Below are 72,089 nucleotides of genomic sequence, written 5' to 3'. Positions count from 1 at the left end.
TTACTTATAAATGTGCCATATACCACTGTTTTCTCAGGAAAAATATTGTTTTCTTGTCAAAGGAAAGTACCCATTATCAGCGAGAGTTGGAAAGGAACCTACGTCACATTATGTGGGCCATTGTGTGATCAGAATACCTGTTAGGACCACATTCTTTTGAAGCTTACATGTATGGGAACTTGCATTTCTCTGTACAGCAGAAGTTTTCAGTATCTCAGCTCCATGACAAGGCAATCACGGATCTTGTGTGGTTGTAGAAGGAAGCAGCTTGAGTCTCGTTTTGTTGTTCAGATGTGTGGGTTTCTTAATGAACAACTTATTCTCAGTCTGTATTAGGTTCTGCAGCATTTAAAGCCACAATAAAATGGTTATCACGAAATCCCAACATTACAACCTCGACAAACTTTTGAAATCGTCATGACAAACTTTTGATCTTACCACGCAAATAACAGAATTTGAAGAATAATAAAGCCTCGTGTGGCTCAACGTTGAAAGATAAATGGAAAATTTACACAAGTGTTGAGGATGTCTTTCTAAGCACAATTACTAGAACGATCCGCAATAAAGCAAGGGGGACAGCGAGACACATAGATTTCTGAGGACGGTGTGATCGTCCATACTCCGATCCATTGGATACGTATTTTTTTTATATCTTACTACGTCAATATAGAACATACTCTTTTGACATAACTCCATAGGCGTCCTGTGCAAAGAAATAGGTTGCAGGCTGAATTTTCGTCTTTGTGATATTTCACTTTCCTCTGTGAACTTAGTGACCCCATCACGCAGCGTAAAAAAAAAAAGTGATGGAGCATATTTGTCACAAGTTTGTTTCGTTAGCACGAGACTGTCGAGGAAAAGCACAACAAAATACAGTAACTGACGATTCTGCAAGTACCTTTAACACAATGAACGATTCACTGTTAATACTCTGTTTGCATACATTCAAAAACACGCAGAAAAATTTATTTACTTCGTCTCACTTGTACCTAGTGTAATGATAATAACGCAGCAATAAATGCAATTAGGACATATATGCCTCGGCTGCTGAGTGGATGAATGTGGGATTACAACTCCAGAGACTTGAGATTCAGGCACTTTTCCAGAGATTCCTTCTGTCGCTTATCTCTTCTTTCACCTCTGACATTGATTTATGGAAATCGAAAACGTCGGAACTGTAGAATTGTTCGGAGACCCAATCATTAACTTTGTCCCACAGTTATTAACAGGGTAAGTTGGTTCAAAAGTAGAAAGACGGCGAGTGACCACAACCTGCAGTAGGAGAATCGCTCGTGAAGCACTGTGGTGGCCATACCAGGGCTCAGCTTGACGACGGCTTTACCTGCTGCACTCTGAGAGGCCCTGATGGTCGTTTTCCTCGAGCACTCTTCCTGTTCAGAGTACAAATCAAAGGAGAATGATACTGACATGCTACACATCATCCAATGTATATAGGTCATCGGCGTGTTGAGCGCAAATGTATACCCAGTAAGACCAATAAGTTCTGAAAGATTCTTATACACAGGCACATTCTGTGAAAGGCCGAATGCTCGACTTTGTCGTAAACACTCCATTTCCTTTGTTATTCATTCCACTCCCACCACATTATCGTGTGGTGCGCAAGCTTCGGACACTTTGCTGCTCTTCAGCCTATCGAAGTTAGGCCAGTATAGCTTTTATGGGAGAATGAATAAAATGATAGGTTTCAAAAAATTCTAGCCATAGCGTCTTTACACAAACACATGTGCATTGAAGCTGATGATGGTGCTATGGTGAAGATAAGGCTCGTGCTTCTGGCCAGACACTGGCAGTCAGTTCCCAACAACTACTACGACAATAATACAGTATGATGCAGATGCTAGCCAGAAAGGGTGTATGTATTCAAGGTGTTTGAGTGGGCTGGGAAGTATGATTGACAAATTGATGTGGGTATAGGGAGCTGTGAGGGAGGGATGACACCGGTCAGGAGGCTGGTACCGGGATCATTTACATATTGAAGACGCTTATACGCTACGATTATAGCTGGTTGGAGGAGTAAGTGTCTACATACTGTTCTGGAACAGGAAGAACCAGCCAGCTGAAGTTCCGCTCGAATAGGATACAGAAGGGTGGCAAGTGGAGGGTGGATATGACATGTTGGTATAGGCGCACCGGAAGTCTAGGTATCCAGAGGAAAGTCGAGAAAAAAAATTGCTTTTGTTCCCCACGTTTAAGGAAGGTATACAGTTTGTGACAAAGCCTGAGGAACTTCAGAAGAGAGGGCAATGTAAGCAGCTGGTAGAGGTTACGTCTGAGACAGCAAATATGATACAGAGGGCAAGTTGTTCTAAGACTGTAAGGAATGGTAAATTGTTGAGAGTGCTGAGATTATATTGGCGAAAGTAACACTGAGGCCACTAAGGCTTTTGGAAAGACGAAGGAAGAAACAAGATCAGGGGTTAACGTCCTCTTGGTGAAACAGCTATTAGAGCATAACCCAGAATTGGGAAGAACAGGGAAGCAGGACAGCTGCGTCCATCCATAGCAACCGTCATGTCATTCACCTTAAGCTGTGTAGGGACATCGCAGAGAAACTAAATGTGGTCGAAAATCAAGTTAGGAGCCAAGAGCTTACCACAGCATCGCCTTGTTCAGTGGGCTTTACCCAAGTACAGAGGATGGCTGAATGATGGAATCCCCACATTGTCGAGTTTCCTGTCTTGTTAATTTGAGTTTGTTGTAAGCTGGGAATGCGTGATTATTCCAAGAAATGAGACAGTGAGAGTCCTCTGCCCATGTCAGCAGAGAGGAATGGAGCAGCAGGTCCGCCAATTTACTGCAAGCGCTTATCTTCCCCACATAATTGGGCACTGTCCTTGCGTTGTGAGAGAAGTGTGACTCGGAGTTATCTGTTGAGTGTACGTGACTGTAATGGACGCGTTAAGAGCCTAACGTCCACATCTGACACACATGTTGTTATGTCATGCTTTTAATAAATTTACAAGTAGATAAATGAAGCAGTTTTTGAACAGGATGTCTTATTATTTGAAAAGCAATACGCTTATCTTTTGCTGCGCGTAGCTGTGGCTGTGAGAGCATGTGTGCTACTAATTGGGCTTGAAATACACAGGAGCTGCTGAAAACACAGACCATCATTACAGTGCAAGTCTGCAGATGATGAGCACTGAACGGTTACTACAACTGTGCCAAGTATGTGTCTGTTGTTGGCCCTCGACTCTCTGTACGTGCATGCCCGACCTGGGCTTGACTGAGTGACGTTACGCCGACACTGCACTCTGAAATTCGTCGCTTCTCTGCAGTCGTCATGGAACTGTTGATACCCTCGTAGACAGAACAGAACTCAGGCTGGACTCTGGCAGAACTCGTGCCAGGCACACTGGCACATCTGGAAATACTTGTCGTGTGTGGTGGTGCCTCGAAGCTACAGGAGGAGTGGTTTACTACTTCTTTCTCGTAGCCGGTGGCGATGCTGCTTAGGTGTACAGCATGTTTGCGATGGTCGATTGACGACTTGCTGCAGGCGATTATCGTCGACACCACATGTGTCACCTTCAGCAGTGTCACAGGCATCAGTGTATCATGATACACTGAGGGGAGGTAATGTAATGTAGAACACTGACACGAGGTCTGGAGATGAGAAACTTTATGATTCATTTCCCCCTCCCATTACTGGGGAAATACCAGCAATGCAAATTTCTTCCATCACCTGGATTCGAACCAGCTTACCTTTGAAGAGAGTACCACCACACACTCATGTTTATGCGTGCCATGGTGGTATTTATTGTAATAATTCCTTGGGTTTTTAACATAAGTGATTTTGATGTAGCAGAGGCTACACCAAGAGGTGAAGTTGTCGAGGCAGATGGAGATATGTTGTTGAGTAACCTTTACAGTAACAAAAGAAGCATGGTGTGCCAGACAAGGAGATATACAGTAAACATAATTCATTGGGACACCTGTCACTTGCCAGTTTCCTCCCAGAGATTCGAATGTGCGACTATTGCGGAATATTTCACCAATGGAGGAGACACCATACCACTTTTCAATTATAGGCCACATGTCCTGTGGACAGACACCAGTGGTTCCCATTACCTTCTGCACTCTCATGCCTTTGAGCACTGCTGACTCTTCAGGGTTTTAGGAGCAGGGGAAAAGAGTGCCTCGAAACCCTATCCGCCCATCCATCATTACTGACGATTTATGTTCTAAATTTAAGCAGTAGCAAAGTTCGATCCTGGGTCCCATGACGTTTTGATTAGTATACAAAGACACTACCCTTAAATCATAGGTGAGCCGTGGGATATAAACTTGCACACAGTATGATATTACACAATTTGACTAGAGCTGGTAGGAAGTAAGGTTTTCTTTTTTTTCTTTTTTTTTAAGGCGGTCGAAAGTAATGGAGTCATGAGCAGCCTCTCATAAGAATTTCCTGAAATTATAAGACATTCTGGTCTCCTTCATTGCTTACATATTCCGCCCTCACAATCATATTCTGCAAATCAAGACACTTTATTCGAGCCCAAGCTCGATAAGATAAAGTCAGTATTGTATGAATTCATGTAAACGATATGCAAATAACTAATAAATCGCAAGTGCGCACTGTGGTTGAAATACTCGAGGCTGGCGTACACACATACATTCCAGACACGACGGTCACAGGAGCTTTTAGCTCGAGAGAGCCAACTGCTCCCCAGGAGGCCTGTCCCAAACTATCTACGTCAGCCAGTGACCGCCTGTAGAGCAGACAGCAACTTGGACTGGTCTTGTTTGTAATTGGGATAGGCCAGGTGGTTCTGCGATACTGGGTCAGATAGTCGTAACACAGGAAGTATTTTTGATATCTTTAGCCTTGGATTTGGGATTTAGTTGATTTTACACAATGGCAGTGACAACATATCAGGACTCAGTTCCTGATACGTTAGTCTGTTGTGGGCAAACATCTAGTTCTGCTGGACAGTGATGCGTAAAAAAGCCGATAGTAAAGCTCCAAGGTTTTAATAGTGGCGAGGGCAACTCTTTCAGACACGGCCGTTACAGCAGCCTGCTGGATGTCGCAAGCCATCTAAACATCGCCACGTGCTCAGAAGAAATTCGCACCCATTTCGTCTTTCCCCCCCCCCCCCTCCCCACCTCCCTACCCTATCTCGACCGAACTGCCACGATCTCTCCGATCTGTCTGGATTATCATGACAACTTTCCACTGAAGATATCTTCAATGTCGGGCTTAAAGTTAGCTTCCAGACAAACGGATAGTTGTCCACAACTCTGTAAGCTCTTGTCGCTGCTCATTCTTTAATACCTTGTCGCTACCCGCGAGGAATAGAAACATCAACTTCAGCTCACACGTTTGTTCTCGGTGTCCATTACAGTTTCAGTCATACTTATAGACTTGCTGCCGAGTGCCGCTGAGTCTAGAAACAGATGGGGTAGGAGTTGCTTGTTTAGTAACTTGCTAACAATGCGTATTTCCGTTTATGTGCCACTATTATTCTTATGAGTGTCTGCAGTAAGTTATCGGCTGCAGACGAAATTTTGTGAAGGCCGTTCTTCGCAGTATTACAGTCCCTGGTTCTAATATACGCATGTTCTTATGACAACTTACTCCTTTATCTGTTGTAACCCTTTTCGGCCACCTTAGTTTCTTAATTAATCGGTTTAATACTAATTAAAACTCTTCAAGTTCGATTGCCTGAAGCGGTCAAGAGTGACAACGGCAGGCATAAATAATTTTTCCGCTGAGGGAGCACAAGCTCACTGTCCCCCCTTCATTTAAATGGAGTTACCCCCTAGCGAACAAAAAACTATCAGACAGTTACAAAGAAAGAAATGAACGATTACAACACGTTTCGTGTCTGATCCTCGATAGATGCATGATCGAGTAAGAGATAAATTCCAGCAACGAGAATAAAATAATAAATTTAAAGAATATAGTAATTCGAACAAATAGAGTTGTTCGGCAGACAGGTGCGGTAGCTGAAAATACAGTGTTTCTTCAGTCCTACTACAGTTCATAGTATTAATACTTCTAAGGATAATATTAACAGTGTATCTGATACAATTGACTGTTCAGTTACAAATCGAAATATTATTCGCCAAAGAAAATTAGTAAATTCGAACAGTATCATGCCAGGATCATAGATGAGAAATGTAGAACACTACACCAGTTACAGTATTGACAAAACATTAGCTTGTCTCTAGCCGTTAAGTTGCAGAAACCATTCGCCATTTTTAAAACAAACCTTAGACTAGGTCTGAAAAAAACTACATGTACAGAATTAGGGTTTTTATAGAAGATAAAAAGGAACACTTTTTTATATGAGGTATGTGTTGCACATGTATGAAAGTCTTATCTGCTCTGGCGTTCAGAGACGTTGTTCAAACCGCTGTGGGATGGACACTGTTTTTGAGATGTTGCGGGCCTCCTACGGGAGGGAGACGAGTTGTTCAGTGTGCCGGACACTGGCGGACAGCACAGTTGAGGTGGTTGCCTGTTAGGCTGAGGCTGCAAACATTATTTGTGAGACACCCACTTATTTCGAGTGTGTTAGTGCCCAGCTGGCACTTCAGTAACGTCTCTAGAACATCACACAGGCTCTGTACGTCGCTGGCGTCGAAACCTTCATGGGACACGAGCAGGTGGAGGGTACACCTGTGACATTTGTGTGACATAAAATTTGTTCTTTCTAATCTTCTCTAAACAATCCAAAATTTTGTGTACGTAGTCTATTTTTAGTCCCTGCATAATGAAGAAGTCAGTAATACATCGAAATGAAGTAGTTAGCTTGTCATAGATCCAGAAGGAGAGTTGCCGAGGAATCTAAAAACTGACTTTAGAAAGAGCACCAGAGATTATCTTGCGTGGCGTGCAAAATCACGCAAGATCTAAGACTACATATTCAGAAGGATATTTGAATCTCATTCCTCGAACAACTGAACAGTTGTCAGCGCATAAACGTGAAGTGGCCGGGTCCCAGTAATAAACTTACCTACAATCTTGACATAATATTTGTCGTATGAATAGATGTACTCCGCTGCAGCGAACCAGTTGACACGCGTGAAGGCGTACAGATCGTCAGCGAGGCTGAACATTTGCGACGCCTCTGGGTGCCGCTGCTTGCACAGCGCACGGAAGTCGTCGTCAGAGGAGAGGATCCACGGCTGATAGCGCAGCAGTCGGTCACTCAACAGCGGCCGTCTGTAGCACACAAGGTGCGAGGTTAAGAGTTAAAAACCTAGCATGTATAGTTTATGCAATAACGTAAAAGTATCCAGGACGGATTTCCACTCAGCAGTGGATTTGAAACTTCCTGGCAGAAGAGTACTGTGTGACTGAATGGGACACAAACCTAGATCTTTTTTATTCTTTAAAGGATGCATAGTAACACAGCAAACAATCGCAAATCCATTGGTCTTTGCAGCTTTTTAGCGCATCGAGATTTCATCTTTAGATTTCAGACCACTTGAGTGAGACACCGATTATAACTATTTCTTGCAGATCATCAACTCCGTTCTGTGCTGCTATATCGTTTTAACTGGTTTCAGACACATCAAACAGCAGAACTGCAGCGCTTGCCGCAGAATACATCTTGTCTTTAAAGAAGAATTTCGTATGCATTTCAAGAGAGTGAACATGAGATATTTATGTTAAGGATATGAATGAGTTGTTCAAATTTGTTATAGAAGATTTTAGACGCTGACATGTAGACATGTCTGTCATGAGCTGAAGCAAAATCTTCCACATTACCACTTGAAAATGGCTCAAAAGGTCGAAACTGCAATTGTAAAACAGTTTTTAAAGTCAATGGCGAATATGACGTCCTTAAGAAGACAGACATCGAGCTAGGCAGGCACGAACCGAGAGCCGCCGTCGCAGCCTTACTTCGGCCAGTGCCTCACCCGCTGCCTTCCAGCCGTCACAGGAGCTCCCCTGCACGGCTGGCGGGACCAGCGCTCCCGGAGGACGGCCACTGCAGTGCCCGGTGGCCTCGGCAGTTGCTTCCTGGACCAATTCTCACTCTGCAGTGGAGAGCACAGCGCGATACGATGGCTTAAACTATTTCAAATCCGTCTTTGCAAATACCAAACATGTCTTTTAATTTCACAATAGGTCTTTCGTTTTACTCATGATACCCTTATCAGTTGTGGCACTTTTATAATGTTTCTCCTCACATTCGGCAGTGTGCCTACCACCATCTCACACTGCTATGCTTGACGTGCAGAAGTACATGTCTGCTGACGCAAAAACTTGACAAAATGACGCTTCACTATTGCATAATTTTTTTTTTTTTTTTTTTTTTTTTTACTTGGCTCTGAAGCATTCGCTCGGTCTCGCTTCGTGAGCGGTTCTCTCGTTTGGCAGTGAAAATTATCGTATAAAAATTGTTGGCAGTAAAACTTTGTCCTAAGGTCAGTGTTCGGTACATCGATTCGATGCATATGTGTCGGGTACATGTTGTGATGAGAATGCAGCACTCAGAATCGGGTATGAGAGAATTTGTTCCTGATTAATCTACGACTGCATTCCCCATAGTCCGTCAACGATGGAAAGTTTCCATGCTGCCAGATACAATGCAGAACAGTCCGTACTCCGTGTACTTCTTGTAGTGTGGTCCTTGGTTATCACCGTTACTTGAAAACGATGTTCTCAGTTAAAGCATGGAGCTGCATCATAATGAGTTCCGTGTGATGTCTGGGTCCCCAGTTTGACTGGAAAGCAGTTCCTCCCATAAGACATGTGGCGCCATGGTGCTAAGGCTCGCAAATCATTTCCACGCTACGTACACCAGCACGCTGTTCTGTTTAGAGGTACAGTAACACACCTACTCCACTGACAAGCTGGGACTCAGAATTCGTGCCGCGATAAAATTTATCGTTTGCATGCCACAGATCCAGGAAGTAGATGCATACTGACAATGATCTCAATAATCATTATATTGACATTATTTTGGCAAAGAATTTCGGGAAAGGGCTGTGTTTAACGCAATGGAACCGTTCATTTCATAAGGCAACCAAAGAAAGTATTTAAGTGGAGGAAGGAGGTGAACATACAGCCGGTGTGGCCGAGCGGTTCTAGGCGCTTCAGTCTGGAACTGCGGAGCTGCTACGGTCGCAGCTTCGAATCCTGCCTCGGGCATGGATTTGTGTGATCTCCTCAGGTTAGTTAGGTTCAAGTAGTTCTAAGTTGTAGGGGACAGATGACCTCAGATGTTGTCCCATAGTGCTCAGAGCCATGTAGTCCCATAGTGCTCAGAGCCATTTGAACCATTTGAGGTGAGCATACAATCTCCACTAAAACAAAAGGAAGAGAAGGCCTAGAAACTTCTGGACAACTTGCCTATGTACTACACAGCAGTAATACTACAATACTGACTGCCATACTCATTTTGGGGGAACGTGCCTTGGCACACAGAATGGCGAATCCACAGAAGACGCAATCAATACTCGCCACAGAGACGTGGAGTGTCGTTAAGCGAGGCAGACCGCTACCACGGAAGGCAATCGTCGTCAATTAGGGTACAGAGGCAGGGTCAGTGTGCTATAGGCGGCTTTGGCCTGTAGTGCTCGAGCCATTACTAAAGCTATCATGCGAGTCCAGTAATGAAGTGGATTGGAGAAATTTAGAAATGACCGACTGTAAATGGCGATACGTCAACTACAGGAGAGACACGAAATGGTGGGCTGCCTGAACTAGGAGGGCGGTACCTAAGCTGCACCACTGCCGGTGGAGCTCTGTGGCTCCCTCCCCTCTTGCATCTCCGGTTTTCGACTTTGTACTGACATACAACAGAAGGTAAACACGCTGGGTCATATGAATAAACAAGACGACGTTCTCTGGAGAAGATTCTGCGAGCAAAAGAACATTCTATCAGGAACTTCTTACGAGCCAAACATTCGAAGCCATAATCTCTGATGAGAGTGTTCCTTTTTCTCACTACCTCTGCTCCCTGCTGAGTTGTCGGTGTGTGTGGTCTGCCGTGTCCGGCACACAAAGCACGCGCCGTGTCACGTTCCATTGAGCTCGAACAAACGGGCGACATGTCTGGAACCGGCGTCAGTGTGTTCAGGCAGAGTTGCACTACGTTGCATTTTGTTTATTTTATGTGCGGCAACAAATTATTATGACAACTACGTACAGCTTACGAAAATGTCTTTACTTGCGATGTTACCGAATTTACAACATGTGGAAAACTTTTCAGTTATAGATGTCTGGTGAACACATTATGCGAACGAAATCTTAAGATTAAATGACTTTTTATCCACTTCAAGCCGGAACTCTGTCCCAGTTCTCCAACACGTGGCAACAAGCCCGTAAGCGGCCCACCATGCGTTCCTTACGAGTAACAGGTCGCTAGGTTTGCAATAAACCAGTTATTAATTTTTGTGGTAATCCTACTTATTTCTAACATCACACTGTATAAGACTTATGCTGTGAGAAGACATGATGGTGAACGTCAGAAAACGTCAGTGACACGGTTGTTTGGCGTAGGTCTGCAGCTAAATGTTCTCCTACATCAGTCTGAAAACTTGGGTCTACTAAATAGCAATAAAAATGTTTCAATTTTCACTTCTTTTGAGAGGTAGTCCGCAGATAATGTTCTTATTGTCAAAGCGATATAAACTTCTACAGCTCCTCAATTCAGCACTTCGATGGGCTATATACTTCTTTTTTTGCGTCCCAAGCAATATGGAATCTGCCATCATAGCCAAAATGTAGGTAACAGTTAACAGAACTTACTCAGCCCAAAGAATGCTACAGATCTGGCTTCAATATTTTCCGGTTGTCAGAAGCTCCTCAAGTTTAGTTCACACGAAATCGGAGAACATTCTTTGTCTTAAGCAACATCCCTCACCTTTTTACTCACGTTGAGCACGTTCTCGGTTGGAGTATATTTTCTGACTCGCTTTACTCATGTTGACCTCGAAATGTCCTCCCAAAATTTCCAGTACGAAGTGCATCCTCCGCTTTGCTGACTCGCCCCACTACACTTCTCCAGCAGCTCAGCTCTCACCTGCACTCTGCTAGTGGCTCTTCGCCGGCAACCTCCCACCCTTCGTCGTCGTCTTCATTGCTTCACCACTCACAGACAGCCGTAGTCTGGCAGCTCCTCCGCCACTGCCTCCGTCAAATGCTCCACCACCGTCGCCGCCACCTGCGCCTCCGTCGACTCCCTCTCCAGCAGCGCCGCTGGCTCTGTCGCCAACACCGTCGCCAGCGCCAAACCGCTGCTCGCCCCATCGCCCGCACCACTGCCGGAGCCGGAAGTTCCAACCACATCCACCACCACTGTAGCTTCGTCACCGCCGTCATAAACTACTGTCAATGTCCTTACCTACACACAACTGGGGCCACCTGTTACACCACAAGCTTCATGCATGCACTCATAAGACCAAACAAAGGAAAGAGAATAGGTAAAACCTCACGATTCCAAATGAAACCAAGCCAAAAATGATTTCACTAAATTTATGGACATGAAACCAATAACTCCTCTCAACTATCGTCCTTTGTATCTACATCTGCATACATAATCCGCAAGCCAACGTGAGGTGCGTGGCGGAGGGTACCCTGTTCTACAACTAGTCGTTTCCTTTCCTGTTCCGCTCGCTGACAGAGCGAGGGACAGACGCCAGTCTATATGCCTCCTTAGGAGCCGTAATTCCTCGTATCTTGTGTTCGTGGACCCTACCACAAATGTATGCTGGCGTCATTAGGATCGTTCTGCAGCCAGGTTCTCTACAGTTTCTCAGTTGTTTCCTTCGAAGGGAGTGTCTTCTTCCCTGCTGAGCTCCAGAAGCATATACGTAACAGTTGCATGCTGATCGAACCTCTGGTAACAAATCTACCTGCTCCCCCTGAATTGTTTCGATGCCTTCTTTCAATCCGACCTGGTGCAGATCCCAAACACTCGAGCAGTGCTGAAGAAGAAGTCGCGCTGGCGTCCTATACGGGCTCTCCCACACACGAACCACACTTTTACAAAACTCTCCCAATAAACCCAAGTCGACCGTTCGCCTTCCCTACCAGAATCCTCACACGTTTATTCCATTTCATCTCGCTTCGCAACATTACGCCCAGATATTTACACCAAGTGACTGTGGCAAGCAGGATACTTGGAGTGCCGTATCCTGATATCACGGGTTCGTTTTTGCTACTCATCCGCTTTCTTCTACAGCAAGAGCCACCTGCCATTCATCACACCAACTAGAAATTTTGTCGACGTCATCTTGTGTTAACCCGCAGTCACTCAAATTATTCCATGTGCTCGTTCTTCCTTTAGCACCCCGCAATGAGACACCGTGTCAAATGCTTTCGAGAAATCTAGAAATATGGAACCTGCCTGTTGCCCTTCATCCATAGCTCTCAGTGCATCATGCGAGAAAAGTAAAAGGTGAGTTTCACAGAAGCGATGCTTACCAAAACCGTGTTCATTTGTGCACATAAGCTCCTTAGTCTGAAGAAAGTTGATTATGTTCGAACTGAGAATATGTTCAAGGATTCTGCAGGAAACAGGTGTTGGGGGTATTGGTGTGCAATTTTGTGGGTCCGTTCTTTTACATTTCTTATACACTAGAGCCACTTGCACTTTGTTCCATTCGCTTGGTTCTTAGCACTGATAGCAAGATTCGCGGTAAACGCAAACTAGGTAAGGGGCCAATGCCGTACATTTCTCCTTGTAAAACCAAACTGGCAGTCCTTCTAGGCATTGCCACTTACTTATTTTCAGCTGTTTCAGCTGTTTCTCTACGCCAGGGGTACTCATTAGTATGATTTCCATACGGGACTCTGTGCGATGGTCGAACGACGGCACGTTTGTACCATTCTCCTGCGTGAACGATTTCTTAAACGAGGAATTTTTAACTTCAGCCTTCCTTTTGGAATATTCTACCGCCAAAGCAGACTGGTCAACGTGTGGCTGAATAGAAGCGTTAGATCCGCTTAACGATTTTGCAGAGGACCAAAACTTCTTCCGGTAGCTGTTGTATGATCCGTGCACAGATCTTTTCACAGACGCACGAATCTCTACAAATCTTGCTGTCCTCATTTGCGCGTTCTTTTTTGAACCGAGAATGTAACAGCCTTCCGTTCCTCAGCATTTTCCGAATTTTGTTATTAAAGCATGATGAGTCTTTTCCGCACTTGATCCACTTAGTAGGTGTAAACTTTAGCCATAATTCCTCTATGGCCATAATTCTGGAATTAAATGATTGTATTTTATTATCTAAGTGAGATGCTGACAACTCCATATCAACTCTCCTAGCGTTCTCGACTGATTTAGTGACTTTCGTAACCATAGTCGCTGATAACATCATGATCACTAATCCCCATCTGTATGCTGACGCCATCGATAAGGTCCTGCCTGTTTGTGCTGGCTGCCGAACTAGCTGCTCAGCACAGTTTTCGGAAATCGTGTTCAAACGTCCTTCACAAGACTGTCTGTCTGCACGACCTGCAGTGAATCCATACATGTCCCAGTTTATACTCGGTAGGTTTAGCTCACCGCCAGCTAGTGTCGCGTGATCTGGATATTTATGCAATGCTGACCATTTACCTTCTCTGAATGGCTCCACATGTGTCCCAGCGGAGTCGAGTGGGTGGTAAAAACATCCAACAACTGATACGGTTTCACCTTGTCCTGTTATGTGCGACCACGTAACTTCACTATTGCACTCAAATTCAACCTCAGTAGAGAGAATATTTTTTGTCAACTCCTACGGCGTCGAATACGACTTTCCGATACACATTCCAAGACTAGCTAAATATCTCAGAGTTTTTTTTTTTACTTTGCGTCTTAGCCAGCTCTCAATTCAAGAATAATTTGAGGCTGAGAACGTTCATGGAGGAGAGTAAATTTGGGAACTATGGTACAAATACTTCGACAGTGCCTGATAAAAGTTTCAGAGTCGAACTAACTTTACTCTGAAAGCTATCTGATTTCCCTAAGTGTGTACCAGCTGGCGAGTGTTCATGAGAGTACCTCAAACTACTGGCTAGCCTGAAACCGCCATGTGTACTCCACAAGTACTCTGCTCTCCGATTAGCTGCTTCCTTTGTCTAGTGCACCCCTGTCTTGAAATCTACCCATCCCCGATTTTCAGTTCAGCTTCCCAACCACTGTTACCTTCATTCCCACTGCCTGACACAATATCTATAGTTTTATCCCTTCACACTATCTGCATGTTTCCGTACACAATGCACCAGTAACCCACTCACAGTTATGATGACAGATGTGGAGTAGCAAACCACAAAGCCCCACACAATAAACATTGTGGAGTAACAATACCGTTCCTCAGAAACAGCTCCATTTGGCTACAAATCATGTTCAATCCTCCTGCCTAATACTTTATCCTGAATGTGTATTTTACCACCCTGACCGTGATCTGTGCTACTGCCTGTCTCTGTCCGAGCCATCCTATAGCACATAATTTCGTTCCTCACACCGACCACTGCCTCTCCACAGCTGTTTACCCACATCAGTTCTCATGATGAACTGAACTGTGGATGTCGGTTGATCACCTTCGTTTCAGAAGACCTAGTCCATTTCCCAGACACACTCAGCCCAAAGTGACTCCCCTACCGACCTCTTAAGATATAACTGCAGAAGTCTTTCATCCTATTGATAGTAATCACGGCTGAGTCTAAGTGTCCATCGTAATACATGTTCTCTACCTCCATAGCTATCCCTCAGTAAGCACCTAAAATAATCCGAGAACACCGCCACAAGACCTGGGGTGCCTGCTGGGAGCTTGCCCATTCCCACATAGGAAGCCACCTGGTCACCCTCCATGGTGCCAACATATCTCCTACAGACTCCATTCCACTGCCCCATATGTCAACCACTTGAGAGACTATTCCGCTTTCCTCCCGCTCGCAACCTCCAGTATTTACGCTCTATGCTACGGACTGATTTAAACACACCAACCACAGGACAAAATATAAGAACGATGGCTATCCGCTTCCTGCCCTCTACTGACGTCTTCCCATCTTCCCTCCATCTATTGAGATTAACATGACTTGTGGCCACTTTTCCTCACCAACTGGATGCCAGTATCTGGACCAGAGTCGCTTCTACGTGGTATTACCGTAATTTCTCCCGAAGTGATTTTTTTTTGTCCCGAATAATACGAGGACACGCTCACTTTTCGTGTCAGGTTCCACATCATTGTTTCCACTAATTATGAAAACTTCACAAGTATCTGTATCCATCGATACCTTCTCTAGTAAATGCAGCAACATCAGTTATTGTGTCAGTTTTCTCCGCTGGTCTGTAACGTAATACGTGGCACATTTTAAGACACAATACGAATAAAAATATCGAAGGCTAAGCGGAGTCAAAAAATTTTGTAAATCACGAGTTTCTGTAACCATGTCCTTCACTACTGTCTATAAATGCTAGTTCTTTACTCCATTCTGAATTAAATGCGCCCGCATCTCGTGGTCGTGCGGTAGCGTTCTCGCTTCCCACGCCCGGGTTCGATTCCCGGCTGGGTAAGGGATTTTTCTTTGCCTCGTGATGGCTGGGTGTTGTGTGATCTCCTTAGGTTAGTTAGGTTTAAGTAGTTCTAAGTTCTAGGGGACTGATGACCTAAGATGTTAAGTCCCATAGTGCTCAGACCCATTTTTTTGAATTAAATAAACCCTGTGTTTTCTATAACTTTAATGAATACTTCCATGGATAAATGTGAGATAAATTCCAATAAAGCGTAGTGACTACGACAGACATTTGAGTGTGCACTGGTTTATACCTGAGTATCAAGTGCCCTGGTCTGTCCTTCTCTCCCTCCACCTCGTAGTGCTCCACCTGTTTGCTGGCGAATTGCAAGTCCTGTACCCATCCGGTTAATTTCGTGCGCAGCATGTCTTTCACACGTTCCATGTCCTTAATCCAACCGTGGAGTTGCTGATCACTTGCGTGGTTACCCTGAGACGCACAGAAAATAGTTCAAATTACTTTCACAACATCCACAAGCGGCAGCCTGTCTTAATATACAGTTACATGTAGCACTACTACATGACGCTGACATTACTGCCAGCGCATGACTCCAGTACATTCAGTTTTGTACAGGCATAAAAACATTAATGAACAGCAGATACGTAGTGGGGTTTTATTAAATAAATACGTTTCTCAAACTGTGACATCAGATAAGAGAGGTGCAGATATTTCTTGGTAGTCGACATTACAGGCGTCTGAATGTATGAATGTATACTCCCGTGACGATGTATCCAACTGCAATGTTCTAGAGCTGCCAGCAGCCTCGAGATCCTACGTGTAAAGCCACATGGTGTGGCTGGAACTCTAACGAGATTCTGTTCAAACTTTTGAACGGTTTTCGAAAATAGAATGGCCAGATTGTTGACAAATACGTTAAAATCCTACTCGATGTCGTCTGTATCTGAACACGTCTCGAATATTGCACATTTGAAGGACTGTATTGACTGTCCGAGTGATAAGATCATTTTTCATTTTTTCTGGACAATTTTCGGGTACGATGTTCACATTTATGTCACATATTAAAGTCTATGCTCCTTTGGCGTTGTACAAATTGTAGGCTTCTAAGTCAATGCAATATAGATATGGCCATTCCAATTACATAATTTCATACTTGAAAAATCACTCACAAAAATCTATACGGTGGTCCCTGTTGATTTAGAATCGTGACAATTTGGAAGGAGCCAGATTTCACAGTGCAAATAAAGGAAAAAATCTTAAAATCCATAATTGGTAACTATATAACTCTGGAAAATACTTTTTCTATTACTTTTTAGCAGTCAGTCTATTTGTCTGTCCATCTGTTAGGAATCTCATAACTGACTCCAGTCAACAGATACGGCAGTTAGTGACTCGTGTTTTGATAATCGAAAACTCACTAATCGTAACCTGTAGGGTGCTGTCGACTGACGTGGAATCATGAGATTTGGCAACAACTAAGTGTTTCGGTACAAGTAAAGCAAAAAATCTGAAACTTGTTAACTTTTAATTATATCAAATAAAAATGTCGTTTTCGATTTGGACATACATTGTATTCATCACCTGTTGAAAGTATAACATACGAACATTACTGCATCCAAACATAAAATGTATGTTGTATTCATGATTTAGTATGTAAACAGAAATGTGTTATTCAATCCTCTCTTCCTACATACATAAACTAAAGTCCTCTGCTTGCTTGATCTTGTTTGTTTTTGCTGGGCTGAGGAAATAACGTAGAATTTCTCAACCGATCTTTGTATTCGTGGGACCAGTTTCTTGCCAGTAAAGTTACAGAGTCTCGATAGCAGGCAAAAATTATTGGGAATCTCGATTCCCAGGTTGGGGAATTTGTAGAGAACCATTAGTGCGTGAGTCCCTCTCGCACTTGCCCATTCTGTTTTCCTTTCTTCTAGCTACCCTAGCATCAGCCAGTATGTTGTTCTGGAAGGTCAGTGTTCACCACAGATATGGGTGCCGTAGGGTGAGTCTGAGGGAAGTGGGACAGAACTGCTCTTGTTCTCTGTACATGGAGTCCCCAATCCTTTTGGGCCAGACTGAAACAGGTGCCAGTGGTCCCACAATAGATTATACTGAGATAGGGAACCAATATTCGAAAGTGCATATTTATTGTGTTAAGGACATGCTCAGCGTGCACCACCTTACAACAATGTAGCTCATAGCAATGCTTCAAAGCAACGACTGTCAGTCTGAACGAATGCATGTATTGCAATGATGCCTGCAGTTCTTCACACTCTTGGAAAGATCTCGGGTGTCCGTTGTGCACTCGAACAGTAGCAGCTGGCTGATAAACGGTGTACACACCTGACCACCAAACGGACCTACTGTACACAACTAGGCTCGCAGCACTCAAGCATCGCAGTGGCGCATTAACCTGTGCCGGAAGCACACCACTGACCCTGTTGTCAACTGTCCATTGCATCAGATGGCTTGTGTCGAGTTCATGGTGAGGTGTGTTGCTGTGTACATTGCACAATAAGTAATCAAGCACTGTTTCTGCAAGGTGTCACACAAAACCTAACCGATCAGCAGCTATTTGCAGCCTGCATATTCCATTTCGTGCATTTCTGTCACACCACAATCGCACTCATTTAATATGTGCGAGTTCTTCTTCTGACGAGAAATAAAGCCGTGTGTGCTGCCTTGCGTCAATGCTTGGTAAGTAATGAGAGTAGTAGCAAGTATTGAGGGGCATGTGAGGGGCGACACCTACAACGTGCTGACATGAGGAAAGTTTCCAACCGATTTCTCATACACACACAGCAGTTGACCGGTGTTGCCTGGTGAAAGGTTGTTGTGTAGCCTCGTGTAAGGAGGAGAAATGCGCACCATCACGTTTCCGACTTTGATAAAGGTCCGGTTGTAGCCTATCGCGATTGCGGTTTATCGTATTGCGACAGCACAGAAGCTGATATCGTTATAGGTACAGAAAGCTTGCTAAAGCCTGAAATAAGTTCTGCAGAAATTTTTACGAAGTCTCAGACGGTGTTCAGGAAAGATAGATTAGGCAGAATTGGTGGAGGAGTGTTTGTGTCTGTCAGTAGTGGTTTATCTTGTAGTGAAGTCGAAGTAGATACTCCGTGCGAATTGGTGTGGGTGGAGGTTATACTTAACAGCCGAATTAAGTTAATAATTGGCTCCTTCTACCGACCCCCAGACTCCGATGATACAGTTGCGGAACAGTTCAGAGAAAGTTTGAGTGTGGTATTAAATAAATACCCCACTCATACGGTTATAGTTGGTGGGGACTTCAACCTACCCTCGGTATGTTGGCAAAAATACTTGTTCAAAACCGGTGGTAGGCAGAAAACGTCTTCCGAGATTCTCCGAAAATTATTTCGAGCAGTTAGTCCACGAACCCACGCGAATTGTAAATAGTTGCGAAAACACACTTGACCTCTTGGCCACAAACAATCCAGAGCTGATAGAGAGCATCATGACTGATACTGGGATTAGTGATCACAAGGTCATTGTAGCTAGGCTCAATACCATTTCTTCCAAATCCATCAGAAACAAACGCAAAATAATTTTACTTAAAAAAGCGGATAAAGTGCCACTAGAAGCCTTCCTAAAAGACAATTTCCATTCCTTCCGAACTGACTATGTGAATGTAGACGAGATGTGGATCAAATTCAAAGATATAGTAGCAACAGCAATTGAGATATTCATACCTCATAAATTGGTAAGAGATGGAACGGATCCCCCGTGGTACACAAAAAAGGTCCGAACGCTGTTGCAGAGGCAACGGAAAAAGCATGCGAAGTTCAGAAGAACGCGAAATCCTGAAAATGGGCTAAAATTTACAGACGCGCGAAATTTGGCACGTACTTCGATGCGAGATGCCTTTAATAGGTTCCACAACGAAACATTGTCTCGAAATTTGGTAGAAAATCCGAAGAAATTCTTGTCGTATGTGAAGTACACAAGCGGCAAGACGCAGTCAATACTTTCACTGCGCAGTGCCGATGATACTGTTATCGACGACTGTGCCGCTAAAGCGGAGTTATTGCACGCAGTTTTCCGAAATTCCTTCACCAGGGAAGACGAATGGAATATTCCAGAATGAAACACGAACATCTGCTAGCATGAGTTTCTTAGAAGTAGATACCTTAGGGGTTGCGAAGCAACTCAAATCGCTTGATACGGGCAAGTCTTCAGGTCCAGATTGTATACCGATTAGGTTCCTTTCAGATTACGCTGATACTATAGCTCCCTACTTAGCACTCATGTACAACCGCTCGCTCACCGATAGATCTGTACCTACAGATTGGAAATCTGCGCAGGTCGCACCAGTGTTCAAGAAGGGTAGTAGGAGTAATCCATTTAACTACAGACCTATATCATTGACGTTGGTTTGCAGTAGGGTTTTGGAGCATATACTGTATCAAACATTATGAATCACCTCGAAGGGAACGATCTATTGACACGTAATCAGCATGGCTTCAGAAAACATCGCTCTTGTGCAACGCAGCTAGCTCTTTATTCTCACGAAGTAATGGCCGCTATCGACAGGGGATCTCAAGTTGATTCCGTATTTCTAGATTTCCGGAAAGCTTTTGACAGCGTTCCTCACAAGCGACTTCTAATCAAGCTGCGGAGCTATGGGGTATCGTCTCAGTTGTGCGACTGGATTCGTGATTTCCTGTCAGGAAGGTCGCAGTTCGTAGTAATAGACGGCAAATCATCGAGTAAAACTGAAGTGATATCAGGTGTTCCACAGGGAAGCGTCCTGGGGCCTCTACTGTTCCTGATGTATATAAATGACCTGGGTGACAATCTGAGCAGTTCTCTTAGACTGTTCGCAGATGATGCTGTAATTTACCGTCTAGTAAGGTCATCCGAAGACCAGTATCAGCAGCAAAGCGATTTAGAAAAGATTGCTGTTTGGTGTCAGGTGGCAGTTGACGCTAAATAACGAAAAGTGTGAGATGACCCACATGAGTTCCAAAAGAAATCCGTTGGAATTCGATTATTCGATAAATAGTACAATTCTCAAGGCTGTCAATTCAACTAAGTACCTGGGTGTTAAAATTACGAACAACTTCAGTTGGAAGGACCACATAGATAATATTGTCGGGAAGGCGAGCCAAAGGTTGCGTTTCATTGGCAGGACACTTAGAAGATGCAACAAGTCCACTAAAGAGACAGCTTACACTACACTCGTTCGTCCTCTGTTAGAATATTGCTGCGCGGTGTGGGATCCTTACCAGGTGGGATTGACGGAGGACATCGAAAGGGTGCAAAAAAGAGCAGCTCGTTTCGTATTATCGCGTTATAGGGGAGAGAGTGTGGCAGATATGATACACGAGTTGGGATGGAAGTCATTACAGCATACACGTTTTTCGTCGCGGCGAGATCTTTTTACGAAATTTCAGTCACCAACTTTCTCTTCCAAATGCGAAAATATTTTGTTGAGCCCAACCTACATAGGAAGGAATGATCATCAAAATAAAATAAGAGAAATCAGAGCTCGAACAGAAAGGTTTAGGTGTTCGTTTTTCCCGCTCGCTCTTTGGGAGTGGAATAGTAGAGAGATAGTATGATTGTGGTTCGATGAACCCTCTGCCAAGCACTTAAATGTGAATTGCAGAGTAGTCATGTAGACATTGCTGCTCGTGTTGGTCTGTCAGCAGAATATGGAATCGGTGGGTTCAGGAAGGTAATACGGAACGCCGTGCTGTATCCCAACGGCCTCGTATCACTAGCAGTCGAGATGACAGGCATCTTATCTGCATGGCTGTAAAGGATCGTGCAGCCATGTTCAGATGCGGACGTTTGCAAGACAACAACCATTTGCACGAACAGATCGACGACGTTTGCAGCATCACTGACTATCAGCTCGGACACCGTGGCTGCGGTTCCCTTTGGCGCTGCATCACAGACAGCAGCGCCTGCTATGGTGTAGTCAACGACGAACCTGGGTGCACGAATGGAAAAACGTCATTTTTTCGGATGACTCCAGGTTCTGTTTACAGTATCATGATGGTCGCATCCGTGTTTGGCGACATCGTGGTGAACGCACATTGGAAGCGTGTATTCGTCATCGCCATACTGGCGTATAACCAGGCGTGATGGTATGGGGTGCCATTGGTTACACGTCTGGGTCACCTCTTGTTCGCATTGACGGCACTTTGAACAGCGGACGTTACATTGCAGATGTCTTACGACCCGTGGCTCTACCTTCATTCGATCCCTGCCAAAGCCTACATTTCAGCAGGACAATTCCTGACAGCATGTTGCAGGTCCTTTACGGGCCTTTCTGGATACAGAAAATGTTCGACTGCTGCCCTTGCCAGCACATTCTCCAGATCTCCCACCAACTGAAAACGTCTGGTCAATGGTGGCCGAGAAACGGGCTCGTCACAATACGCCAGTCACTACTCTTGATGAACTGTGATATCGTGTTCAGGCTGCATGCGCAGCTGTACCTATACACGCCATCAAAGCTCTGTTTGACTCTATGCCCAGACGTATCAAGGCCGTTATTACGGCCATAGGAGGTTGTTCTTGGTACTGATTGCTCAGGATCTATGGACCGAAATCAGTTCTAGAATAATATATTTGTGCAATGAATACCCGTTTATCATCTGCATTTCTTCTTGGTGTAGGAATTTTAATGGCTAGTAGCGTAAGTGATTCTTATGGGTTCTACTTCTTCTTTCCTAGGTGTGAGCAGGCGTTACTCGCTGTGGGATTTGGACCCAGCAGCTGACAATGATGATGACGATGATGATGATGTATGGGGAATGTCTTCGATTGTTCAGAGGTAGATATCGCTTTTTCTACAGTATTAATTTTTTTTTTGTTATTTTTGAGGTGCTCTACCTTGTAGATGTTCTCAATGTGAATATCGGTGTTTTTACACGACCACCAGCTACTAGTTCTTTTGCACCTGTCTTTTCGTTTCGGTTTGTCCATATTCTTTCAGACACATTTCCCTGCCGACGTCATACACCACGTCTAGTACCCATGCTGGATATGCCCTTAATGACAAACATGCCCACTGGTGATGAGTTGCTGGAAGTGTATTCCAGTAATGAAGACAACAACAGTTTTACTTGTAAGTACTCAGAATTTATTATTATTATTATACGAGTACGGATTTTTATTTCTCCTTCCTTAGATACTTATCAACTGCGACTCTTTCTCCTTTTTGTGTGCAGAGTTATTAGGAGTTCGACGTGTTTTGAGGGGAAGAGCATTGTCAAAGTTAGGGGGAGAGCTGTCGTGACATCATGGAGTGAGTCGATACCAGAGTGGTCATACTGAGTCACTTTTCTGAGATGCAGGAAAGGGGATCCTGTAAGACACTCAGCTGTATGCTGTACCTTGATTTTGATCAACTTATTGTGGGGTCCAGTTACATCTCTCTTCAAAAGTGTATATTGCTAACAAAAAGCATGTCCTAATGCCAAGAATCAAGATGAGAGGAATTTAAATTGGTTTCCATGGTTGCTTCTCACCAGCGATAGAAATTATCCGAAAATACAGAGCATACAGATACACAACAAACACCAGATGTCCACGGACGTTGTAATTTCTCGTTTATGGCCGAATGTAGGAAAGCTATAAGAAGAAGACAAACATTAATACGCTGTGTGGCACATCGACAAAGAATTCGATCGTAAATTAGGTGGTCCCCTCTTCTTGTCCATATTAGCCGAGAAACATCCACAAAGTGTAGACCTGCTGCTAATCTCTGAAGACGATAAGCAACACAATGTTTGGATAAAATGCATGTACCAACTACGTTCCTCCGAAATGAAAACAAACAAGGTGCTAGATGATTTTGCTGTACATGTCTCAAGTCGTTTACCAAGAGCATGTATCTCTAAAGACACCTGATTGACTGCTAGAGCCAGGAAACAATAGGTGTGGAAATACTTACCAAGGATAAACGGTTCTCGAAGTTTAAGAATACCTCTCACCAACACTTCTGTCCCTTCGTCTCTTACGTCGGTATAGAACGCCTCCTAGTTGCTGTGGTACAGTGTGAACGTGGTGTCTCTGCCTCCCAAATCACTGTCACGAAATGATGCATACGATATGTGGCAAGTTCTGTGCACTAAAATTAAAATCTTATGTCAAGGGAATAGCTCGAGATGGCTGCTCACTGAGCTTCAAAGTCTTGTACGGGGTGTTTATTACATATATAGTAAAAACGTCCATTTCACCAACGTGAAGGAGAATGACGCACTGAGCAAGCAGGCAGCTGATCGTTATATCTGGGGACTGTGACTGGACAGAGGTGAGCAAGCTCCCTGTAGAGACTGTTGCCACGTAACGGGGAAGTCCCAGAGTGCAGCTGACAACCCATGCCACACAGCCCACAACCATCTTCTCCACAATTTAAGTGAGCATGATGCCCCCTTTACAGTTCAGCACTTTGATGAGTCTGGGTAGTAGGATGATAAGGTCAGTGTAATTGATGACACCGTTGACAAATACATGCCGCTTCAAAGAGGATCACACCACTTCCTCGATTCACAACGCTTCATGCTCACGTCTCTTTAGAAATTTGCTGAACCAACGCGTCCTAAAGATATTCTTAGCAAAGGGAGCCACTTATCTCGATGATGTAGAGTTTCAAGAGTTTCAACTTGTGACGGAGATGGGGTCTTTCCATACGAATATCTGGATTCTCTAGTAAACGAAGAGGCATTTCCATAATTAGTGGAAAGAACGGGCACTTGGTGAACGAACAGCAGGACTTCAGCATCTCTGATTTATCAGAACATGTAAAATGATGAACACCAATGTACATCTGACCGCCAACATCTGCGAGAAGTTCTGTAGCATATGACTGAGATTTCGTGGACTGCCATGTTAAGAAAGATACAAGCCAGCAGCGAATTCTTGACCAACGTTGAGATACATGTCTTCCTGGAACACTCGATTCACCAGTGACTTTGCCAACGTGTGCGCAGGTATGCCAAGGCAAATAACCTGTAAATAATCGAGGGGGAGTACAGGTTGTCTCACGATTTCAGTTTCATCCTTTACCTGGATGTAAACTGTCTCTAAAGGCAAACCATGCAACAAAGTCTCCCTTTTCAAGGGCTCTCATTGATGTCAAAAGGGGAAATCACCAGACTGAGGGAAGATATCAAATATGTGGCTGCTGACGCTGTTGAGGCATATGTCCTAGAGGTAGAGCTGGACTATCCCACAAGTCTGCATCACAAACACGGTGACTTGCACAGCCTGAAAGACTTTCACGTTCAGGGAATTCAACAGGTGCCTCCTCTAGGGCATTGGCGCTGCACCACAAATGCGTATCAGGAGCTTATATACTGAGGTATATGCTGCAATTCCAGCTGGAAGCAGGGGTGTCCTATCACGATTACAAGTGGTTCATCGGGGGGCATAGGTGTGGAAATCTGCTGCACCCAGACTATTTACTGATGTGTCTGGGTGGACTTATTTGTTAGTAAAAAGGTAAAAATGTGTTCCACTTGACTTGGTGTGTGTGGAATAGTTTGATGAACTGTTTGTCACAGTTCTGAGTGCATATGTGTGTGTGTGTGTGTGTGTGTGTGTGTGTGTGTGTGTGTGTGTGCGAGATCGAGAGAGAGAGAGAGAGAGAGAGAGAGACATAGTAGACATAGTATATATTTCGTGGGGAACATGTGCAATATGCATCCGTGTAATGAAAGTATTTTATATGTTTATGGTGCGTGTGTGTGTGTGTGTGTGTGTATTGTTTTTGAGCTGGCATTGCTGTTGCTGTTCTAAGTATGTACGCGCTGAAAATTTCTCTCTCTCTCTCTCTATCTCTCTCTCTCTCTCTCTCTCTGAGTTACCAATAAGTGTTTAATAGACATTGGAAATTAAAAAATTACCTTATGCACAAAAGAATGTCTATATTGTAATGAATCAATTAAGAAATAACAAAACTGTTACGTATATCACAAATGCGAGAAAAAATGGAAATTAAAAAGCTTGCAGTTGTTTTCACAGTACAGTTGTTGTTCTCTTTCATGTTGTTTGAATGAAATACCTCCTTTATCAGTTTTATATTGATGGCAGGTGCCAGAGAAAAAAGAAATCCATTTCGAATACAATATTTTTGAAATTTACATGGTCGACCGGTTCTACGCGGGATCGCGATTTATCGCCTCCAATTCGTATTTGCGTAAGTAGAGCTTTAAAAAATGTGCGCCAGGAATACGGCACGCGTTTACGTGCGTGTGTGTGTGTCTGTGGGACGTGCGTCACGTCCTCGCTGTGACAGCATGCGGCTAGCGGTCAGCGGGCAGCTAACATCCCGTTTGTGGTAAAACGCAAAGTAAAATTCAGCATTTCCCTCGTTGTGCAGGAGCAGTGAATTGGAAGGTGGGCACACTTTTGAATCGGCACTTTCCAAAACGTTGAACCCGTCGTCCTTGCGATGGCGCCACTGCCATCTAGACCTAATCTATGCCGGCCGTTGTGGCCGAGCGGTCCTAAGTGCTTCAGTCTGGATCCGCGCGACTGCTACGGTCGCAGGTTCGAATCCTGCCTCTGGCATGGATGTGTGTGATGTCCTTAGGTTAGTTAGGTTTGAGTAGTTCTAAGTTCTAGGGGACTGATGACCTGAGAAGTTAAGTCCCATAGTGCTCAGAGCCATTTCAACTATTCTGAACACACATACATACATATTTGTACACAGTATTATGTGAGAGCCCAGTTACCAGGGGCATAGGGTCAAAATCGTAAGCTGCGTCGTTACCTGGACCACAGCACGCTTTGCTGTACTACTCTGCAGGGCTGTAGTGGAGAACAACGAGAGGAATTATCTCTAGTACGAATACCTCAAGACTGCTGCAGCTGTCTGAAGACTTAAGTTTCATTCAGAAAGCAAAATGTGTCTATAAGTCGAAACTATCTGTACGACACTGGTTTACGGAATACCTTTTCGCAATTACACTTTTACTAAGCAGGTGCAGTGTATGATCAACGAAGCGTAGCTGCACAACAAATTTAATAAAGAAGTCGTCCTTTAAACATTCTCGTAAGCTGTGAGGTACTATCTCTACAAAATATTGGATACGTATCAGGTAAATAGCCTTTGCCGCAGTGAAATGCATGGATGATGGTAACCAAAACAAGATGTAATGACAGGACATGATACGATGTCGGCAGAAACCATTCTTAAATACGGAACCCGCATCTATCAATCTTTGAAATTACCATCCAGCAAAAACATTTGTGATATTTATAGGAAAAAGATTTAATCCAACCAGAACGTTTTAAGTTCACTGAAACAGGTATCGCCTAATCCTCTTCTCAAAGGATCCAAAATGAGGCTCACACGATACTTTAGGGACTGGCACGTTGCTACATACGCCACAAAATGTTACACAAAGACACAGATCATACCTCGTCCTTTTGCTTTCCATGTATACTACTGTCAGAATCCAAACAGTAACAAGTGGCCATTCGGTGTGTTAAGGTTGGGTTGATTTGGGGAAGGAGACCAGACAGCGAGGTCATCAGTCTCATCGGATTAGGGAAGAATGGGGAAGGAAGTCGGCCGTGCCCTAAATCAGAATGCTCGGACACGGGATTGAACCGTCGTCCTTCCGAATGCGAGTCCAGTGTATGTCTTAAGACCACATAGCTTTTATTCTCGGTAGTGGGAAAATCACTGGTGGTAGAGTTCATAAATCATAGACACAGAATTCAGACTCGATAATGGTTCGAGTTAGGCCACGAGAGACACGTGCAGAAAGGCTAACGACTAAGATGAATGCTCTCAGAAAGCAGCATACGGTTTCACGTTGGTCTCGCACAGGTTTTCATTGGTCTTGACGCATTCACTAGATATTCCGCTGGTGTCTGTAGTAGCACAGTGCCTTTAACAAAGCCACTCGCTGACGCAACACGCGCTAACTGGTGGACCTTCGTTATCGTTGCGCGTCCTCTGTGGCTGCGGCGGCTGGAACATTGCTGTGCCACACGGAGAGTGCTGGCTGGCAGAGATGAGCACAGGGGGCCACCACTGGCGTCGAGCCACAAGTGTCAGCTGCGCTATCGTCTTGTCATGGAGGCCTGGGAAATGCCACGTGAATGTTAAGGCGGGAAGAGTTCGAGCAGTTGCAACGAACTGTATAAGTTATGTGGTATGTACACAAGTTCATTACGAGATTTGAAGTTGACGAAGCTCCATGTTGAGAGAAGTAATTTTATAGGCCTTCCATATGGAGCAGAGATTCTTAGGAAGAGAAGATGCTGATGGAGAGTTGAATTGCCACACTGAGACTCTAGACCACTCTCCACTAAATTCGAAGCTAACATGCTGCAGCTTGTGAAGGAGTATTGGATGCAAACTTACCTGAATCTGTTAAAGAAGTAGCTAGCAAATGCGAGAAAAGAAAGATGCAGGCCATTTTCTTAAATCTCTAACCATTCCGATCTTAGCCTACCTGTACCATAGCCCCAGAAGGCTCACAGAAGTAGAGGTTGGTTCAGAATTCTTCCAGAACTGGAGAGCTCTAGATAGCTACAGTATGAAGCAGGTAAACTGGGAAACACTCTCCCAGAACTGACGAGGTCGTGTGTGTCATTTTCTCATTCCCTGTACGTATAATACAGTTTATAAGAGGACGAAAAAACTCCACTTACCATACGTTCGAATGCGAGGGGAAGCAACAGCTGTGAGGCGTGCGTCGCACCGAGTGAGAGCAGCTGCGCCAATTCCCGCCAGTAGCTGGAGAAGCGTTCCCGGAAAATAGCCGCCTGGGCCTGCAGTTCTGCACAAGACGGGAGACGACGCGCTGATGAACAAGCCAGTCGATCAGACTTCTGTAGGAAGCACAGCTTTCACTTTCTGCCCCCACAAAGTGTATGGAGGTAGCATTTACCTTTAGAAACTAGATCAATATGCAATTTCAGTAATCGTATGAGCTACGTGGACACCTTGACCGGACGTTACAAAGCTCATATTCCAGCGACAAGTTTAAAGAGCACATCAAGCAAAGAGAGAGGAGTACCACCACCTAACGTAGATAGAGTAATAAAAATTAACCTAAGGGTAGAAGTATCAAAATATCTGAAGAAGTGGAATTATACAACTACTTCAAAAATCACCCACACGGCTTGCCCAACGAGAAGACAGATTTAAGAAATAAGAGATCTTGAAATAAATTCTAGCCAGTTTTATGTGTTAATAATAGAAAGTAACATTAATGAGGATGTATAGTTTGGCTGTTTGACTTTGACCTACTGACAAGCATAGGACGTAACGATTTGCACAGGATCGTATCTATGCTGGTTTTATAATATGAGTAGTCTTTACGACGTTTCCCGTGAGTTGTATGATATGTATAGAAATGAGGAAGAATTATGTCCACTCATACAGGTTTTTATAATTAGAGTGTATTTATTTTAACAGAAGTAATAGATCTTAATAATTCAGTAAAAAAATGAGTAAGGTGTTTTGCAAGTGTAGCTGAAAAAGCCATTCTCGGCCTAAACGTTCTAAGGACCATGGAAATGTATGACTACATTTGTACTGGTACACTATCTTACATATTAACATTACATTTTGGAATTACATGGCGATACACATAATGTTCTGTATTTTGTGACAAGTATCCCATCACATGTTTTTATCTCACTTTTTGTACTCCTTTTTCTTTTTATTTGTCCAGTGGATCAATTCATGTACGAAAGTTGTTTTGAAGGCGATTTATGCCTTTGTGATGTTAATTTGGTAAAAGGATACACATGTAAAATTATGTATATGATTATTACTGCCATGTTTTTATGAGCAGCCTAGCTACTGTAAGCCTTTGACGATGGATACCATATGTACTATTACGCACCATCACAATAAAGAAATGTCTTCTCTTATTTCTTTACATCAAATGCTTGTATCGTAAACAGAATACCAAATTTTGTTAACAAATATTAACACGATATTTAGATACTGTGATATAAAACGTTTACTGTGGCATGTACAATCGCTGCTAAGAGCAAAGAAGAAACGACATGTGAATATGTTGCCTACCAACTGCCTCAGTTGTCATATAAACAACATGAACAGTGATTTGAGGGGATTCATTTTAGTGATGTTAACATCAGTAACAATAAATTTGCCTTATGCCAATGCTATGATCCTTGAGCTCATCTAATGTTGATGTACACTCGGAGTTAGGGGACTCAACATACAGAGACAACAGTGAGATATACACACGTCAGAAGATTCGTAAATTTTCACACCTCCAGAGGCCCAATGCAAGTGATGTACAGTTTTTAGCATTTGTTGTAATATGAGTGCATCATGTATGGGATGATAGTGGCGTTCTATACGTGCCGTCTGTCCTTCACTTTTCGGTTATTGCTGTATACCTGTATAAAGGGCATAGGATCGAAAATGTAGTCGTGAAAACGAATAGTGTTACAGTTAATGGCAGATACGACGTCTTTAAGAAAAAAACTGCTTTTTTATGCCTGTGCCAGATTTTTCGCATTTCGTTCTTATACGAGCCTATTTTCAGTACAAAAAAGACATTGCTGCAGATGGAGAATGATGTGTGTACATGATGTTTGTTCTGTTCCTCACGCTATTTGAATTCCTCAGTGCAATTCGCAAAAGACAAAGTAGAAGAACCGTGCGTTTTCATGACTTTGTAAAAAAAAAAAAAAAACGAATCTTCGGCATGAGTGACTTCAGAGCAGCGTACCGACACATTACATTGGCATGTGGCTGTAGGTCAACGACTGCAGAATGTATAGCCACGGGTTGGGGTGGAGACAACAGAGTGCTGAAAAGTTCACCAGCCATCACAGACAGACCGATGTAACCTGGGTTGAGATCTGTGGCTACCACTGACACCACACCACAAGCAGCATAGTGTAGGGTCAGAGTCGGCTGTGGTGTTCAGCGGCGGGAATCAGTTTATCCTGTGGCGGTCACGTCGACGCTGCTTTGTCCTCTGTTGGCCTCGTCGACTTCACGGAAAGCCGCGGTCGTCGAGATGCCTACCTCCTCAGCATACAGAAACAAACAGGGGTTAGGAAGACTCGCGATCAAATCATGTGGAAGGCATATGAATGAGTTCTTAGGAATTTCGAAAACTGTTCAGAAATTTTGGAACCAAATTATTATTAAAACTGGTTCTCCAGATAAACAGTGTCTCTTGAAAATATCATTCACATAGTTTTGTATGTTCAACGACACATAAGTGCGAGGACATCCGCACAATTACCTGAAGAGCTCTCACGCTCAAGTTGCTGACCAGAATATGTATATAAGAGGAAAAGTAGATTGAGGAAGTGCTAGATGACCATCAATTTGGTTTTAGGAAAGATAAAGGCATCAGCGTAGGACTTCTCAGTTGGCGATTGATGATTAAAGCGAGACTTAAGGAAAATCTAGGCATGTCCGTAGGATTTGTAGTCAGATAAATATTGTACAATAATTTAAAATGTTGCAGGATTTCCGAAACTTTAAGGAAAATGGGTGTAACCTCTAGGAAAAGAAGGGTTACGTACAATTTGTACATCAAACAAGAGGAAAAAATAGGAAGACCAATAACAAACAGATTAGGTTAGGAAAGGTAAAAGACATACATCTAATCGCCCTTAGGATTCAATCTGTATATCGAAGAAGCAATGACGGAATGGGGTTCAGAAATGGAATTAAAATTCGTGTTGAAAGTTTATCAGTGACAGGAATAGCTGATGTCATTGCTGTTCTCAATGGAAGTCAGAGGTAACACTAGGAGATGTTGAGTAGAATAAACAATCTAATGGGTAGACTCTATCAATTAAGACTAAACCATAGAAAGATTAAATTATGAGGTCTAGGTCAGAATTGTAGGCGAGGATCAAGACGAACTGAAAGAATTCTGCTACCTTCAGGACAAAGTAGCCGGCTGAAGTGGCCGTGCGGTTCTAGGCCCAGCAGTCTGGAACAGCGAGACTGCTACGTTCGCAGGTTGGAATCCTGCCTTGGGCATGGATGTGTGTGATGTCCTTATGTTAGTTAGGTTTAACTAGTTCTACGTTCTAGGGGTCTAATGACCTCAGAAGTTGAGTCCAATAGTGCTCAGAGCCATTTTAACCAAGGACAAACTCATAATGGAAAAATGAAAGATAACATAAAAATTAGAGACGAACATTCAAAGAGGATGTTCATGGCCAAACGAAGTCAACTAACATCAACTGTCAGTTTTGTAACAACGAAATCAAACAATAATTGATAAAATTATTTAATAGGATAGATAAAACAATCTACTCACGAAGCAGCGTCAGAACACACACAGAAACTGTTGTGATTGGCAAGCTTTCGGAGCCAGTGGCTCCTTCTGCAGGTAAAAGGGTTGAACGGAAGGAAGAAGGGTTAAGGAAAAGGACTGGACAGGTCTAGGAAAAGGGGGAAAGGGGTAGATTTTGGGAAAGTCACCCAGAACCGTAGGTCAGAGGTGACTTACAGTACAAGATGAGAAGGAATGTTGGGGACCGCATCTAGGGAGCTTAAAGGTGGAAGGTAGGGTAATATACAAGACAGAGACTACTGCTAAAACGTTGATCTCGAGTTAACAAGAGTGTGTCCTCCTACAATAGCCCTGTAACCGGCAAAACATATTCTATTAAAGGTAGAGCCAGATGCGAAAAGATACAAGTCATATACCAGCTACTACGTAAACACTGTTTAGCCTTCTACATTGACACGACTACCATCAGATTATCAATTAGGACGAATGGGCATAGGCTGAGGGTATACACTGGTAACTCACAATATCCTGCTGCAGAGTATGCTCTAGAACATGACATTCGTCACACCGGCGCCTGTTTCACCACCAGGATTCCTTCTCCCAGACACTAGTTTCTCAGGACTCCGTAGGTGAGAACTAACTCTACAACATGTCCTTGGTTCTCGCCACCCAGCTTCTTATCACTGTAACTACTCTTTGCTTTACTCTGTTTCAGTTTCCTGCATCTTTCATTGTCTTTCCCATGAATTTTTGACCGCCTCATCCCACCTCTGTTATGTACAATGTACTTACCTTCTCACAATAACTTGTGATCAATGTTATAGCAGTAATCTCTGTCGTGTATATCACCTTGCCTTCCACCATTAGCCTCTTGGGTTTTCACATCTCGTCTGATGCAGTCCCCAACATTTAGTCTTCCCTACTCATCTCGTACAGTAAGTCTCCCCTGGCCCACAGTTATTGGTGACTTTCCCAAAATCTACCCCTTTTCCAAGACCAGTCCAGTCCTTATCCTTCACTCTTCTTCCTTCCCTTTCAACCCTTCTACCTTAAGAAGGAGGCACTGGCCCGAAAGCTTACCAATCACAGCAGTCTTTTATATGTGTGTCTTGCTGCTGCTGCGTGAGTAGTTTTTTTATCTATCCAAGCAAATGTCGGGTTCTGTTTGAGGACGAGTAACTAAGAGTGTAAGTTTGGAGCACAGTATTCTATGAAAGTGAAACACGGGCAGTGGGAAAACTGGGACAGAAGAGAATCTAAGCATTTGAAATGTGGTGCTAGAGACGAATGTCGAACATTTGATGGACTGATAAGAGAAGAAATGATGAGGTTCTCAGCAGAATCGGTGAAGAATGGAACATACTGAACACTTTGGTAGGAAGATGGGAGAGCATTTTGTTCTTGTTCATGTAGCCTTTTTGTTTCCTCTCGGTTCTTGTATGTATTGAATGGGTCCTGTAGCCACCATTCATTAGTCTGGTAGCTCATTTTCATTAGCATTTCTCGTTATTTTCCTTGTTTATCTTTACTCATAACTCTCATAGTGGCGTGATTCAATGAATGTGGTTGTGTGTCACGCTGCCATACGGTGGCATAGTCTGCTGCAGAAAGTCTGCGATGGTGATACAGATTCAGCAGCAATTGTACAGAATAGCGAAGTCTCGAAGTGCTCAAGTAGGCAAAGAGGTTTGCGCTACTGCTGAGAAATCCACCTGCGTTAGGTTGGTGGCGGAAATGGTATCCTTGGGTTTTCTGGGCCACACGGAGCGTGGAGGAGGCTGGAGATGAAAAAGGGAGGCAGTCTGCCGCCTGTACCAGAAGCGTCCACAGCTGTGCTCCAGTCGAAGAAGGGTGAGTTAGACTGACCGCGTGGCGCGTTCTTACTTGGCGAGGGGAGAGCTCTTAGCTTTTGGTCTCGCTTTCCAACTCTGAAAGTTTGCTTTGCTTTGCCTTGTCGCAGCAAGGAATGCAAAACTTTGGCACATTTTTCTGTTAGTAAATTTCTATAGCCGACTTGGATCCACCGGAAGAGTGCCACACAAAGGTGTCGATAAGAAGTGAGCACTCGATCCTGTATGAATGTCTGTTTTTTCTCTGCCTCGTGATGACTGGGTTAATTAGGTTTAAGTAGTTCTAAGTTCTAGGGGACTGATGACCATAGATGTTAAGTCCCATAGTGCTCAGAGCCATTTCAACCATTTTGTGTGCTTGCCTTCAGCTGTGCCTGTATAAGTTTTCATTTTTCTAAATATTAATAGCTTTGTCTTCTCGTAAATTTTCGCCCATGGGGAGCCAACCACATGGTTGAACATTAGAGTTTCTTGGGCTACCGTCACCACCAACTCTCCGATCTCGTGTTTGTTTTAGAGAATGTTAACTGTTCATGACTGTGTGATGTGATATTGTTGCAAGTTGGCCACGATACCTAGAAACTGCGTCCTCTCAAACCACGTGGGCAGGCGGGTGTACCGCGAAACGTGTACTGCTTCACGAGTTATTGCGATCAGTTGTCAAGCATCGGCAGTTGTATGAATGATTCAAGCCAATGATTTTAGATGTAGATTATAACGGTGTATGTATCGATGCTTTTCGTTAATGTTTTAGGATTTAATGTTATCAGAAATTATGTACATGCCTCACATCCATATCTTAGGAATAAATGATTTTATACACAATTTTCTCTTGCATTCCGAGGATACGTTTTTGCATCTAAGCCACCCACCTGGTAGCTTTCCTGTTAGCACATCCAACGCGTTTCCTTACGCACGGGTCCAGTGATTTGTTTTAAAACAATTTATTTTAAAACAAATTCTTTACATTAAGTCTTACTTTCAGGCGTGTTGCTGGGAGCTGATCTTCTGCACAGTGTTCATGGATGTGCTATTTTATTTTAAAACGTTGATTCTCGTGGACAGTGCACGATAGATACTATTAATTGCATCGCATTCCCTATGAGCGATATCACGACGTACGTATTTTTATGTGTTTTTGGTCTGTGATCAAATTAATTTATTTTCCTACTAGGCCAAACCTTCGATTAGTTGTATGGTTAGAGTCGGTGGCGACCCTAATCTTCTCACGTTAATTTCACAATCAATAAGCATTTCCATTCCCAATAATAACGTAATAACACGTAGTAACAGGTTACCTTATAGTATCACCCGTCTTTCTTTGCAACATACTCGTATTTTTCTCAATATTTCGAAACTCGTGCAGAATTTTACATTTCCGGATGCTTTTTGCAGGTCTACAGGGCCTATGAATGTGGCAATTTTATTTTCCAAGTTTTGTTTCTCTCATCACTTACAAAGCCCTCTCCTGCTACTAGCCTTCTGACAGTTAAAATGATGGTCATCTATCATATCCTCTATTACCTTTTCCATTCCTCTGTATATATTGTTCCTGTCGACAAATTCCATAAATGAGGTGTTATGCTAGTTCTGCTATAGGGGCCTGCGAGTATCTGCTCATCTTCATGGTTGGGTGTAATGGTATACCACCATTCTCATATACACTCCTGGAAATTGAAATAAGAACACCGTGAATTCATTGTCCCAGGAAGGGGAAACTTTATTGACACATTCCTGGGGTCAGATACATCACATGATCACACTGACAGAACCACACGCACATAGACACAGCCAACAGAGCATGCACAATGTCGGCACTAGTACAGTGTATATCCACCTTTCGCAGCAATGCAGGCTGCTATTCTCCCATGGAGACGGGATCGTAGAGATGCTGGATGTAGTCCTGTGGAACGGCTTGCCATGCCATTTCCAACTGGCGCCTCAGTTGGACCAGCGTTCGTGCTGGACATGCAGACCGCGTGAGACGACGCTTCATCCAGTCCCAAACATGCTCAAAGGGGGACAGATCCGGAGATCTTGCTGGCCAGGGAAGTTGACTTACACCTTATAGAGCACGTTGGGTGGCACAGGATACATGCGGACGTGCATTGTCCTGTTGGAGCAGCAAGTTCCCTTGCCGGTCTAGGAATGGTAGAACGATGGGTTCGATGACGGTTTGGATGTACCGTGCACTATTCAGAGTCCCCTCGACGATCACCAGAGGTGTACGGCCAGTGTAGGAGATCGCTCCCCACACCATGATGCCGGGTGTTGGCCCTGTGTGCCTCGGTCGTATGCAGTCCTGATTGTGGCGCTCACCTGCACGGCGCCAAACACGCATACGACCATCATTGGCACCAAGGCAGAAGTGACTCTCATCGCTGAAGACGACACCTCTCCATTCGTCCCTCCATTCACGCCTGTCGTGACACCACTGGAGACGGGCTGCACGATGTTTGGGGGTGAGCGGAAGACGGCCTAACGGTGTGCGGGACCGTAGCCCAGCTTCATGGAGACGGTTGCGAATGGTCCTCACCGATACCCCAAGAGCAACAGTGTCCCTAATTTGCTGGGAAGTGCCGGTGCGGTCCCCTACGGCACTGCGTAGGATCCTACGGTCTTGGCGTGCATCCGTGCGCCGCTGCGGTCCGGTCCCAGGTCGACGGGCACGTGCACCTTCCGCCAACCACTGGCGACAACATCGATGTACTGTGGAGACCTCACGCCCCACGTGTTGAGCAATTCGGCGGTACGTCCACCCGACCTTCCGTATGCCCACTATACGCCCTCGCACAAAGTCCGTCAACTACACATACGGTTCACGTCCACGCTGTCGCGGCATGCTACCAGTGTTAAAGACTGCGATGGAGCTCCGTATGCCACGGCAAAATGGTTGACACTGACGGCGGCGGTGCACAAATGCTGCGCAGCTAGCGCCATTCGACGGCCAACACCGCGGTTCCTGGTGTGTCCGCTGTGCCGTGCGTGTGATCATTGCTTGTACAGCTCTCTCGCAGCGTCCGGAGCAAGTATGGTGGGTCTGACACACCGGTGTCAATGTGTTCTTTTTTCCATTTCCAGGAGTGTATTCTAGGAACCAACTTCAATAATTCTTGGTTGACACTTTCGCCAATGATTTCGGAAATTCAGAAGGTATGTTACCTATCGCTTCTCCCTTCTACATCTACATCTACATCCATACTCCGCAAGCCACCTGGCGGTGTGTGGCGGAGGGTACCCTGAGTACCTCTATCGGTTCTCCCTTCTATTCCAGTCTCGTATTGTACGTGGAAAGAAGGATTGTCGGTATGCTTCTGTGTGGGCTCTAATCTCTCTGATATTATCCTCATGGTCTCTTTGCGAGATATACGTAGGAGGGAGCAATATACTGCTTGACTCTTCGGTGAAAGTATGTTCTCGAAACTTTAACAAAAGCCCGTACCGAGCTACTGAGCGTCTCTCCTGCAGAGTCTTCCACTCGAGTTTATCTATCATCTCCGTAACGCTTTCGCGATTACTAAATGATCCTGTATCGAAGCGCGCTGCTCTCCGTTGGATCTTCTCTATCTCTTCTATCAACTCTATCTGGTTCGGATCCCACACTGCTGAGCAGTATTCGAGCAGTGGGCGAACAAGCGTACTGTAACCTACTTCCTTTGTCGTCGGATTGCACTTCCTTAGGATTCTTCCAAGGCTGTGTTAAGCTCTGGCTCTTATGTGGGATCTCCAGTGTCTTCCGTTGTGATTCTCATTTCTTCTTCTGTCAAGTCATCAGACGAGTCCTTCCCCTCGTAGACGGCTTCAGTTCACTCTCTCCACGTACCCGCACCCTCCTCTGCATTTGACAGTGGAATTCTCATTGCACTCTGAAAGCTGATGTCCTCACTTTTAAAGTTGTTCTTCTGAGTATTCTGTACATGTTCTTTTGAATATTCTGTACACTGAATAAATCTTTCAGACAACCATTTCTTATTCTGTGTCTTCACATTTTGCAACAGTCACTTCGCATTGGTTTCCCATCTACCCTTACTTACTTCGTGCCCAAGTGAATTATACAGCTGTATCCCTGTGTTCCTCCGAACGTTTTTGTATCTTCTACATTTGCTGATCAATTGCTGTGTTTTTTCTGTTTCCCAATGTTTCTTTTCCGTTAGCTCCTTATATCTATCTTTGTTTGTCCAATTTCTATGATGCCCTTTTTATTGGTGTCCATTCCTGTTCAAATGAACTGCCTGTGTGGTATTCATCCGCGTAATATCTGCAGCCCACGAGAAATTTAAGTGCATTTCGTGATTGCTTTTGCACTTTAGTGTCCCACTTCTTTCCGCGTTATGTTTTTCCAGACCATTCTCTTAAACTTGAATCCACTCTTCATCGAAATTCAACTGACATCTGAGCTTATATCTGGCCCTAGGTGTGCCACACAATCGAAGAGCACGATTGAGAAAACGATAGATTTCGACTTCTAGACATAGATAACCGGACAATTCTTCCCATAAATACGGAAGTACGAGTATTAACGAGGGCCTCAACAGGGCGTAATCCCACATGGAACTTTCATGTGTCTCGATTCTTTTCGAAGCATACCTCCCGTGGAAAAGCGAGAGATTTCGGTAGCTACAGACGGTTGAAAGATAAAACAAACAGCGACAGAGGGAGAGAGAAAGGGACTCCCCTCTCTTGCACTCCGCTCCAAGGCCAAACTTCGTGTGCAATCACGACTGTTTGTACTGAAGCCCTAATGTTATGTAATTGGAGTTTTGATATTTTTATCATTATGTAATTTGGTAAAAGAAAGGCGAACAAACATGTAAAAGTAATCCATCTACAGTTTAAAACAGTTGCTGCAAAAATCGATGTTTTACACTGTTTTACATCTAAGTCAACTTAAAGATGCAGAGCGACAATTTTTGTAGTATGTGTATTCCGATATAAAGCATAACATGTGGAATAGTATGAAACCCCACACATTAATTTCTGCCATCAGTGATAATACCTGCTACAGTTGCAAAATTGTACATCAGCAGTTGATTTTATCACTGGGGATGTGTATCAGCAGTTGTCCCATCAAGAGAAACGTGTGTTCTTATGTGTCTCCATTGTTGTTGTTGTTACTGTTAGTATAGGTAGTAGAAATTATCACTACCGCGTGCTGCTCGTGTACTTCACATGTCATAATGTTGACTTACTGAGATGTCAGGTTATATGTAAGAGAGTGCGCTAATGCCTTAAGTTTATCAGGTGGAATAAACGCATAAAGAAGTAAATAAATGTGCACTTTAGACTATTTCTAAGGGCACGGGCTCTGTCGTTTCTTGCGACTCTTAGTGTCTGTTCTGCTGGTGTTGGCATCGTATAGTGGATCCCCGTATGCTCTGTAGCGTATGGCATTAAAGGTCTAAAAATTTCGTAAAAGTTACAGTACCATCAAGCAATGTCACTTTTATCGCAACGGCAATGAACGAGAGTCTTAAAACGTCACGTGTCAGAGATCTGTGCTGAAGTTTAGTGAGCGAGCAGTCTAGATCGCATCACATCGCATAGTGACTTTTTAATCCGGACCTCTCCGCCACCTCCATGCTGAGTATCCTGGACACGCTCCCAAGACAGCAGCCGTGTTCACAGAGCCGCGCGGACACGCTCCTAGCTGGACGACCACTCAGCCCACATGGCCACTGAGCCATCCGGTCTGAGCCTCACAGGAAATGTCTGTGGACAGCGGCGGTCTCACCGTCCCTGAGACCTGCCGGCTCTGCGGGACTTGTTGAGTGACGTCAGCTGACCACGACGCAACTGGAGAGACTCGTGGACTCTCTTTGTCGGGCCCTTGTCGAGGCTAGAGGCGGTGTGCTCTACTGCTGTGTTATCATGATCTCTCCTTATCTGACATAGAATGAAATCTGTCCTCAGCCATCTTGTTTATTACTTGTAACCCTCCACATAAACGTAACTAAGTGAACCTTCTTTTGTAAGGAGAAAAATTTGCACTTGCAAGATCTCAACCCTAGATACCCAACACCTGTCCTCTCTTAAAATACATGGCCACACTTAAGATAATACTCATTTTAGGCGTCTTGAATGCAGAGTTTTTAGAGTTCTGTAGGTGCAGGTTGCCTGCCGCTGGCTCCGCCCCACAGCAGCTGCCTGATGCGCGAGTGGAGAGTACTGTGCAGCGGGGTGACGTCCAGAGCCCTCATACCCGCTTCACGTCGCAAGTGTGGGAAGACGTGTGTGGAGCCGGTCACGTCTGCCCCACGTGTTTCGAAACTTTGTTCTTCAAGCTGAACACACGTTATTTAACGTGAAAAACTGGTAAGCAATATGGGCAGATAGTATTTCAATGCCATGCGCATATATGGTCGACATTGTTTAGCAATATTTTAGGACATATTCTGCAGCAGTTTTTTATAAAACATACACACACACACACACACACACACAGAGAGAGAGATCTCAGTCACGCACAGAGGCAAGGTGAATTCTGACAATATTACCTCTTCAAAGCAAGCTTCCTAAACAGTCAGTTCGTGATTTTACATCTCTGTCGCATTGTGCCAATGAAGTTGTTTGAAGAAAATGATTGTGGTGAAAGGTATCGTCATCATTGTCACCGCCATCCTCTCATAAAGAATAGTCTAACGTCAATCAATGATTCTTCTCTCCATTTAACGGGTCTTCTCTATGACTGCCGCTACTAAATCGCAAGGTACAAACAGTAGCACAAAGAAACGCTCATAGAGTTTCTTTTGGCTCGTGTAAGAGCTGGTCGAATAGCCACATACAACGACGCTTACCGGTCACAACTGCCGCGAGCTCTGACGTTTAAACGTGGCAGTTTGACCGTCACTGCATACTGCTCCTGGTGGTGCCACACTGTCGCTTGTCGGTTCACCGGCACTATAAACACGAACCTCCTACTCACTGTGCCGTACAGTAGTTCGAGCTCCGACAATGGGCGACCGCAGCGGAGCGTGCCAGAAGCAAGTGGTACACGGGCGTTAAAAAGCTATGTGGTGAGAAGGTGTTACCTGCGTACAGTCATAATCACGGTCCAAATCCCCGCGCAACATAGACAGCTGGGGCTCACACCTTGCAAGTTTGCGTCTCGTATATGAGACCAGGTTGGCGCCCTTCTCTTGTTAGGTGCAATCGGTTGTGATTAGATAACTGTTTCTTTTCTCCAGTGTGATTATTATTTAGTTCTTATGTCTTTATTTCTATGCATTTTAAATAGGACATAATTTTCAAATGCGGTGCAACTCCATCACCATGTGTTGATTAACTTCGACGAGAGTTTTTATAGAAAATCTAAATGAGCACATTACGCTATATTTAACAAAAACAAACTTCCCAGTAATATACTCACCAGGTTTATCCACAAACTGAACAGGACGCCACCACGCACAATTCACCATGCCGACCGTGGCTCTTGTGATTTGTCGAACAGCATGCACTGACTGGGACAGGATATGATGCCTCAGATCATCTGTTTGCAGCGTTGTCATGTTCCATTTCATGTTGTTCAACCTTTCAAAATAAAATGGAGTCAGCTTATGTGACAGATGATATTCTGAAACTTGACTGTATTTTGTAGACTAGAATAGTGAAACCTAAACTCAACTTGCCCTACTCCAGCTCTTACGTTTCCCATTGATAGAGGTCGCCAGCCCATTAGAGACGAATCGAGGTGTCAGACAGGAATTGTTGCGTACATTACGGCTCGTATGGGAGTCTGCTAACATATTCTGGACAATTGATCATTTCTGATGAAATACAAGAATTCACATACAAGCAAGCAGCCAGAAATATGACTGGACAAGCCTTCAAAGGCATGGAGTGGGCACTCCCCCACAACATGGCTCACCGTCTGCACCTTGGCGCCATAATCATGAGCAGCGCTTCCACTATAATACCCCGTTTTCAAGAGGTTGCCATGTCTCTCTTGTGCCATTTGGATGAGGCTGAATCTTGGTCTTTCATGACAAGAAAGACCATACTGCGCTACCTTACTCAGTTGGACTGAATATTTATTGCACTCTGTCTTAGGAATTAGTACAGTGGCATCCTTGATTGTGAGATTATCAGAGACAAAATTTGACATAACATGCAACCCCTAAGTGGGGGCTGTTGTAGCAATGTCATTAATAGTCAACATGGCTCCTTACGTCTTAACTGCATGAGTGCCATTCTCCCATGCTTTAGCACAATACGCGACAGCTCAGCAACAAAGAAAAATTGCAGCATTGTTTTGTTTGTCTACATTTGCTCCACAGGTTTTTGCAGGAATGTAGTGCAGTTGATTTAGAATAGAAGCAAACGACTTTTACAGGTCCGCGCAGTGGTGCATAAATGACAGTGACAGGAAGAGGAGACACCAAGGTAATTAAGGAAGTAGCTGCAGGAAATTTTGGTCCTATCCAGGGGCCTCTGTATCATGGAGGTAGAACCCTGTGGGCTCAGTTCCGCTTGTGATTCGCTGGAGTCTCTATTTGTAAAAGTACCCCCTCTGTTTGGTGTCAACACGGAGGATCGTCGTCACAGTCAGTAAGTAGCCATTTTCACTCAATGAATTTGGTCTCTAGGCGACCTCTACGAACAACAATAAAAAAACAACCTGGGACCTTGTAGTGCGAAGATATTGGCTAAGGGGACACGTGAAACGGAACGTGAATCAGTGGACTGGGCTTGTGTTCACCGGCGAGTACAGGTTTCGAATGTCGATTGGGGATCGTCGTACAGGGCTGTGTAGGTGACCAGGCACTGTTGCAGGTCACTATCCATGGGTTGTGCTGTGGGGCGGGACGGTCGTATTTTGCCTGCTGTTATGGTAACATCAACAGTAGCAGAAAACAGTATAACGGGAGTAGGATTCTTTAGGAAGTTAGAGCAGAGAGTGTGTTCCAGTGAACTGTTCAGCGATACAGTTACGCTTATCGCAATCGACAGCAAACCAACACCGACAACGATAGATCGGATAGTACATGCCGACGTCGGAAGCTTAAGATGGCAGAAAAAGTATATGAAAGTATTGAAAGGGTAATACAGTACGTAACGGGCGATGAAACGTCAATACATATGAGAGACAGGAATGCAGTTGTAGGGGTAAAAGTGGAAGAAATGGTTACTGGATAATGTGGGGTTGCGTTAGGGAATGAGAGAGAAGAAAGAATAACTCAGTTCTGTAATAAATTTCGGCTAGTAATAGCGAATACTCTTAATCACAAGAGGAGGATGTATAATTGGAAAAGGCTGGGTGATATGGGTAACTACAGTTAGATTACATCATGGTCCGACAGAAATTCCAAAAAGGATATAGTGGATTGTAAGGCATACGCAGGTGCAGATATAGACTCATATCACAATGTAGTAATGATAAACACTACGTTGAAGTTTAAGAGATAAGTCAGAAAGAATCGATACGCAAATGTGTCAGATACAGAAGTACTAAGGAATGACGAGATACTCTTGGAGATCTGCAAGGCTATGGGTACAGCAACAAGGAATAATCCAGTAGGCAGCCCACTTGAAAAGGAATGGTTATCTCTGAAAAGGACAATATTAAAAGTTGGAAAGAAAAACATTGGTACAAAGAAAGTAACTGCAAAGAAACTATGTGAATTAAAATAAATAACTGAAGTATTTCTTTTATTACCCGTGAAGAAAGAAGGAAGTTCAAAAATGTTCAGGGAAATTCAGGAGTACAGAAATGCTAGTCACTGAGAGATGAAATAGACAGGATGTGTAGGAAAGCTAAGACGACATGGCTGCCTGAAGAATGTGCAAAAATCGAAAAAGATATGATTGTTGGAAAGACTGAGCCAGCGCATAAGAAAGTCGAAGCAATCTTGAGTGAAATTGTTAGCAAAGGGTGGTAATATTAAGAGTGCAGTGGGAATTTAACCGTCAAAAAAGGAGGAGGAGGTGGATATATGGAATGAGTACATTGAAGGCCTCCATGAGGAGGGAAGATTTGTCTGATGTGATAGAAGAAGAAAGAAGAGTCGATTTAGAAGAGATAGGAGATCCAGTAATAGAATCAGAATTTAAAAGAGCTTTGGAGGACTTAAGATCAAATAAGGCACAAGGAGTAGATAACTTTCCATCAGGATGTCTAAAATCGTTGGGGGAACTGGCGGCAAAGCGACTATTCATGTTGGTGTGTAAAATGTATGAGTCCGCCGACATACCATCTAGCTTTCGGAAAAATATCATCTACACAATTCCTAAGACTGCAAGAGCTGACAAGTGCGACAATTATCGAACAGTCTGCTTAACAGCTTATGCATGTAAATTGCTGACAAGAATAATATATTTGGAGAACGGAAAAGAAAATTGAGGATGAGTTAAATGACTATCAATTTGTCCTTGGGAAAGGTAAATGCAACAGAGAGGCAATTCCGACGTTGCTGTCCGTGACAGAAGCAAGACTAAAGAACAATAAAGTTACGTTTATAGGATTTGTCGACCTCAAAAAGATGTTGAGCAATGTGAAATGGCGCAAAGTGTGAGAAATTCTGAGACAAACAGGGGTAAGCTGTAGAGAGAGACAGGTAATACACAATATGTACAAAAGCCAAGAGGGAACAATAAGAGTGGATGACCTAGAATGAAGTGCTCGGATTAAAAAGGATGTAGGCAGGGATGTAGTGTTTCGCTCGTATTTTCAGTACGTACATGATGGAAATACAAGAAAGGTTCTGGAGTGGGATTAAAATTCAAGTTGAAAGGGCATGAGTGATACGATTCGCTGATGACATTGCTATCCTAAAAGTGAAAGTGAAGAATAATTACATGATGGGCTGAATGGAATGGACAGTCTAAATGAGTACAAAATATGGGTTGAGAAAAAAAACGAAGAAATACGAAAGGAGTTGGAAGTAGCAGAAATGAGAACAGAGATGAACATAACATCAGGATTAATTCTCACGAAGTATATCAAATTAAGGAATTCTACTACCTAGGCAGCAAAATAACAAATGACAGATAGAGCAAGGAGGACAGCGAAAGCAGATTAGCACCGGCGAAAAAAAGCATTCCTGACCAAGAGAAGTCTATTAGCATCAAAGATGGACCTTAATTTTACGAAGAATTTTCTGAGAATGTACGTTTTGGAGCAGAACCTTGAATGGTAGTGAAACATGGTCCGTGGGAAAACCGGAAAAGAAGAGAAATCAAAGCATTTGAGATGATGTACTACAGGCGAATGCTGAAAATTAAGTCAACTTACAAAGTATAGAATGAGGAGGTTCTGCGCAGAATGGAAGAGGAAAGGAATATGTGGAAGGGACACGATGATAGGACATCTGCTAAGACATCACGGAATGAATTCCATGGTAAAAAATTGGAGAGTACATCCAGCAAATAACTGAGGAGTTAGGTCGCAAGTGCTGCTCTCAGGTAAAGAGGTTGGCATAGGAGGGGAATTTGTAGTGGACCACATCGAACAAATAAGAAGACATACGACTCAACAAAAAAAAAAACATAAATAAATAAAAAAATGAAAAAAAATAAAGAAATGGAAACGTCTCTAACGTTTCGCCTCCAAATGCTGGAGACATCTTCAGAGGCTAAAAAGGCTCAGGCAGCAGATTGAAACTCCTATAAACTCTTGTATTAAAACCTGTGGTCTAGAATAGTCGTGTTCCGGCACTCGGCCAGTGCACATCGCGCGGTGACGGGCGGTAGCGCGGGCCAGTGTTTACGTCGCGAGCAGTGCTGAGGTGGAGAGCTGAGCAGCGTGTGCGAGCGCTGTTAACGTTTGTTTCTGTATAACTGTTGTAAATAAGATGTCGACAATTAACAGAGCGAACAGCGTTCAGTGTGTTTTCGATCGCGCTGCCTTGCGACCGACGGCGTTTGAAATTCATGAGTCTATCTTTGAGGATTTGAAATTGCCTGAAGATATAGTCGACACATTCCAGTTGGACTTCGTGCAGTACTCGTTATTTATCAAATTTATTTCGAGTGACACTTACGACAAATTCGCTGATGAGCATGTTGGTATGAGACCATTCCGTCATAATGATGGCAGTATTAGTAATGTCCAAATCGTGCCTTCGGGATACGGAGTAAGAACCGTCAGGGTATTTAATGTGCCACCTGAGTGCCCTAATGATCTGATTGCACGTTCTCTGTCACTGTACGGCGCTGTTTTGTCAGTTACAAATGAAAAATGGTCGAGTGCCTATCGCTACCAAGTTAACAGCGGGGTGCGCAGTGTACGTGTAGATTTGAAAAAGTATATACCTTCGTATGTTGCCATTGGCGGCTGTCGTGCACAGGTAACTTACATTGGTCAACCCCCTACCTGTTCGATCTGCCATTCGACTGAACATCTGCGGATGAACTGTACACGTAGACGTCCATTTCAACTTCCACGGGAACGTCCTGCAGACGGTACTGAAAAGCTAGTACCACTATTGAGTGAGGTGGTCGCGGGGACTGTACCACCACCCCGGCAGCCGGAACATGTCAGCGAGGCGGAGATGCCAGTTCAGGTGGAATGCACTGCCAAAGACATTCGCGGTACGACGGACGTCGATTCGGCACCGTCATCCTCACCGGGGCAGTTACCGCTGGATACCAACGATGCGCCAGCCACCTCTGAAACTAAGCCGTGTGAGATACAGGAGCGGGTGCAGACCAGTTTGCCTGAACCACCCCTATCGGTAGAGACTGTAGCAGGCACGAAGAAAGGCCGCCGAAGGAGGAGCAAAGGGAATAGTAGCAAAGAGGAAAAGTCGAATGATTTAGGACCCGTACACATGTCAGAAAGTGGCAGCGAGACTGAACCTCAATCTTCTTGCTCCGTGCGCTGTGAGAACACCGCGAGGCAAGAACGCATTCGTGAACAAACCAAACACCTGAAGGCACTACTGAGCGCTGAAAGGGATCAGAGCACCGTAACGGCCAAGAGGAAGAGCGAGCAGAGCAGCGAGCAGCTGCAGCAGCGCTCCCGCAGGAACTCGCTGACGTCAGTCGCAGCCCCGCGTTGTGGCCAGGCGGATGCGACCACGTTGTCAGACTCAGCCGGCGGTGGCGGGCAGGGCGGCGCGCGCACCGCGCAGCACCCCGACAGCAATGAGCCGTGGTGGCAGCAGAACGAGGAGATGCAGCAGTAGCTGCTCTCGCGCATGGCCATCGCGCTGCGATCTTCCCCTCCCTGGCCCGTTATTGGTTTTGACATTTCGTTCGTACTCCAAACGTTACCAACGTGTTTGGTTCAAAGGCGGAGAGAAGGACGATGCGAAACTCAGAGCTCATTATCCTCTGAACCATCATGGGTGACAGCCAAACCTACAACATTACCACACTTAACGTCAATAGAATTCAAAGTGCGGTGAAACTCCGTTCGCTAAATGATTTCTTGTATGGTACCAGCGCTGACATTGCCCTCCTACAGGAGGTAGTCACAGCCTTAGAAGTGCCCGGTTACGTTCTTATTGATAACATCAATCTTCAGGATGCTGTAGGCACTGCCATCCTTCTGCGCGACGGTATACCCTTTACGGATGTGCAGCGGCTGCCCAGTGGTCGTGGCATTTCTCTTCGAGTGAATGGTGTGCAGATTGTTAACGTGTACGCCCCCTCAGGTAGCACTCATAAGAGAGATCGTTCAAAGTTTTATAAAACCGAGGTTCCCATTCTTCTTAGCGGTTATCGTGAACATCTCATCCTTGGTGGGGACTTCAATTGTGTGCTCAATGACAGAGACCAAACTCCTAACACGAACAGATGTATCGAACTTGAACATTTAATTCATGGCATGCGTCTTCACGATACATGGGAACAACTGCACGGTGAACGGGTAGCGTACACCTTCGCAACCAGTCATTCTGCCAGTCGGCTGGATAGGATCTATGTATCCGAGGCCCTCCAGCGACACACTGTGAACTGTGACATAGCTCCTGTCAATATCTCCGACCATTGTGCATATCAGTGTTACCTCAACCTACACCGCCAGCAAATTTACCGCGGGAAGGGCTGCTGGAAATTGAATGTCAGCCTTCTGCAGGATGCCCAACTTGAAGAGGAGGTGAACTTAACGTGGCAACAGCTCCAGCGGCACCGACGTCGTTACGCTAGCGTTCTACAGTGGTGGATTCAGTGTGCTAAGCCTAAATTACGCCTGACCGTCATGAGCTACGCCCGACAAAAAAGCTTTTGTCAGAAACAGACTATTGAATTTTATTATCGCTGTTTGAGAGAACTGTACAATCGCACTAACAATCCTTCTCGAGACATCGACGTAAAGATCAAACGATATAAAGCGAAAATCACGGCGATACAACGCCAACGAAGGCATGGCATCATCGTGCGAGCCCACCCTAAGGACGTTGCCGCCGAAGAACGGGCCTCTCTGTATCACATTCTGTGAACGACGAAACGGTGTAAAGCCATGTTGATTGAAGCCGTCGTTGATCACGCTGAGAATGCCATCACGAAGCAACGTGACATCATCTCGCACGTCTACGACTATTATAGTCAACTTTACAAGAAGCAACTCGTTGATGAACACTCGTGCGAGGATTTTCTTAGGACCTTGAGCTGTCGCTTGTCACAACAGGATAAAGCAAATTTGGAATCTGTTTTCACACAGGACGAAATCCGACTGGCGGTTCACAGTGGAAAGAAAGGGAAATCACCAGGACCTGATGGTCTCAGCGCTGAGTTTTACCAGCGATACTGGAACGTCCTCGGTCCGACACTCCTCGAGATAGCGAATGAACTCTGGCACCTGGAAGTCATACCCAAGGCATTTACGGAAGGTATCATCCTGCCCTTACCGAAAAAAGGGAACAGCAGGAAGGTCGAAAACATGGGACCTATCACACGCCTGAATGCCGACTTCAAAATAATCACCAGATCGATTAAGCAAAGGATGCAAACCGTTATGTACAAGGTTTTAGGCAGTTACCAGTACAGTGCAGTGCAAGGTCGAAGTGCAATCTCAGCTGCCTGCGATTTGAGGGACATCATCTGTTCATATGCTGAAACTAAAGGACAGGGCGCTCTCATCTTTCTAGATTTTGAGAAGGCTTATGACCGTGTACGTCATGATTTCCTCTTTCAAAGCATGAAGAAACTAGGATTTGGACCTCATCTCATAGAATTAATTCGCAAACTTACTACAAACGCCTCTTCACGGATTCTCATTAATGGCCATTTTACAAAAGAAGTTTCCATCGAGCAGTCCATCCGCCAAGGATGTCCTCTCTCAATGATTTTGTACGCCATTGCAGTAGAGCCGCTCCTGAACAACTTAGTGCATAGCGAAATCGGGCTTAGTGTCGAGTCTGTCACTATCCCATGCATTGCATATGCTGACGATATATGCGTAACTGTGTCATCATCGCAACAACTTCTGTCAGCAGCAACTCTTCTACAAACATTCACGTTTCTTTCAGGAGCAATACTCAATAGAACTAAAACCACAGTTTTGCAAATCGGTGGCGGTATCGGCGACATATCCCATGTTACCTGGTGCAAGGAAAAGGATTCTCACACAACACTCGGTGTTACTTTTGAAGCCAAACCAGACAATTTCCTGACGAAGAACTGGTCACACATGCTTCATAAATTACGTGCTGCTTTGATGCTTCACTCCTACCGTGACTTGAACATACTACAGAAAGTTAAGACCATCGAGATCGCCATTACGAGGAAGATGAATTATTTGGCGCAAATTCTTCCAATCTCCGACCACCTAGCCAAGAGTATACAACAAGCGTTATGTTGGTTTATTTTTAGGGGGCATATTTTCAAAGTTCAGTTGGATACCTTAACCTTACCTTCATCCAAAGGTGGCCTTAACTTCATTAAAGTACACAAAAAATGTGTCACCCTGCTCCTAAATCGCATCAGGAAGGAGTTTCGTAACCGGAGGACCAGTCTCATCAGAAACCTTATTCAGCGGTGGAAACCTCATAGCTTGGACCCACCCGCTAATATCGCCGGCATTCCACTTTCTTACCGACATGTGCGACTATACTACATGGAAATGAGCTACATTCGACACGACATCGTCGATACAGGAAGCCTGACGAACAGGAAGCTTTACGACCTTCTCATGACAACAAACCACAGGAATCGTCTGAAGAAAAATATCCACATACATATTGGAGTATAATATGGTGGAATGTGCACAACGATATGTTACCATCACGCGTCATAGCAGACTGGTATCTCACAGTCAACGATAAAGTAGCAACGAATGAAAAGCTACATAAAATAGGCCTTCAACCAACGCCCAACTGTGACGCATGCGGAAGAGTCGATACGCTCCTTCATAGGTTCACTTGCGGACATGCAGAAGAAATTACAACATTTCTTCGTCAACGATTGTCAGTGATAGACCGTACGACGCCCAGTGGTGTAGAACTTTTAGAGATCACTCAGCCACAAAAACTGAGGTATCCACGAGCAAAAAACAACGCCACAACGTGGATCATGGGCCACACAGCATCGTTTATTATGCAGAATAGGCATGCTACTTTTCTAGACTATTATTCTTACATAGAAATTGAACACTTTAACATAAGCCAACATTGTGACTACAGGAGGATATTTGGAAATACGCTGAAAATCATAATTAACGGTTAAATGCTTCAAATACGATATTTGGATAGTAGAGGTTGCCAGTTGCCTGTATGTATGAATCCTATTTGCTTCCTGGGACTTTATTTCTTGCCGGAATTTTAAGATACTATTCAGATGCTCACCAATGCAGAAGGCATTTTTTTTCCTTCCCATTTTCCTCTCAACATTTTCCTTCTCTCGCAGAGCAGCGGAGCAACTTTCCTTTCGACAATGATGTGATAGTCTTTTGTGCACCTCAAGAAGACATTTCCTTTCTTTTCTTATATTGCGCAACGGCAGGCTAGAACTCATAAATACTATGTTCACTCTCTTTTCATTACAAATCGGAGCACATGTTTATTTTTCCCTTCCTTATTATATATATAAAAAAAAGATGGATAGTGCGTCTGCCAAGTATGCAGCAGATCCCGGGTTCGAGTCCCGGTAAAAAAAAAAAAAAAAAAGAAAAAGTGGTATAGGGGTAGCGAAAAAAAAAGTGGACTAGGGGTAGCGCCTTTGATCCATAATCAAAAACGTCTTCGGTCCCGGGTTCGATCCCCGCCACTGGCTAAATTTTGATAAATAATCAGCATTGGCTGCAGAAGACTTCCGGCATAAGAAGTCAGCCCATTCTGCCAACGGCCTTGTCAAAGAGGGCGGAGGAGCGGATGTTCAGGGCAATCTCGTGTCCTACGGGTTGGAAATTGCCCCTAAAGGTAGAAGAATCAGCAGTGATCAACGACATGAGGATGCAGAAGGCAATGGAAACCACTGCATTAAAGACAAGTTACGTGTATCCACAGGACATGTGGCCTGTAGTTGAGGAAGTGTCATGATGATCTCTCCATTGGCAAAAGATTCCGCAATATTCCCCCACTCGGTTCTCCGGGAGAGGACTGCCAAGGGGGAGGTTACCATGAGAAAAATATTGATTAATCAACGAAAGGATAATGTTCTACGAGTCGGGGCGTGGAATGTCAGAAGCTTGAACGTGGTAGGGAAACTAGAAATTCTGAAAAGGGAAATGCAAAGGCTCAATCTAGATACAGTAGGGGTCAGTGAAGTTAATTGGAAGGAAGACAAGGATTTCTGATCAGATGAGTATCGGGTAATATCAACAGCAGCAGAAAATGGTACAACAGGTGTAGGATTCGTTATAAATAGGAAGGTAGGGAAGAGAGTGTGTTACTGTGAACAGTTCAGTGACCGGGTTGTTCTAATCAGAATCGTCAGCAGACCAACACCAGCAACGACAGTTCAGGTATACATACTGACATCGCAAGCTGAAGATGAACAGATAGAGAAAGTGTATGAGGATATTGAAAGGGTAATGCAGTATGTAAAGGGGGACGAAAATGTAATAGTCATGGGTGACTGGAATGAAGTTGTAGGGGAAGGAGTAGAAGAAAAGGTAACAGGAGAATATGGGCTTGGCACAAGGAATGAAAGAGGAGAAAGACTAATTGAGTTCTGTAACAAGTTTCAGCTAGTAATAGCGAATACACTGTTCAAGAATCACAACAGGAGGAGGTATACTTGGAAAAGGCCGAGAGATACGGGAAGATTTCAATTAGATTACATCATGGTCAGGCAGAGATTCCGAAATCAGATACTGGATTGTAAGGCGTACCCAGGAGCAGATATAGACTCAGATCACAATATAGTAGTGGTGAAGAGAAGGCTGAAGTTCAAGACATTAGTCAGGAAGAATCAATACTCAAAGAAGTGGGATACGGAAGTTCTAAGGAATGACGAGATACGTCTGAAGTTCTCTAACGCTATAGATAAAGCAATAACGAATAGCGCAGTAGGCAGTACAGTTGAAGAGGAATGGACGTCTCTAAAAAGGGACATCACAGAAGTTGGGAAGGAAAACATAGGTACAAAGAAGGTAGCTGCGAAGAAACAATGGGCAACAGAAGAAATACTTCAGTTGATTGATGAAAGGAGGAAGTACAAACATGTTCCGTGAAAATCAGGAATACAGAAATACAAGTAGCTGAGGAATGAAATAAATAGGAAGTGCCGGAAAGCTAAGACGAAATGGCTGCAGGAAAAATGTGAAGACATCGAAAAAGATATGATTGTCGGAAGGACAGACTCAGCATACAGGAAAGTCAAAACAACCTTTGGTCACATTTAAAGCAACGGTGGTAACATTAAGAGTGCAACGGGAATTACACTGTTAAATGCAGAGGAGATGGCAGATAGGTGGAAAGAATACATTGAAAGCCGCTATGAGGGTCAAGATTTGTCTGATGTGATAGAAGGAGAAATAGGGGTCGATTTAGAAGAGATAGGGGATCCAGTATTAGACTCGGTATTTAAAAGAGCTTTGGAGGACTTACGGTCAAATAAGGCAGAAGGGAGAGATAACATTCCATCAGAATTTCTAAAGTCATTAGGGGAAGTGACAACAAAACGACTGTTCAGATTGGTGTGTATAATATATGAGTCTGGCGACATACCATCTGACTTTCGGAAAAGCATCATCCACACAATTCCGAAGACGGCAAGAGCATCGAAGCTGCTTACAAGAATAATATACAGAAGAATGGAAGAGGAAATTGAGAATGCGCTAGGTGACGATCAGGCACGAGAGAGGCAATTCTGACGTTACGGCTAACAATGGAAGCTAGGCTAAAGAAAAATCAAGACACGTTCATAGGATTTGTCGACCTGGAAAAAGCGTTCGACAATATAGAATGGTGCAAGCTGTTCAAGATTCTGAAAAAAGTAGGGGTAAGCTATGGGGAGAGACGGATCATATACAATATGTACAACAACCAAGAGGGAATAATAAGAGTGGACAATCAAGAACGAAGTGCTCGTATTAAGAAGGGAGTAAGACAAGGCTGTAGCCTTTCGCCCCTATACTTCAATCTGAACATCGAGGAAGCAATGTTGGAAGTAAAAGAGAGGTTCAGCAGTGGAATTAAAGTACAAGGTGAAAGGATATCAATGGTACGATTCGCTGATGACATTGCTAAGTGAAGAAGAATTAAGTGATCTGCTGAACGGAATGAACAGTCTAATGAGTACACGGTATGGTTTGAGAGTAAATCGGAGAAAGACGAAGGTAATGAGAAGTAGTAGAAATGAGAACAGCGAGAAACTTAACATCAGGATTGATGGTCATGAAGTCAATGAAGTTAAGGAATTCTGCTACCTAGGCAGTAAAATAAACAATGACGGACAGAGCAACGAGGACATCAAAAGCAGACTCGCTATGGCAAAAGAGGCATTTCTGGCCAAGAGAAGTCTACTAATATCAAATACCGGCCTTAATTTGTGGAAGAAATTTCTAAAGGATGTACGTCTGGAGTACAGCATTGTATGGTAGTGAAACAAGGACTGTGGGAAAACCGGAACAGAAGAGAATCGAAGCATTTGAGATGTGGTACTATAGAAGAATGTTGAAAATTAGGTGGACTGATAAGGTAAGGAATGAGGAGGTTCTACACAGAATCGGAAAGGACAGGAATATGTGGAAAACGCTGATAAGGAGAAGGGACAGGATGGTAGGACATCTGCTAAGACATGAGGGAATGACTTCCATGGTACTAGAGGGAGCTGTAGAGGGCCAAAACTGTAGAGGAAGACAGAGATTGTAATACACCAAGCAAGTAATTGAGGATGTAGGTTGCAAGTGCTACTCTGAGATGAAGAGGTTAGCACAGGAAAGGAATTCGTGGCGGGCCGCATCAAACCAGTCAGTAGCAAGGTAAAAATATGAGTAAACATCTGACGTGCCACTGGTTGGCTGTACGATTCCTATGGCTTCCATAATTTCACTGTTGCTGACGTCTGCCATGTTAGAGATTTTAATTACATATATACATCAGATGTTGTATAGTATTACTGTAATCTGGTGGTGCAGGGTGTTAATCCTATTATTGCTTCTTTCGAAAAGTAATTAATTTAGCCACTTGCAGAGTTTATTGTTCAATTTTGAACTAATTTACAACTAACAACGATATCGAGCTACAGCTGTTGTCATCTCAAACGACGCTGTACTTTTATTGATTTTTGATAATACGGTTGGAAAATAGGTTTATAATTTCAGTTTCAGTAAGGCAAGCAGTCTCGATCAAAAGCTTTTATTGTTAGTTACCGCTTTCAGTATTTCACTGTCATCATCAGATGATTTACTGTCTGCTGTAGCGATATGCAGGGACAGAGAGCGGAGACAGACGTATGCCACGAGGCACAATCCATTGACTGCTAGGTGGAAAGTGTCAACAGAAGAGGCGGTGGCAGAGGGTATTAGCGCGCTTCCTCTTTGGGTCTCACAAATTGTCCTTATTGGCAGATAGTTAGTATCGCAAAAGAGGAAAAGCAGGTGACTTCATTGAGAATAAAATTAAGGAAAGAATTAGCTGTACGGTTAGTAGTCATGGCTTCCAGTGACCTACATACCTCGGTACACAGTGATAGTCGATACAGTCGGCAGCGACCCGGCAGTCAAGCTCCTCGACGAGTTCCCAGATTTCGCCCCCAGTGAGGCGGCGGAGCTGCGCCAGGGCGCCGGCGCACCCCTCTCCCTCCTGCGCTCCACGCGGAGGTGGCGACGGCAGTCCGGTGTCCCTGAGGCGGTCTGCCAGGCGCTGCGCAGCTAAGACCGCGGGGGGCGGCTGCTCCCGGCTGGCACACTTTACCAACTTCGGTGACCAATCTGCAATACCCCCTTCACTCACCTCGAGGTCTGGACTCTGACTCACGAGCTTCCATGGACACCTCATATGCACATCAGTACTAGCAGCTACTGAAAGTGAAACTGTAAGAGAGAAACAGCCAACGATAATCGACACGGCGTGAGGTGTGCTGCACACTTTTGTAAGCAAACGGTCAGCAAGTCAGCTGACTGTCAGCATGGCGGCAGTTACTGCGGCTCCCCTTCACGATGAAGCGGGAAGAGCTGCGCCGACACTACAACACTGGACACTGTGCCGTCATTCCGTATGAGCCGAAGTTCTGACTGCAGCATCGGTGTGGACGATCCGTAGATCGAGGCCCTGAGCTGAGCGGAGAATTCCACGTTGCATTCTCGCCCAACTCATGGGGAGCCACATGGTATACAATACGTAATTGGTTACACTGATCGCAGCTGTTACATTTCTAAATCCTTGAGACAGCTCGCTTGCGATATTTTCGACATCCTTTCAACAAAATAATTTAACGTCGCATGTCATCCATGCTGTTCTGCCCCAGGTTGACAGAGCTAGCACCGCTACCACAGGAACGTGCGACGTACCTGGCTAGGCGCAGACAGTAATATTTAAGTGAAAATCACACTTGTCGTTAACTTGTTTGATTGGCAAGATTGGGAATAAGACATTTGGACCCGCAGTCATAGATCTTTGCAGATCGTCAGTGCAGATACAGTCTTACGTTGGTGTCAGAGCTGGCAGTGCGGGGCTGGAGAGGAGACTCCAGGCTGGCCGAGAGACATCTGTGCTGCAGGCGGCAGGGCGCTCCAGACGCAGCCCTATGCTGGAGCGGCCGCCTGTGGGAGCATTTCTTGGTGCCTTCAGATCTCCAGTCCAGGCTGGGCCTGAATGACGACCCCAGGCATTCTGTACTCTCATCTCCTGGAGCGCCACACACTTAGCCTGTCTCATCACAGTCTACCTGCCAAGTACTGCGTCACAGTCAAATAACTGCAGCCAGAAAAGCTGGAATTCCCTATGATGCAAACGGAATGCCACTCTCCTCTCGCTTTAATCTCTGGGATCCGCATCTCAGCTGTATTTTCCTCTTAGCTGTAGCAGTGTTTACCCAGGGTATCTCGTTAGGTAAGTAGCATAGGCGCTGCCATTCGTTGTTCTGTACACTTCCGAGGCAGTAGTTGCACTTCTGTCCCTTTGTGCTTGTGTGGGAACGTTCAGCGCCGGGAGAAAACAAATGTTGAGACCATTTTAGAAATAATCGAACTGAAATTGTCGACCGATGCGCGAGTGTGGTTGACATGCGGTTCCTCGCCACAAATAAAGCAGCAATGAAGGCACTGAGTGGCAGAGAGTGGCTTTGCACTAAAAAGCGCTGATCTGTTCTCACCTGCCAAAAAGTTTACGGCGGAATCTCTGAACACACACAAAAGATATTCTGCCTGCTCATTCCCTCACGAGGGACTCAAGTCTTTTTGAGCAAATGCGTGATAAAACCCACAGTGAGTTACACTGCAACATGAAGCAAAAGGAAAGAAGAAAGCGTAGGGAGTCCAGCTGAGGCTACCTCGGTGGTGAGCTGACCTCGCCGGTAAACATTGTAAAAGTTTCGTACTGGCCCAATGAGACTGCTAATTCTGATAACGTCTCTCGCCGTCGGTGCGGCTACTGGGCTGTAAACATACAAACAGTCGCTTCTGATAGGACTGTGGGCAGCTGCTACTGTTAACCGAAAAATCGGGATGCCATTGCGGTATGTCTATGGTAATTAATCACTGTGAACGTTCGAGTAATGCACACCTGATATCAATGAATGTAATTGACTCGTACAGAGGGAAGTCCACGCTCCTGACCCCACACGGAGACCTCCACCTCGTCGTGTCTGAGGGCCGGATGATTCACTTGGCGCTCTCCGTAACCTGCGATGTACAATTGTACGACTCGGTGTATCTCGTATATCCTCGCGAGAGCTTAACCCCGTCAACTGTGTAGCGATACTTGAAGCTTCCATCACTGGAATAATGCCACAGTTACGGCCAATGCCTCAGGGACTTTCCCTGACAATCACTGTAACGAAAGGAAACTACTCCTTTTGTGATTAAGCGTAAGTGTGTTTACGACCTACTGGCACGCCTCCTCCACGCTCCACCTACTCGCCGACCTGTGTGTCTGGCTGCAGGCAGGGGGGCCTCCCATGCAGCGGGCCACGGCCCCCAAACCCGCACAGGGCGACTCGCGCTGCGGGAACACACACCGCCACAGCCTGGAACCTCCGTAAGTCTGGAAACTCTACAAGTCACAGAAAACTGCTGGTTGTATGTAATGAAACAATCGTCCTTCGACTCTGCCTCGTATGTGATCATATTTTCTGCATCTTTAGTTTTTATCGTGTGATATTTTAACTTGTTCAAATATGCAAGTGTATGTCTGAAAGCATTACCTGGGGACTTATAAGGTTCACTTTCTCTTCTGAACCTCCGTGAGTAAGTTGATGATCGTTCCTTCAGCAGAGACGACCGAGGGCAAAGGTCGCTAGAAATACACTGGCGGAAAAGAAAATCTCAGCACAAAATAAAAATTACTGTAGAGCAATGAGATTGCGGGGGGTACATCTCTCTATATGACACATCTTATAGCTTCGAAGGTAACTATGAAGTACAAAAGCCGCTGCCTCATGTCGAGGTAATGCAAAGGGAAAAAGCGGAAGTAAGGCATCCTGCAGCTCTTTTAATGTAAATGTAAGTAAAAGTAACATTTGGATTTCCTGGTCAACTGCTACCAATAACCCATTTTATTTTCCATGTTTGCTGTAAGCTGCACGTAAAGGCACAAGCTGGACATGTACTTGTATGTCAGATGTGACAGCGTTCGGCGGCCCACATATTGCCAACGATACTAACACAACACTGGGTGATGATGCCAACAGGGGGAGGGACTGGAGCTATCAAATGATGTCGACAGCACGAGGCTATGGAGCGTAGCTGAACTGCTTAGTTGACGAGTAACTCACGACAGTGCTACAGTGCAAGTGCTGTTGATACAAAGCAGAGCAATGACGCCGATAAACAAAGCAAAAGTTGATTTATATCTTCAGTAGCAGTAGCCAAAGTCGAGATTTGATCAGAAAGGAACTCAAGAAATTTCGCAGAGTGTGAAAGAAGTGGCGCATGAATCAGTGGAATGCGTGGTGTTGCGCGAACAACGTACAAGAGGAGTGCAGTGATGGCGATACGTGGGCGGCACTAGAAAGTTGTACTGAAACAGGTGTGGTGTAGTTGACCGTCGTTGTCGGACAGAGGGCCGCAGCTCCCGTTTCCAGTCAAACGTAGTGAAGGGCAGTCGTTGTCCAGGGAGAGGATACTAAACACAATTACATACTTGAAAAACCGCAGACAGCATAGCAAAAGAACAATTACGATCATATTTTGAGCAAGTCTGCAGAAATATCACCGTTAGTGTGTAAGGAAAACTACAGACATCCAACGGAGGACAAGGCTCACCTGCGCGTTTCTAGGATGCTCGACATACATTACAGAGATTTCAAAAGAAGCATTGGATGCTTGCATGACGTCAGACGGTTTTACAGAAGTGTGACATGTGAGATAATGAAACTTCGAAGAAAGCGTCAACTTGACGATGCACAGCAAACTACAGGATCGACCGAAATATTTGTAGATGAGATAAGCAAATCTACCCCGTCGTTGAGTAAGGAATTTGTTTTCAACTGCAGCCAATCGACATTTGAAGAGGAAACGTACATCAACGGAACCCTGGGAATTAAAGGTACCAAGACAGATCAATCAAGATCATCTATTATCAATTCGCATTCGTATACAGTTATGCCGACTGATTAACAAGACGGTAAAGTGGCTGGAACGCTATTTATTGCTCTGCGCCCTCTGATTCTTCCTCGTGTGTGTAATTTTGGCAGGGGCAGTAGGGAATATTTACGTAACAGCAAACAAGAGAGGGAGAACAGACGTAAGAGAACTACAGATATTATATGATCACTGCTTTTGGAAAATAGCTCGTCAAAATAGGTGTTGTTTTCTTGATTCCTAGGCTGCGCATATAAATCTTACTCCTAAAGAACAAGATACCGCTTCTGGAAAGTGTGTGAGATAGCAGTTTGTACCACCTGGAACCACCACATGGATAGTACTTAGAGATGTGTGCGTATGAAACATATTATATCACTACCTGCAGAATCGCCTTAAAGGACAGACTGTGTCGCATTCGGTTGCATGCCACCACTTTCCTTCAGTTCTCGTCACCCTGTTATACCAATGTCATTTCTATACGTATTGCTTAAGAGTGGATACCTAGCTGAGCGCCCTCATAATAAACGTAGTCCTTCACTGTAAGGCAGAAGACGTATAATTTTTAATATCAGCATATGTAAGCCAAGCCGCCTGTGCGTGTTTGATAAGTGGACTGTGCATAACGTCTTATGAATCCGTACAGCACAAAAGAGCACTTACCACGATGGAGACAGTACTGCCACTGTAGAAAAAATTCACCGTTACTGGGCGCCGAGCGTTTGCCGATGTTCCAACAGACGCAATCCAGCATCGAGGAGGTCTCACTTGCTGTAAGCAGAGCTGCCACTGTGGCAATCACGCCCGCCGGCTGCATTGTCCGCTGCTGGCAGTGGGGAGCGAACAGAAGCTGTGCGCTTCGCAGGGAGCGCGCGCTCAATATGACGGCGAGCGCAGCGGAAGTCTGGCGCAGGGCGGCCAAACCACGGGAAGCCCGACGCCTCTCATGCGGATCACCGCCGTATTCCTGTTTGCCTGCTGAGAGTTCGCAAAAGCCGTCGAGCAAAACAAACGTGGTATCTGCCCTTCCGCAGGGAAGTGTTGTAGTCATTGTGCGGTTTCTAATCTACAAAAAGGATTTACGAGGCAATCTGAGCAGCCATTGTTCGCCGATGGTGCTGTCTTTTACCATCTAGTAAAGTCATCAGAAGATCAAAGCAATTGGAAAATAATTTAGAGAGTGAACCGGTGCGGTGCGTAAAGTGGCAGTTGATTCTAAATAATGAAATGTGTTATGTCATCCACAGGAGAACTAGAAGCAATGCGTTAAATTTCTTTTACTCGATGAGTCACACAAATCGAAAGGGTGCCGTTTCAGCTAAATGCCAAGGTATTACAATTAGGGCTAACTTAAATAGGAACGATCAAACAGAAGATACTGTAGGGAAGACTGTGTTTTGTTTGCAGAACACCTAGACAAAGCGACAAGCCCACTAAAGAGACTGTCACTTAGTGATGCTGGAAGAACCCTCCGCCACACACCGCCAGGTGGCACGCGGATTACTGGCGTAGATGCAGATGTACATCTACAACTCCACACAAGTCGAAATATGGTGCATGGTGGAAGTTTCCTTGCACCATCACTAGTCATTTTCTTTCCTGTTACGCTCGTAAATACACAGAGGGAAAAGCGACTCTCTTTATGCCTCCATCATCATCAGTTTTCTACTATATTAGCAGGTCCTTTGCCTCTCCATTTTCTGCGATCCATTGCCTCCTTCTTACAGCTGCGGTATGTTGTACCGTCCATTATGTCATCCAGTATCTCAAGTGTCCTCCTTCCTCGCTTCCTTATCCCTTCTACATAACCTTCTACACATATTTTTACCAGAACGTCATTCTTTATTAATATATGCTTCTCTTTATTACATCTAGCAACTGTCTTTATTCTCCCACTCATCTCAATACCTCTTCATTTATTACTCTGTCCATCCAACTTATTCTTTCCATACTCCGCCATGTCAACATCTCAGAAGCCTCCAGCCTTTCTCGCTTTATTCCTCAAAACCCATGTTTCTGGCCTTACAGAAGAACACTCCATACAAAATATTTTATCTTTTCCTCAGTTCTCTGTCCACACTGCTGCAGAAAGCTCTCCTTTTCTTATCAAATGCGTCTTTTACGATTGCTATCCTTGTTTTCATTTCTGTTGCGCACTTCCAGTCGGTGTCTATCCTTCTTCCAAGATACTTAAAATTAACACCTGTTCTAATATATTTCTCCATGCGGCATAATTTTTATTTCCTTATTTTCTCCTAGTTCCAATATTTTTGTTTTCTTTGTGTTAATTTTCATTCCATAATGGCGTGAATGGTGTCCACTAAATCCTGTAATTGTTTTTCCCCTGTGGCTGGACGAACCATGTCATCAGCAAACCTCAAACACCCCACTCTTCTTCAATTTCTACGCCCTTGTCATCTAATGTGCATTGGGAGATCGTATTTTCCAAGTAGACGTTGAAAACGGTAGGTGATCGACAGCGTTGTTGTCTTACTCATTTTCCTAATCCGATCCAGTTTGTACTTTCTCCTCTCACTTTAACTGAGGCTTTTTGATTAAGATATAACGAGTCTTTTACTTTCCCAATCCACTCACTTTTCTCTCATTACAGTCGCCACCTTGTGCCAAGCCACATTGTCAAATGCCTTTTCTAGATCGGTGAAGCACATTTAGAGGTCTCTTCCTTTTTCGATAAACCTTTCTCCCAAGATTCGTAGGAGTCCCACTGCACCTCTGGTGTCCATATTCCGTCTAAAGCCAAATTGCTCCTCGCCAAGATTCTCCTCCATTACTTTTTCCAGTCTCTTATTAATTATTCTTAACATCGTTTTGGCTGCATGTGAAATGAGGCTGATTGTCCCGTGCTCACTGCATTTCTCTATTCCTTATTTCTTTCGGTAATGGAATCATTAGTTTTCTCAGAAAGTCCTCAGGCCACTTAACACTGTCACATATTTTATTCATAATCTCAATATTTCCCTTATTTCATCTTGTTTCAAGCATTTTAATATTTCTCCCGGTATATGTACCTACCGCTTTACCATTTTTCATTGCAGCTATGACAGACACTACTTCTTCCGTTATGATGGTTGGGCCTTCCTTTCTGGTCATCATTTTGCGATCAGTCTCATAGAGCTAGTTTTAGATACTCTTCCTGTCTCTGGAGGACATCGTCACGACCTTCGTACACTAGCTCTTCGTCTTTACTCAAACTTTCCATAGTAGCACTGCCTGCTCTGTTCTAATCCCATGTCGTAGTCTTTGTTGTTCAGTAAGTCGCATCTTCCCTTCCTGTCCAGTTCTTCAATTGGATTACATTCTCCTTAGCCATTTTTTCCTAGCCTGCTCTGTTTCTCTTTGCAGTTCATTATTTAACCTTGGGTACAACTTTCTTGCATCTTCAGTGTTCTTGTTTTTAAATTTTCGTCTCTCCTCCACGTTGGAAATCATTTCTTGCGTGACCTATCGTTTCTTTTCCCTTTTACAACTCCTATATTTTGCTGTCCTGCTTTAATGATTTCTTCTTTGAGCATTTTCCAGTACTCGTTGACATTATGAGGTGGTTCTTTGTCTTTTAATGTGTTTAGAAACTCAAGTGAGAGCATTTCTGTAATTTGTTCTTTGTTGGATCGTATCTTCTCTAGATCCCACTTCTTCACAATGACTCCACAGACACCGAAAGTTCTCTGTTAGTTCTCCTTAAGCGAAATGGACGTTGGCGCCAGTGAAATCGTTCTGCACTCAGCTTCTAATGTCGGTTCTCTAAATTTCCTTTATAATTTTCCCAGAAATAATATCATATTAGCTTCAGGGGCTCCTATTTTCGTTCACAAACCACCTCCATAACACTAGCTTGTTGTTCGATCCTGGAGGTAACAACTCTGGCTGCACAGTCAAATTGCTTCGACGTCTTGCCTTAATAAGACCTTGCGCGGATCCAAGACACTCAAACAGTGCTCAAGAACGGCTTGTACTTGTGTCCTATATTCTGTCTTCTACAAGTGAACCGTTCTTTCCCAAAATTCTCTAATCGAAGTCGAGCATTCACCCTTTCCGCTGCACCCTTACATGCTCATTTCACTTCACATCACTTTGCCATGTCACACCTAGATATTTCATCGACGTGAATGTCAAGCAATGCGCTGCTAATTCTGTATTCGAATATTTCTACATTTAGATCTAACTATAATTCATCTTATCAACAAGAAATTTTGCTTAAGTCACCTTGTTCCCCCCTACAGTCACTCATCACTTAGACGTTCCTGTACACTACAGCATCATCAGCTCATCCTGTCCGTCAGATTACCTTCTGCCGCACTCCTGTCGATGCCTTTGTCTCACACAAACACTCGCTGTCCACTGCAATGTAAGGGATTCTGCTATTATGAAATTTGCGTTCCACTCCAACCTTTTCTGCGTTCATCCGTTAAGAGACTGCAGTGAGGCACTGTATCATAGGAGCTCAGTGGACTCCGAGCGAAATCGCCGCCTCAGGATCTGTCAGTACTTGTTCTCCGGTGTCATATCACAGCAGACACATATCCGTATGTCGTCTTCCCGCCCACTCACCCTTCCCTCCCCACTCCAATCCCCCTACATTCCCCTCCTCGACACTGTTCTCGCCCAATAAAGATCAAAAAATGGTTCAAATGGCTCTGAGCACTATGGGACTCAACTGCTGTGGTCATTAGTCCCCTAGAACTTAGAAGTACTTAAACCTAACTAACCTAAAGACATGACACACATCCATGCCCGAGGCAGGATTTGAACCTGCGACCGTAGCAGTCGCATGGTTCCGGACTGCGCGCCTACAAGCGCGAGACATCCATATTAGCAAGTGGCGTAGCCACTACGGGCGGCAACACAGGCGCTGACTCTGTCATCGAGTCGATAGTATGGGTGGCGAATACGGCCCTGGGATACGTGATGTCACGCGCTTGTGTAGGAGACCTCGCTTGACACGTCGCACCTGTCACTCGCCATCCCATCATACGCCACACCTGCCCGACTGGAGTCCGGAGGTCGCGCCAGCCAGCGAAGTTGCCACACGTCTTACAGGGCCGTCGAGCTCGGTGAGCAGTTGTTGGCGAGTGGGCGAGCATTGTCCTCTTGGAACAACACCCCACCTTCCTGTTACAAGAAAAGCAAAAGGGCAGGTTTAACAACATTTAACAGGTAGAAGTGTGGGTGCTCATAGTGTCATTGCTAACAAGTGGCTCGCAACAGTTTGTGTCTGGCCTTACGAGCTCTGTTACCTGTGCTGTGATAGTTGTACGACCTGTCGCCGCTGTCCCTGGAATAAGACGATTCTGGCGCCGGTCAGGGCTGCGGGGACGTGCAGCAGCTCGTCTGCGAGGGTGAGAGTGATCACGTGACCACTGACTGCATCAGAGAGTGGCGCAGCACGTTCAACGTGTGAAGCTGATCTGTGGAAGTACGGCAATTTGACCGCTTCCAGATATGCGAATATATGAAATAATTGTGAGGAATGATCGGGGATAATTTGAGTTTCGTGAAAAGAATATAAGATTTTTGGTTGGTTAACATTACAGAAGAACAGCGAGAAACTTAACATCTGGATTGATGGTCACGAAGTCAATGAAGTTAAGGATTTCTGCTACCTAGGCAGTAAAATAAACAATGACGGACAGAGCAACGAGGACATCAAAAGCAGACTCGCTATGGCAAAAGAGGCATTTCTGGCCAAGAAAAGTCTTCTAATATCAAATACCGGCCTTAATTTGAGGAAGAAATTTCTGAGGATGTACGTCTGGAGTACAGCATTGTATGGTAGTGAAACATGCACTGTGGGAAAACCGGAACAGAAGAGAATCGAAGCATTTGAGATGTGGTGCTATAGACGAATGTTGAAAATTAGGTGGATTGATAAGGTAAGGAATGAGGAGGTCCTACGCAGAATCGGAGAGGAAAGGAATATGTGGAAAACACTGATAAGGAGAAGGGACAGGATGATAGGACATCTGCTAAGGCATGAGGGAATGACTTCCATGGTACTAGAGGGAGCTGTAGAGGGCCAAAACTGTAGAGGAAGACAGAGATTGGAATACGTCAAGAAAATAATTGAGGACGTAGGTTGCAAGTGCTACTCTTAGATGAAGAGGTTAGCACAGGAAAGGAATTTGTGTCGGGCCGCATCAAACCAGTCAGTAGACTGATAACCAAAAAAAAAAATAGTGAAGGATCTGAGCTGTTGCACTGCCAGCCGCTGCGGTCTCGCAGTGGCAGAGCGCTCGCCGCCTTCCCCCCCGCACACCGGCAGCAGAGGCCGGCGCTGCAGCCGGTGAGGCGCTGCGGCTGCCCCCGCCTGCCTCAGCCAGCACAGCACTGCAGCCGGAGCAGTCCCACGTCGAACGGCGGCCTCTAGAGCTCTGTACACTGGCCTCGGTGTTGGGTCATTCGCGTGTGCAAACCGCAGTGACGTGAATACCACAGGCGGTGGACGCCGAAATGCTACATCCGCGTTGATGATTTGTTCACTTGATTGATCCGTAAACATGTGTCTCTGATCCTATTGGTGAACGTAATACAGTACTACGGTCGCTAGAAGTGTTCTTTCATGAGAACCAATACCTACCGTAGTGCGGTACACAGAACATGCTGAAGTAAAGTGAACACGGCTGCTTGTTAAATCACTGACCTTGAGTCAGTTGAAACAAAGAATAGCAGGTGGCCATTGTGATTTCTTGACAAGGGCAGTGTTTGTAAGCTGTTCAGTTACAGACACGTTTGCTGGACCTACGAGTACGGTGTGGATTACTGATCTGCTCATTTGTGACACAATACAGCTTTCACTGCTCCAAGTTATTCGTTCTTTTGAGAATAAAAGTAGTTCTACAATGTGATGAGCATTTTTGTCTTATAACACAGCTTTAATATATTTACTGTTAAATGGGGGACGTCTATTAGAACGCTTTTGACCCTGCTGGTTGCAAGCCTCGTCAATGCTATCGCGCGACATGTGTGTGCGACATGTTTACACAGGCGGGTTTTATGTCAGATGTGAAGACACACTTCCGTTGTGGAAACTATTAAAAGCATACCGCATTGAAGCCCTGCAAAATTTTTGCTTTCAGTCAAACATCGCCATTCTTGATGATACTGTCCTTTTTTAAAGTCATTTCCCTCGTTTCTTCTGCAACAGTGGCTGTTTTGTGTGTCAATTGAGAGTAGAGCCGTGTCTTACTAACATGTTTGGTATAAATGAATCGTTGATTTTTATGCCTGTGACGTGGCCACAACAGAAATCACTGTTTCAAACGGGGATAGGCGTCCTGTGCGAAATGTAAGGGGGAGCATCACATTTCTGTCTGTAGTAGTCATACCACAACAGTAAATAAAATTGAAACTATGACTTCTACGTACCTACAGGCTGCTCGTGTGAGTATCACAGCACCCACTAGTAAGAGCAAACAGACACGTGCCATCCGGGGCGCAGAGTGTCAATCGAGTTTCATTCACCATTCGCTGATCGAATCTCTCCAACTAAGTGCCATTGGAAGCACTACTCTCGAGATAACTACTTTCGAATCCAGTTACAGTTCATCACTCTCAAGGAAGAAGGTGCAGTTTAATATGGTGGGGTGCTCCACTAATTCCCACGTATCAGTAACAGCCTTTGAAAGCACAAATAATTGTTCATAGCAACCAACAGTGCCACAAGATGTAAGAGGTATGACCTTGAGGGATGGCACACCACTCGAAGATCCTAAAGGAGACACTGAAGATCTACCTATTGAGATCCTGATTGGAGCAGATTATTACTGGAGAATACCAACAGTCTTTGGATATGATCTCAGTGGAAACAGATCTAGCACCACCGTCAACAGAGCAACTGTCAACTTTATTCAGGGCAGCTGCAGTGATATATCTGATAAGTCAGTGCGCCGATATTGGGACCTGGAGACAATCGGGATAACAGGACATCAAGAGCGAGCATTAAAACCCATGGACCACCCTATTTATCAGGAATTCCGAGAATCATACTGTGTGGAATATGGCCGCAGAGTACTATCTCTGCTTCGAAAGAAGGATATGCCTGTCTCCTGCAACCGCACAACTGCTGAAGCGCGTCTTCGCTCCTTACAAAACAAGCCGCGAGGGATTGGAGAGCGGAAGGTCATTCACCACGAGACCATGTCGAAATATATTGAGAAGAACCAGATAGAGCTAGCACCCGAGGACTGTTCTGCTGGAAACACATTCTACCTGCCACACCACACTGTGAAGAAATGCATCAGTGGAAGTGTGAAGTACAGAATAGTCTTCGATGCATCCTCACATGAGCCAGAGTCTCTATCGCTGAATGATGCCCTCGAAAAGGGACCAAATTTACTTCCGGGTATACTAGCAATCTTACTGCGATTCCGCACACTTCCGGTGGGATTAGTGTGTGATGCGGACCAAGCTTTCCTGCAGTTAACGTTGAAAGAAGAAGACAGAGACCTCATGAGGTTCCTTTTGTATCGTGTTGAGCAAGCTGGAAGTGGTGCCTACATGACCGCAAATGACGTGATTACATATCGCTTCAAACGTTTGCCAGTTGGACTTGCACCAAGCCCATTCCTGTTGTCGGCTGCCATAAGGGAGCTAGCAACACGAAATAGTGAAAAATATCCACAATCTTCAGGACTTGTAAATAAGTCAGTATTCATGGACGATTTTGTAGGGAGTGTTAGAGACAGCGTCACCGCTGCAACTGTTTACCATGAACTGACAGAACTTTTCCAGCAGATAAGTCTTCCATTGTCCAAATGGGCGACTAATTCGAATGATCTGAAGGCAATATGGGATGTCAAAGGCATTTAAGCAAAGACCACAACCCAAGTTTTAGGAATTAATTGGAACACAGAAAATGACTCTAACTGCAGTGACTACGAGAAGACAGCTGAAAATCTAATGGACAAACTGGCTACCATGAGAAATGTTCTTCGAGCAGCTGCTCAGTTTTATGACCTCCTGGGTGTGTTCACTCCTGTTGGGATCGTTTCAAAGATAATTTTCCAAGACACATGGCTGAGGGGTCTGACACGGGAGGAAGTTTTGCCCACAGATCTTGCATGTCGTTGGCAATCATGGGTATCAAAGCTTCATCACTTATCATCACTACATATTCCTATATGGATAGGGACGTTGGGCACAGGTGGCTCTGCGGAGGTGCATGTATTCTGTGATGCATCTGAAAGAGCCTACGGCGCTGTTTTGTATATAAGGACATCTACTGAAACTGGATACACTGTGCACCTTGTCTGTAGAAAGAACAGACTGGCCCTTATCAAGAAGGTAACTCTACCCAGGTTGGAGTTACTTGCTGCATTGATCGGATCACGACTCCTCATTTCTTTTGCCAGGAAACAGGGTTTGATGCCAACAGAGCAACCTTGTGGAGCGACTCGACAGTCACTTTGGAATGGGTACGGAATGATCCAAACAAATGAAAAACATTTATGTGTAATCGCGTGACAGAGATATTGACATACACCACACCCAGCAAATGGAGGCATTGTCCGGGAAGCCAAAATCCTGCAGATCATCACACACGGGGACGAACCAAACCTGCTAGCCACTCTTGATACCTGGTGGGGTGGTCCACCATGGCTTTCAGAAGACAAGCAGTTCTAGCCACGGGAAATCTCAGCCCCAGCGCCATCAAAGACATAAGAAACAAGCGAGAACACGTCACTCTGATCACCATCACTGAACCACTGCTGGACATTGCAAGGTTTAGTTCATATTGGCGAGTACTGCGTATAACGGCCTTTGCATTTCGATTTATCAGCACAACAAGAAACAAAAATAGAATCTCCGGCAGTTTTAGTGCTTTGGAATTACAAAATGCCCGCACCTACTGGATCAGAAGAGTTCAAGAGGAACTATTCACTAGTGAACTGTCTGCGTTGCGTAAGGGAGAACAATTGCCCAAGGAGTCAAAGATTGCTCGATACAATTCCTTTATATCGGATGGTATCCTTCGTCTTGGTGGAAGGCTGCAATGTGCTGCACTGTCACACTCAGAGAAGCAACCAGTTATACCGGATGGACGTCACCATTTCACTGAGCTCCTCATCAGACACAAACATGTAAGACTGCATCATCTCGGTGTGCGCATTGTGTTAGGGGAACTGCGAGAAGAATTTTGGATTCTGCGAGGACGACAAGCTGTTCGGAGAGTTCTTCACTCTTGCCTACCATGCAAGATAATACACAGTCGCCGGTATGAAGAGATGGAGGCCCCACTACCACTGGACAGAGTTCAGCCTTCAAGAGCATTTGCAGTAACAGGCATCGATTTTGCCAGACCATTATATGTCAAATCTTGACATCAAAAAAACAAAGTCCTACATTGTCCTATTCACATGTGTAACAACACGGCCATTCATATTGAACTTGTAACTGACACGTCCACTGACAGATTTTTGATGGCTGTGCAACGCTTTGCACGACGTAGGAGCCTATCAGTTACTATCTACTCAGACAATGCTACAACATTCCATGCAGCCAACTCAGAACTGGCAGAGCTTTTCAAAACCATGCAGCATACTGACGTACAGCTCTACTGTGCCCACCATGGAATCACTTGGAAATTCATACCACCACGTGCGGCTTGGTGGGGAGGCTAGTGGGAACACATGTTAGGCTCAGTCAAGTGCTGCCTGAGGAAAGTTCTTGGTCGCTCCCAGGTGGATGAAGAGAGCTTAAACAACACCTTGATCAGCATAGAAGCCGCAATAAACTCACGACCCATCACTCCACGAGAGAGCGACTCTGCATTGAGGCCAGCCCACTTTCTAAATGGTGGGAAATTAGTAACAATTCCATGTGGGGCAGAACCAGCAACTAGAAAGGACCTTACCAAGGAGTTCCGACTCAGACAGAAGATGGGTGACGACATCTAGCGCAGGTGGAAGACAGAATACCTCCTGCTGCTAAGACAGTATCATGAGGTGAAGGGATACCCTTCACAAAGGGAACTGAGAATTGGAGACGTTGCTCTGCTCCAAGAAGACAGCAAACCTCGGCACTTGTGGAAGAGAGCTGTAGTAGAAGAAGTGCAGCATGGCAGAGACAGTAAAATACGGTGTATCATCCTCCGCCAGCCAGATGGTATGCGGATCTGTCGACCAGTCCAGCTGGTCATCCCCCTCGAGATGGACCAGCGTGGGGAGGATATCAGGGAATGAAGACTCCTACGCAATCTGTTGGTGTACTGTTATGTCTGCACATTGTGCTGCCCTCTGCACCGGATATATTTCGACTGTAACTGTAAAATAGATGTATGGGAATAAATGTGTGTGTGAGCAGAAGTTTTACTGTGTCCTTGATTTCATTAGTGTGTAGCAACAGACTCTGATTTAATGAGCCGATACACCTCATTTCTTTTATCCAGATCTGCAATTTTCTGCTTGATATTAGTTTTACATGCTCTGTACACATGCCAGGTACAATAGAGTCTCATCTTAGGAGCACCCATTGTCCTGTTCTATGCAATACTGTATGACTCTGCCAAATCAAACATGAATACATTGGGGCAAATTGGTCCAACCTGTGATTGTACGTGCTGTAAAAATATACTTAAAACATCGGCGTCCTTCCTGTTCGAAATCAGAAAAGGATATGGGAATCCTTGCCTGAGATCATCCAGTACTAAGAGAGTGGTCACTTCGAAATCATACCCGTTAAGCCCAGGGGTTCCATCAATACAGATACAGTCTTCTCCGTATTTTCATAACATTTCGCTTTGTGCTCCGTTCATTATCACTAATACGAATTCCTCAATCCTCAATTCTTGATGTTCAGTAGTCGAGTCTTGTGCTTTACAGAATAACACACGGATTCTCACTTTCGTTCATTTCTTTTACCCAAGCTACGACACTGATTGCATAATTTTTACGTCTCAGCGACTTGGAGGAGAGGATATAGCTTGCTGCAATGTTATATAAGTCTTGCTTGGTAGTCAAATGGATTCTCTGCAAGTCTGAATCCTGCAAACTTGTCTGTATGTTATCTAGAGTTTTGTCATACGGAAGTCCCATTGGAATATCTGTTGTTAAGGTTTCCCTGTCTTTTGACTCAGGGGCAGGTGCGTTAAATCTTGTTTGTGACCAATGAGGGTAGACACAAAATGTACTTGGTATGTTCCACCTCCTCTACAGTTACTTTCATCTGTTCAGGGCACTTTCCATTCATTTTGTTGCTGCCTGTCAATTTAAGATGTCTTGTGCCTTTACCTTTGGAGACAAAGTTACCTGACCAATGGCAACCATAATAATGTGTAGAGCTAGTAGATCCATGTGTTTTAATAAACTTTGAATGTGTCATGCGTTCAGGCTCTTCTTTCCACTGTAAAAACTCATCTGCATTTGAGAACTGCAGATCTTTGGAATTAAGTTGAATTTGATAAGCAGTTTGTAAATGATCTATCCAGCCCCTTCTTGAACTACTTTGAAATGGGCACAATGTACACTTGAAGAACAACCCCTCCTTCCTGCAAACCATGAATAGTTCGTTGGTGGCGATACAAATTATTTTTAAGAAAAAATTTTTGTCACACACATAGCACTGATGGTGGCAACAGACAGCTATTGTGGATGGTTTTTGCAAACATGCTGACTGAGATTCTTTCCGTAATTATACACTTGCCGACACACTTGACATTTAAAAGCACTTATTTGAATTACTACCATTAATTGCTGGTTTAATTCAAATACATGGAGCAAATATTGAAGACATGGGCGCCGGCCAGAGTGGCCGAGCGGTTGTAGGTGCTTCAGTCTGTAACTGCCTTGGGCATGGATGTGTGTGATGTCCTTATGTTAGTTAGGTTTAAGTAGTTCTAAGTTCTAGGGGACTGATGGCCTCAGGTGTTAACTCCCATAATGCTCAGAGCCATTTGAACCATTTTTGAAGACGTGGGTGTAAGTGAGATGAACAGACGGGATTTTGTGTCTGTGTTTCTGACAATTTCAATACAAATGGTGGTAACATCATACTTGTGCAAGATTTCTTGTAGCATAATTCACACAATGTATGTGTCCTCTGACACATTACGATGTAATATAACACAGCTGGAAATGTTAGGTATTTCCCATATCACTGCAGAAGTTGTGTTCTAATGCATGACGATTGGCATAAACATAAGAATGTCCCAATTGGACACTGGTGGTAGATACTCAAGATGTTTTCCATGTTCTTACTACTGCACTTGTGACCTACACAAGCATGTTTTTAAAGATTTGAAAACAACATCATAATTGCTGGAGGTAAAGACAAATAGGTACTTTCAACTCTTAATATTTATGTCTGTCATTTATAGTAATGTAAGATTGATTGTTCACTGTCATCATGGTAGAAGCAGTATTTCTCCTTAAGTGCCTAATGTAATTACGTTTTTTGGATGTCTACTTGTAATCATTTTCTGTAATACTTTACTATTCATGACACTTCATTTTGTACTAATGTATCTGCA

At 44.4% G+C, this 72,089-nt stretch overlaps 1 long non-coding RNA gene across 1 annotated transcript; it reads right to left on the bottom strand.

Annotated features, from left to right (window-relative positions):
- Positions 1-28,160: 28,160 nt before the first annotated feature.
- Positions 28,161-54,622, bottom strand: LOC126295088 (uncharacterized). Its single transcript, XR_007552378.1, has 3 exons — positions 54,541-54,622; positions 40,910-41,070; positions 28,161-28,222 (listed from the first exon to the last, which is right to left on the bottom strand). It is a non-coding gene; the product is annotated as an uncharacterized LOC126295088 (long non-coding RNA).
- Positions 54,623-72,089: the final 17,467 nt, after the last annotated feature.

Source organism: Schistocerca gregaria, chromosome 11 (assembly GCF_023897955.1).
Source record: "Schistocerca gregaria isolate iqSchGreg1 chromosome 11, iqSchGreg1.2, whole genome shotgun sequence".
Classification (NCBI taxonomy): domain Eukaryota; kingdom Metazoa; phylum Arthropoda; class Insecta; order Orthoptera; family Acrididae; genus Schistocerca; species Schistocerca gregaria.
This window is presented reverse-complemented; position numbering and strand designations above follow the sequence as displayed.